This window comes from Canis aureus, unplaced genomic scaffold (genome assembly GCF_053574225.1).
Source record: "Canis aureus isolate CA01 unplaced genomic scaffold, VMU_Caureus_v.1.0 ptg000140l_RagTag, whole genome shotgun sequence".
Classification (NCBI taxonomy): domain Eukaryota; kingdom Metazoa; phylum Chordata; class Mammalia; order Carnivora; family Canidae; genus Canis; species Canis aureus.
In genome coordinates, this window is record NW_027554446.1 from 106,489 (window position 1) to 177,957 (window position 71,469).

The 71,469-nt window shown below is 51.3% G+C and overlaps 2 long non-coding RNA genes across 6 annotated transcripts; both read left to right on the forward strand.

Moving 5' to 3' along the window:
* The first annotated feature begins 4,662 nt into the window (after positions 1-4,662).
* LOC144309661 (uncharacterized) lies at positions 4,663-13,298 on the forward strand. Of its 2 annotated transcripts, none has more exons than XR_013375596.1 (3): positions 4,663-5,837; positions 8,648-9,285; positions 10,560-13,298. It is a non-coding gene; the product is annotated as an uncharacterized LOC144309661 (long non-coding RNA). The 2 variants fall into 2 exon arrangements; XR_013375597.1 differs by having other exon boundaries at positions 4,675-5,837; positions 8,860-9,285; positions 10,560-13,297.
* Positions 13,299-25,965: 12,667 nt separating this feature from the next.
* Positions 25,966-32,788, forward strand: LOC144309659 (uncharacterized). 4 transcript variants are annotated; one of them, XR_013375593.1, is made up of 5 exons: positions 25,966-26,694; positions 26,927-27,725; positions 29,190-29,385; positions 29,993-31,923; positions 32,040-32,788. It is a non-coding gene; the product is annotated as an uncharacterized LOC144309659 (long non-coding RNA). The 4 variants fall into 4 exon arrangements; XR_013375592.1 differs by having other exon boundaries at positions 25,973-27,725; XR_013375594.1 differs by having other exon boundaries at positions 25,973-27,210.
* The last annotated feature ends 38,681 nt before the right edge of the window (positions 32,789-71,469 follow it).

Here is a 71,469-nt window from a genome sequence, read left to right on the forward strand (position 1 = left end):
GATCAAGCCACATGTCGGGCTCCTGCTTGCTCTCTCACTCTCTCTCAAGTAAGTAAATAAAATCTTTGGGGGAAAAAAAGGGTTTACGGGCTTTGAACCATCCTTCCCTATGAAGACCTCTATGACGTGGGAGGAGGGTAGGAATATTCTTCCCATGTGACCAAGGAGAAAACTAGGGAGTACAATGAAGAGCCTCTCTAGAGTCTTAAAATGAATTAACAGAAGAACTGGGCCTGGCTTTTGGCTTGTTCACTTTCTTTCTTTTGTATTTTCAATTCCCTTAAAATAGTGCTTTAGTCTCTCTCTAAAAAAAAAAAAATCTATCTATATCTATATATGGATATATATCTTAAACATCACATTAAAAGTCTCCAGACAATATTTATTTAGGGGACAATGACCCCACATGCCACCAGCCTTGCCAATAGCCTACACCTAAGACACATCATTGTTTGTGCTTTGAAGCCCACGAAAACAATCCTAGTCATATTTCTATAAATCTAGGAAAGGTGGCTTGCCAAAAGAAGAGAAGTATTAGACCATACCTCAAAGCATTCTGTGCAACAAACGTGGGAAATGAGGAGTTTGAGGGGTTGTTTCCCCCCAAAGAGCTCAGCTTCACCCATACATGCTTCTGCTTCTCCATCTGAAACACAGAAGCCACACCTGGAAGCCCCCCAACAAGGTAACAGGCGTGTAGTCAAGAATGCAGTAGGTGCTCCAGACATGTGAGAATAAGAAGACTGGGTCTGTGATGTCCTTGCATTAAAAACTAGGTTCTAAATATGGTCTGTCGCGGGCAGCCTGGGTGGCTCAGCAGTTTAGCGCCGCCTTTGGCCCAGGATGTGATCCTGGAGACCCGGGGTCGAGTCCCAGGTCGGGCTCCCTGCATGGAGCCTGCTTCTCCCTCTGCCTGTGTCTCTGCCTCTCTCTCCTCTCTGTGTTTCTCATGAATAAATAAATAAATCTTAAATAAATAAATACATAAATGTCCATAAGGGAACATTATTCAGCCCTGAAAAGGAAGGGAATTCTAACACATGCTGCAATGTGGGTAAACCCTGAGGACGTTACGCTCGGGGAAATAAGTTAGTCACAAAAGGGCAAATATTGTCTGATTCCATTTAAATGAGGCACTTAGAATAGTCAAATCATAGAGAAAACACAGTGGAATGGTGGTTGACGGGGCACTGGGAATGGAGAGCTACTCTTTAACAGGGACAGAGTTTCAGTTTTGCAAGATGGTAAAAGTTTTGTGGGGGGATGGTGGTGATGTTTGCACAACAACGTGAATGTCCTTAATGACACCAAATGGTACACATAAAAAGGGTTAAAATGGTTCATTTTATATTAAGTATGTTACCACAACTCTAGGTAAATAAATAGTGAAAGAAAGAATCCTCTAAGCTCAAAGAGAAAGCTACATTTTTCAACCACCTTATTCCCGATAGGGCAAGAAGCAGGAAAGTCCTTCAAAAGACGCCAATTCCAAGTCTTGGTGCTTATACCCCCCGCGTCTCTAACATCACAAACACGAGACAAGGAGATAACACGCGGGGCACTAACCCCCTCCCGGCATCCTGACACTTCTCTCATTTCGTCAACCGATCACCTGCAGCTCACCAGAAAGCAGGCTGCAGAGCTGGACACAAACGGACCCATGAAGCTCAACAGCGATGGTGGCACATGAATGGTCCCAAGTCCAACTACCTGCCGCTCTTTAAAGGAGCCAGAGGAAAATCAATTAAAAACCAAGAAAGGAGAACAAAACAAGCGAGGACAAGCGACAGAGGTCAGGTAAAGCACTCCGGTGTCCAGGAGGAAGGCTTCCAGCCTGAGAGACGTGGCAACCAGAGTGGAATGAGCTGGAATGGGGCTTCCTCTTGTCCCACAGGGTGGGCAGGAGTTCTCCACAGAGGACTACAGATCGTCGGCCCCCATGGTCTGCCAAGTGGATCCAAGCAAAAGAAAAATGTGTTTAACCAGAGATACAGGATCGGAAGGGCGGCCGGCTCTTAAAACCTGGGCCATGAACGCACGCAAGGGTTGGTTTTGCCCTTAAAGGAAATAAAATTTATGGTTTGTCAGATAAGTAGAAAGGAAAACCATCCGGATAGAAACCCAGCCAGATAAAAGTCTACACACGAGCAAAACAGTTTTCTTAAAACAGTGTCTAAATATCTCAGCCAAAGAAAGGTCCTGGGATCCACCAAGATTCATGCGACCTCAAAATGTAGCTCCATTTTAATTTCCTTTTAGACACATCTCCACAAGAAGCCAATGCTTCTCTCTTTGTTGGCCGGGCTCATCTGCTGACCATCTAGCTGTGAGCGTGAGAGCCTTCCTTTCCACAACAGAACACTACAATTAACCACGAAATGTTTATCTGTGGGAAGTGGGGAGGGATTGGCAAGACAGCACCTTCCAGATTGCTGGAAATAGTCTGTATCTTGATTTGGATGGTCGTTACGCGGAGGCATGCGTATGTAAAAACTCATTAAGCTCTACATTTCATATTTGTTTTTTTTATATGCGGTATTCTTTAATAAAAGGTCTACGCACAGAGATTTTTTATTTCTTTTTTTTTTCCACACACACAGATTTTTTTTTTAAGCCCCACAGGTTTATTTCACGCCCAACGAGAGCCAAGCCGTTTGTTAGAAAAGGTTCCAATCAACAGTTAATGCATTCTCCCAAGCTCCTACCTCCCCTCCCCTGAGCCCCACACTCCTGTTATCCAAGCTGGCTCTACCAACAGGTCACCTGGACGAAGGAAAGTTAATCGAGACCGTAGTCAAGCAGCTTATTTCCTGTTTGGATGGGTTTTGCAAGGCAGTAGATGGAAGCACATGACAAAAGGAACTAGAGATTCTCACCAAACTCTCCCCTAATTCGTGCTGAAATCTGTCACTCAAGAACTGTAACAAAGGTGGTTCTCTTCTTGCGTCATAGGAGGACGTGGCATACACATTCTCTTCCCAACATGGCAACCTTTCAGGTAGCAAAATCCATACGTATTGTCTCATTTAGATGATTCACTCATTCAACACATAAGATATATCAGATGACCGCGATATGACAACTCTTTCTTTCGCAGTATGATTTATCACACACCCCCCCCCTGAGCTGGCCACCCTCCTCCTAATACACTCCAATTTATAGGACCCCGAAATAACCAACTACCCTTAGAGCTCTGTGTGGCCCAGAATTGTTTGACTACACTTTTCATTATCTGGACACTGTTGACTCTCTTGATGCTTGATAAAAATATCAGCTTGATATATTAATCATATGACTGACTTCCAAAGAATCACTCCTTCTCCCTTATACAATTGTGTAGGACCTAACATTGCAGAGTTGCGTCTTTGTTGGTTTCAGCCCATGGTTTCTACCCTTTGTGGGCCATTTTTGAACCCAAACTCTGGTGTGACAGCTGTACTCTTAGCCTGGGGCCATCTTTGTCTATGAAAGCTCCAGCCTTACCACCCCCCCCCCCCAAAAAAGGAAAGCTCCAGCCTTCACCCAAGCAACACGCCAGCAGCTACTGCAGATGCCCACATGGTGGAAAACTAGTTCACCCATCTGCACAACTGGGGATGCAAATGCACCTGAGGCTTCTTACCATCCAGAAGCACACCAAAAAGAACCATCGTATTTCCTGAAATCAGGACACTTGGCTGCCTGCCGCATTTCTCAGCCCCGTACAACCGTCGGAAGTGTGAGCAAGGTTCCAGACTCCCTTTCTCCACCTCCATCACCACCACTCATCCCCCCGCCACACAACCAGGAAACTGTTGTCTTGGTCTCATGTACGTTCCTCTTCTGTGTGCCCGGTGGTCTTGCTAACGTTCTTTCCGGGAAATGGAATGCTTTCATTTTATGTAGTGACCATCCTGGTGTGGGTCACGCTCAGCGCTTGGCTCAGTACAAGCACGTGTCTGATTCAGACCCAGAGTCCGGCTCCAGGGCTGGGGTTCAGAGTTGGCTCCATAAGCATCTCCGCAGAAAGGGATGGGCCCTGGGAAGATGGGGAGCCCGATGCGGGACTCGATCCCAGGACCCCAGGACCACGACTTGAGTCAAAGGAAGCCAGAAGGCTGGCTCTGGGGTGTAGACACAGAGGTCTTCCTGAGACGGATCCATCTCATGCCCAGCTCCCTCTGTGATCACCTTTCATCTTGCCTGAACTCACAGGCCCCCCTCTCACGCCCGGCACTCCACCAACTACCTTTGCCCACTTTCCCGATGTCATCTTGCTTCTAAGTAGCCCTTGCAGTCCATCTACCTAACCTGGGAGGTGTCCCCCACTCCTTGTCCCCCTCAACTCCATACCCACCTATAGAACACACCTGCACCCACAGAAAGGAAACACAGTACTGCGCTGCCCAGGGGTCCTGGATCTGAGATCCTGCAGAGCTCGCCTCACCTTTCCCTCCGCGGTCTCAACTCCCAGGCCGCTCCCTCACAAACCCAATAGCTTCCATTTATTTGATGTGTCTTCAGCTCAGAGCCACTGATCTGGAGCCTCTTCCCCCTCCCACCCCACCCCTGCCTCCCCACCCCCACCCCACAGCCCTCCCGCCCCAGCAAAGTGTCACGCACTCTCTTTGCCTGGCATTCTCCCAGACAGCTAGGGAAGCAGCGTCCCTCTTGGGTTCACCCCATCTCTGGTGTAACAACTCTCTTAGAGGTCGTGCGCGGCCTGGATCTCTCTGGCAGGGCCCATCTCCCTCCTGTCACCCCCCACGTGTTGTCCCTGCCCCTGTGGCTCACCTGTGTCATCCTCCCTTCTTGGAAGCCCGACCTGGTGCACACCAGCCACCCATCAGCTGGTGCTCCTGTCTGCTCTCACCTCCCGCATGCCATCCTCAGCTCGTCACCCACCGCACCTCCTGGTAACCGTGGCCATCATCCCCCTAACAGCACCCCACCCAGCACCCCTGTCCCGAGTGCTTCGTGATCATTACCCCATTAATCCTCATAAGTGTGTGTGCTAACTATAATCTGCCCATTGTACAAGTGAAGAGACAGAGACAGAGAAGCTAAATACCTTGCCTAAAGGTGCACAGCTAATGTCTAGATTGTACACTTGGAGAGAGTGTTTCGACTTCTCTGACTTACGTAATATTTCATTCATTCAATGGGCATTGACGTTTCTGAAGGAAGGGAAAGGACTCCAGATGCATGCAGGCTCTGCACTGTGCCACCCCGGACTATTATCCCGGCCTTGCTTCCATCTGGGGGATGCTGCTTCCACGTGGTGGCCCTCCTGGAGGGCCTGTCTCTGCTTGTAAACTGGGGACAATCTGACCTACCTCCCAGGGTCCTCTGGGTGCTCAGTGAGATAACGCTTCTGAGCCCAGGGCTCAGTACACCACAGGTGCTCAAACAATGCTCACTCTAATTACTACAGCTGCTCACAAAGGCCAGTCCCCAGCGCAGCCCCTCCAACAGCGCAGCCCCTCCAACCCTTCTGGTGGCCTCAGAAACCTACAGGTGGGGCAGTCCAGTTGGCTGAGTGGTTTAGCACCACCTTCGGCCCAGAGTCTGATCCTGAAGACCCGGGATTGAGTCCCACGTCGGGTTCCCTGCGTGGAGCCTGCTTCTCCCTCTGCCTGTGTCTCTGCCTCTCTCTCTCTCTCTCTCTCTCTCTCTCTCTCACACACACACACGAATGAATAAAAAAAAAAAAAAGAAAGAAAGAAACCTACAGGTGTCATCCCTAGGAAGATGCATGGCAGAACGACCAGTCTGTGTTTGAGGCTCATACCCTGTTACCTTGGAGCATCAAAGGAGGAGTCATCCTTCAAGTCCATACAAGGAAAAGACACCCACAGGTAAACAGAGGCCCTGGGACCCCCCGCACCCTCTGCCAGCCCCTTCCCAGAGCTGCTGTTCCCCCCAGGCTTGGTCTCCTAAGGGGATTTGCGAGCCTCATTTACTGCATAAAATAGAAAGAGTAGCCCTCACGTTTTAGTCAAAGGCATTCATTTGGCTTTTATTTATAGTCTCGCACATGTTTGCACACAGATATGCCAGCCAGGAAGCATGGGCTCAGGTGTACACACACACACACCAGGAGCAGCAAGATTCGTGTGTAGATAGGCACCGTTAAAGATAAGTCCATTCATGGTTTCTGCAAAACAAGAAGCTATCAACCCGCGCACTTTCCATTCTAGAAACAACCTTAAAATAAATACCGAGTCAACTTCATCAACTCTCAGAGCCACCCACGGTAGTGGATGTGCACACACTCCAGCGTGCTTCCTCCTTTGCTCTTTTTTATTATTAAGATTTTATTTATTTATTCATGAGAGACACAGAGAGAGAGAGAGGCAGAGACTCGGGCAGAGGGAGACGCAGGCTCCCTGCGAGGATCCCGACGCGGGACTTGATCCCGGGACTCCGGGATCACACCCTGGGCCAAAGGCAGATGCTCAACCGCTGAGCCACCCAGGCATCTTTCGCTTTGCTCTTACTTAACCTGATAATTTGGAAAATGGAAGGACAGTGAAGAGAGTAACAGGTGGCCTCTGAAACATGCCCGAAGCTGCCCGACCCTGGCAGGACGAACCTCCCGCCCCTCGTCTCTTGTCCCTCTGCTATTTGGGAAATGCTGGGTCTGCACGGCCCACCGAGGGACCCAGTGAGACTCGGTGTTTACATCATCTCACAGGGGGGCTGGGGGACAGAAAATATTCCCTAATATTTTTTTTCTGCTGTGGACCAAGAGGCAGCAGAAGAGATACACCAAGCGGAGGGAGGACGCACATGAGGTTATTCTTTGTACTGGAAAACACGACTCCCCCATTGGCCCAAATCCTGATGCTTCAAAGTAATTCTCTGTCAATGCATTTGTTTCTTTCTTTCATTTTGATTATCTTGCAGGAGGTGGACTCCCTGGCCATCCTGTTCCTTGCATTTCCATCTCGCTCCTTTCAAGAGAAAAGGGAGGTCCTCTCCCTTCCACCCACGCAGGCACTTTATGAACAAACAGACAGACAGACAGACAAAGTCTCTTTGCTGGAGCTAATCTGGAGCCCCAAGATGTTAAGAACGAAGCCCGAAACAATGTTGCCGGTTGCGGCCCATAAGTCACCCAAACGGTGGGAAGATTTTTGTTGAGTGGCAGGAGTCAGCTGAAAGAAAAGGAGAATGTTCTCTGGCTACGAGGGTCCCTGCCTTTTAATTAATTAATTTAATAGAGAGGGGAGGTCAGGAAGGAAGCGCCCTTTGCAACTTCTCAGGCGGGGCTGGGGTTTGGGACAAGAGGGCACTGGAAACACACAATGGGTATACTGTGAAATGTGACATTTCACGGGGGAATAGGTTGCAGAATTCCCAGGAATTCTGAGAATCAATAAAGGTGACTTCCAAGAAATAGCCAAGGCTGCAAAGAAACAGCCAAGGCTGCAAAGAAATGCCCGGGCCAAGTCGCTAGACATCCTGAGACGATCCCTGCCTGTCCGTGTCTAAAAATCTCCCAGGAGGCTTTCGATGTTAAAATTTGAAAATCAAAAAAAAAAAAAATTGAAAATCATTTAAAGGAAGAGATGGTCTTCTGTACCTTGGCTGTGTGTCTCAATTTCAAGCTCCCGTCGGATCCACCCACTCTGGCCTGTCCCTCGACCTCAGCACCCCCCAGATAAAGCCCCCCCCCACCGCCCTCCCAACCCTGAGATACGTAGGAACGCTTTCTGAGAGGTTATTAGCCTAACTCAGTGTGCGTGAGAGCACAGAAGGCGTGAGAAGCAATTTAAAAACACATTTCTTTCTTGCGTCCAAGCCCGCCGGTCATCCGTAATAATGCCACGTCTCCAAAACTCGGATCCCAGCCACACTTTATCACCATCGCTCTCGAAAGGGGACCTGTCACATCCGTCCAAAACAACACACTCCGTGAACATGTTCAAAATACATCCGAAGTGTCACGAAAACAGTACTGATGTCAGGTTCTCCTTTGACAACGGTCATCATAACATTTCTCGTGTTATCACAAAAAAGTACGTTAGGGGTCCAAAACGAAGGAAGAAAAACTCTGACGGGATGGCTCAGTGGCTGAGCGTCTGCCTTTGGCTCAGGTCATGATCCCAGGGTCCTGGGATCGAGTCCCGCGTTGGGTTCCCTTCGAGGAGCCTGCTTCTCCCTCTGCCTATGTCTCTGCCTCTCTCTGTGTGCCTCTCATGAATAAATAAATTAAAAATCTTCAAAAAAAAAAAAAAAACCTCAGACAAGTGGTGAAGAGGGAAGGGATGATGTTATTTTAATAGCAGAAAGATGGTAAAAGCAGACCTTTCTTTAGAGCATTACTTCCTAGGACTGTGCTCTGCACTTTACCTGCACTATTGCGTGTTCTCGTCCCCAAAGCTGAAGCTCGGGCGTTCCTATTATTCCACTCACTATCCCTTAACCTCTCTTCTAAGCCCCGGGGCCTCTGCACACGCTGTTCCCTCTGCCTGGAATGCCCTTCCCCTACTCAGTTCCTCCATCCAACACTCGTGGAACACTCTCGTCCTTTAGAGCCCATTGAACGAAACTCCCTGGCCGCGTCTTCCCGCTGACCGCGTCCCACATGGCCGGGCGGACCCCCAGGAGCCCCACACTTCCCTCCCCAGCCACTGACCACACACCACTTTCTGGCCCACAGGTCTGCCTACCGACTATCTGAGCCCTGCCCTGGAGGGCACGTATCTGCATGCATCTTTGTAGCCCGGGCACACAGCACCTGCCAGGCCGATAGTGCAGGCCCAACAAATATTTGTTGAATAAATTAACAAATGAATAAATTCCTCTCGTGGAGATCTGCGGATAAGAGGTTTTCTTTCTCAAACACAAAACAGGTATCCAAACTCATTCCAGGTGCGGATGTTTACAAGTGTCAGACCTGCACCCCCGCCCCGGGGCAGTCTGCGGGGTGGTGCTGGGCCACGAGTTGCTCAAGCAGAGGCTCCGCTGACAAGCTAGCTCGCCCCGCAAACAACTGCTCTGCCTTCCACTCGCGCTTACTTGCAGTCTGCAGAAGGTGACCTCTACTACGTGAAGGCTGAAGGAGCTCGGGGAGAGGCAGGCCGGGGTGCAGGCCCACGTGTATTCACCCGAGGCTTGAGTCCGAAGCCCAAGCAAGGTCATCTTGGCTTCTCCGTCCCTCGCTCCGAGGAGAAGAGAGGCTCCACAAGCAGGAGAACCCCGGGCAGGTGAAGTCAGCCCCCGGGACCCGAGGCAGCAGGCGGGAAGGAAGGCAGCGAACTCTTCCTGTTTGCGACATCCAGGGATGAATGGACTCAGGTATGTGCACATGGCTGTCACCACGAGGCAGGTCAGTGGGTTGTGTCTTAGACACCTTCCGGCTTGCAGATCCCATGGGGAAGCAGAAACCCCAGAGGGGTCTGACCACAGCACGTAGCTGTCCGGCTGGTTTCTGAACAACTGCCAGACAGCAAAGATCAGATCTCAGAAGACAACCACATGCTCCTCTGTCATCATTGCCCAGAGGGCTAGCTGACACTTCCCCCTTCCTCAGCATCCCCGGGGAGCAGGGCAGTGGGCTGCGGTGTCAGTCCCACGGGGCATTTCTAGCTGCAGCAGGCTCTCAAGGGGGTCAAGTTGAGCATATGAGCCCTTCCGGTGGGGGGGGGGGGCAGACCCCTGGCTCTGGCCCCCAGTGTCACCTGGCGCTGAGCAGGAAGGGCACTTTCTCTCTGGAGAGGCAGACAGATAGATGAGAATCAGGTTCTCAGTTCTGCCCGAAACAAGCTGTGTGACCTCAGGCCAGTTGCTTAACTTCTCTGAATATGCTTCTGCATTCCCACCATGTCAATGATACCTAGCCATCCGCCCGGAATTGTGAAAGGTCTCAGGAGAACCCATGCAAAACACCATCTGGGCACAGCACACGGGCAATAAACACAAGCTATTGCTTATGGGATTTACATGAGTGTTTGACTCTAAGCCCCAGGAGGGCAGCCTCTCACTGTTTCTATGAAGTACCGTTCTGGGCATCACACGCAGCATTACTGGAATACCCTGCATCACTGACACACACCTGCTGATGTGTGTGTCAGGGGTGCCCAGGGGTCTCCGGGAAAGGCCCGCGAGAGGCTCCTGCTGACACAACAGCAGCCTCAGCCTCACCACCCAAGAGCGATAGGAAATGCCAACATCCCCCCAGGACCACTTCCCTCATGCCTCCCCAAATTAGCACCGGTGGGGGGGTCATTTTTAGAGCTAAAAGAAAGGCCAGGAACTCCAACCTGGCGGTAAGTCCTCAGGCCAGCCACCAGCATCGTAAGGATGAAAGAGGTGATGGTCCCCACTGAGCAGAGTCACCTGTGGGAACATCAGGGGAATGTGGGGACCCCCTCCAACCCCGACGTGGGTTTTCAGGGTGGGACCTGGGGGTATGCAAGGGGCCATCTCCATCTGCCACCTGTGGCTCTCACAGGCTGTGGCCGCCTCCCATCTCAACTGGAGATGAATTGTGTTAACAACCCGTGTGGGTGTGTGTGTGCACACGTGCGTGTGCCCTAAAACTGAGCTCTCTCCCACGCTTTGTCACACAGGATGGAGAGACCCCTCAGACAGCAAGTCCTAGGGAGAAAAGCACAGTCCGGTGGCCAGCTCTAGAAAGGAAACAGCTCTCTCACCGGGTCTATCAGAAAGTCCCTCCCCAAAGACACCTGGCCCAGCAGAAAGTAAATAACGTCACCCTGGCCGAGTCGGGTCCCCACGTTTGCCATGTGCCTGCCTTCTCTCTTGCCTTCCAGCGGGCAGCAGCCCTTCATCGCCACCGTCATCCTTGCCACGGCTGGGCCTGAAGGCACGCATGCTCCCTCCACCAGAGACACTGCTTCAAGTGATACCCACTGGCACTCAGGTGTCACCGCAGGCACTGCCCTGGGGGGCCAGCCCCTGAGAGTCAAATGAAAGGACCTTTTCTTCTTTGAAGGGTCTGAAGGGTCGATGTTTCTGGACTTACTGGATAAGAAAACCACAGCAGCAAGGACGCAAGAGGCACGTAGGCAGGGGAGCCCCAGAAGGCACCCCAGGCCTTTCATCCTGCCCTGGAAGGCTTGCTCTGCCGCCCTGCTTCTCCCCACCTGCCCCCTGCGCTCCCCCACCCCACCCCTGCCTGCCTTCTGGAGTGATGCTCCGTCTCCCAGCATCGCCCCTACCTGATGCCTTGGGTCACACCATCTGGCTCCGGTGCTCTTTCCACCTGCAGGGCTGAGGATTCCCCACCTACTCAAGTGCATGTTCACACACACACACACACACACACACACGCATCCTCAAAGGTTTGCTCTTCCTTAGTGGAAACGAGATACGGCGGAGACGTTTTTCATGTCTTATGACCACAAACGTGCATATCCACTACCGAATACGCTGCTCCTTTCTTTATTCAAAGCTCCAGGGTGGTTTCTTGTGGAGTTTCAGAAACAGGAAGTGGATCCCATGACTTCTGGAGGAAGAAACCCGCAAAGCTCCAAACCCGAGGTCCTTGGCAAGGGGTGGGATGAGCCGCCATCTGACTGGCTGCCTGCCACGCCGGAGCACACGGGGAAGGGGCATTAGAGGAGAGTGGTGTTGGGGAGGCGGCAGGAGGGGGGGCACAGCCACCAGGCAAAAGGTGTCAGGGTCGAGCTCGGAGGCTCCAGGGCCTGGCATCTGGGGGACTGTGGGCACAGCGACAATGGCCTGTCTGGGTGTCAGGTCCCCACCACAGGGACCATGATAACATGTACGTTGTTGGGGTCTTGTGAGGATTAACATAGCATGTGGCTCATGGGAGGCATCTGGTAACTACCAGCTTTTTTTTTTTTTTTTTTTTAACTACCAGCTTTTAAGAAGGGATTCTCCAGGGGCGCCCAGGTGGCTCAGTGGTTGAGCGTCTGCCTTCAGCTCAGGATATGATCCCAGGGTCCTGGGATCGAGTCCTGCATCGGGCTCCCTGCATGGAGCCTGCATCTCCCTCTGCCTGTGTCTCTGCCTCTCTCTCTGGGTCTCTCATGCATAAATAAATAAAATCTTTGAAAAAAAAAAAAGAAAGCGCTCTCCATTACTTCAGCTGTCCTCACATCAAACCTATGGATTGGTCGATGTTTCTGGACTTTCTAGATAAGAAAACCAAAGCCAAGAGGGTTGTGGGATTTCTCCCTGCCCCCGGAACACAAAGCTAGAGATGGGCCAAGCTGGGGTGTGAGTTCTGGTCAGTGTGGCTACGGGATGCTGTGCCCCCACCACCCCCATCACCCTGTCCTGCTCCAGGGCCACTGCAGGCACAGAGGACCTCAGTGTCATCCGGGCTATCACAGCTCTGATGACCACAGTGCTCTGTTTCCTCTATCCCTGTCCCCTGCGGTTTCTTCCCTGCGTCCTGAGAAACCACAGGACCCATCGTGCCTCCAGGGGCAGCCAGGCAGGGTGGCATAGAGGAGTAGGAGCAGGGGGAAAACAAAAAGAAAGAAAGAAAAAGAAAAGAGAGAGAGAGAAGACAAAATGAAATTTCACTTCTCCTGGAGCTAAGTGCCCCGCTGCCCTCAAAGCAGGGAACCAAGGGGTGCCAGCTCCAGCCTTTTCCTGCCCCTGCGCTTTGCTGCTGCTCTAGGTGGGGCACACAGGCCGGTCAGCTCGGGCAGCCTTGCTGCTGCCCCCGCCTGGGAGAGGAAGCCCGACCTGGGACAAGCAGCCCGACACCCCCTGCGACACACACACACACACACACACACACACACGCACGCATGCATGCACAGGCACGCACACATGGGCCTCCTGCCTCTGCCCAGGATCTTCCAAAGGGACAAGGGCCTGAATCGGTGACCCCTGAGCCCCGCCCCTCGGTCCCCAGACCCGGGCAGCCTGGAGAAGCTGTGGCTACACACCAGACCCCGGAGGTTCTGCGAGGCAAGCTCAAAGCCCGGAGGCCTGGTCACCCCGCTCCGGGGGCTCTAAGAGCTGCTGAGTTAAGTGGGGGCAGCTCGCTTTGCAAGTCGAAACGGGGCAAGTCGGGCCTTCACCACGTGCCACATCTCCCCAGCTCTGCCCCCCGGAAGCCACACTTCCATCACCCTCTTCCAACCGTCTGAATCACGGCTTCAGGGAGATCTTCTCGCACAGACACCTAGCTGAGAGCCGTCTGCACAGAAAAGCTTCAAAAGTCGACCTGCTTGAGTTCAGCTTTCAAAAAAAGCCAGCTTGCCAAGGGGGGAAATAAAAAAAAATAATTAAAAAAAATTTAAAAATGTACTTGATGTATTACATTAAAAAGCAGACAACCAAACCCGGGAATCAATGGATCCAGTTTGGGGGATTAGGGAAGGCAGATCCGTGCGATTGACAATATAGCTGAGAATAAGATACTGAAATAGAAGTCCGTTCGGGGTGAAAAATCATGAAAGCTTTCTATTTCTTCCTCCGTGTTTTTCACGATTTTATAAAAGCGCCACTGCAGCATGTTTGGAGTCAGATAAAAAGTCCTCTTTTAAAAAGCTTCCTTTCTTCTTAATTTTTTCGCTTTGCATTCCACGCTAGACAGCTCGCTTGAACTTTATATTCAAACACCTTTCTCTCCCAAGCACCAGCCCTAAGAAGGACTTTTTTTTTTTTTTTCTCCTTCCTTGGAGCAAAATCAGAGCCACAGAAAAGCTTGAAAGGAGGAAATAGGCCAGCCCGGCCATTTCTTCCTTCCATTCCTCCACCCCAAATCAGAGCAGAGATTAAATGAAATTATAGTTCTTGAGCAGGCCCCGGGGCTTGGGGCAAGGGACCCGGTGAAGAGCTATTAGTGAGACCGCAGAAACGTGGTGCAAGGAGGCAGGTAAACAAAACAAGAAAAAAAAGAAACATGGTTTAAGGAGAATAAAAAGTCCGGGGTGAGCTGGGTCGTCTCTGCCAGGCCGGGGCCTGGGCCAGGGCACCGAGGCCGGGGCTTCTTGCCTCGCGGGGTGGGAGCGGGTGGTGCTGGGCCAGGCCCGGGTCCACGCCAGGAGCCCGCAGAGCCACCGGCCCCGCCGCCCGCCGCCCGGTGGAGCCACAGCTCCATCAAGCGGCCTCCCGGGGAATGGCCACACGGGGGCCCGGAAAGAGGTCCCCGACGGGCCCTGGGGGAGGGTCTGGAGCGCGGTGGCCTGGGCCTGCCAAGCTGTCACTCCAGGCCCCGCAGGCAGGAGCCCGCAGACGGACACCAGCTGTCGGGGTGCGCTCCACACCCGGGGCCGGCCAGGAACCGGCTGCCCTGAGGATGCTCGGGGGCTGCGTCTGCAATCGCAGACCTACCCTCTCCTCCAGAAACTGGCTCCAAGTGACAAAGGATTGTTTCCCCCAGAGCGGCGGGGCCAGAGGAAAGGGGGAGATCTGATGGGCAGCAGGGCTGCCGGTCACACCCCTGGGGGTGGCGCAGAGGCACACAACCGCAGTGAGGAGGGACGTGGCCTCGGGCCTGTGCGACGGGCCACTTGGTACATGTGATCCCAGAAGTGGGCTTGGGTGGTCGCCCACCACCCTGCAAGGGCCACATGTCTCCTGCGAAACAGTGTGTGCCTCCCAGGACAGGATCTGACGCTCCCAAACAAATCATGGGGGAACACAAGAGGCCCTCCATCCACGGACCACAGCAGGACCCCAACACAGGAAAATTACAAATCCTGAGAACACCAACCAGGGAAACACATTTTTTTTTTTAAAAAAAAGATTGATTGATTGATTGATGAGAGAGAGAGAGAGAGAGAAAGAGGCAGAGACACAGGCGGAGGGAGAAGTAAGCTGTATGCTGGGAGCCCGACTCAGGACTCGATCCCGGGACTCCAGGATCACACCCTGGGCCAAAGGCAGTCGCTAAACCGCTGAGCCACCCAGGGATCCCCCAGGAAATACATTTTAACAAGAATATTCTATAACAGGAAATCAGAGCAAAGGCACGGAGTGTTTGCTATGTGCGAATGATGGCGCTAATTCCGTTATACACATTATCTTATTAAACCTTGCAAACCGCCCGAGGGGATGAGCACGTTCGTGATTTTTGTTTTACAGAAAAGGAAGCACGCAGAGGTTCAATGACTTGCCCAAGGTCTGCGGCGGGTGAGTGGCAAAGCCTCGCTCGCCTGGATCTCAGAGGCCAGAGCCCCCCACTCCCTTGCTTATTGCCTCCTGAACCCCCTCTTTCCACCCAGCCCCCGTCTCCCAGGGGTGGATTCAGGTTTTGTGGGACCTGAAGCTTGTACCGTGTTCTGGAGGGCGGGGCAGTGCCTTTAAGAGAAATAATGAGGTTTAAAATACACATGAGACGAGAGACACATAGTTCGGTGCAGGGCGTAGAGGGCCCAAGCAGGTGAGGGGCTGCTGCTTCACCACCTCCAGGGTAGGTCCCCCTCTGCTCCCCCCACCTCCCCTGCAACTCTGCATCCCCGCCTCCCAGCCACTGCTCTGGCTTCTGCGATCCACCGCCACGCCCCACCTGTCCCTCAAAGCGCTTTGACTCGAGGTGGCCAATGACACCCCAACTGCCAAGTCGAGGAGTGCTCTGCCGCCCCTCCCCCTGGAAGAACTGTACCCCTGGCCTTTCCCCTCCTACACACCCCCTTCTCCTCCAGCATCCTGGACACTACATTCTGGTTTCCCTCTCAACGTCGCCCACTGTTTCTCTACGTTCCTCCCTGGTGGAGCTCCTGTCACCTGCTCCTTCCACACCAGGTGAGCCTGACAGAGGAAAGAGCACAAGCTCTGAGAGAGCCAGACCCAGGAGGCTTTGACCCCCTCGTCCCCACGTAGGAGCTGTGTGGCCATCAGCAAGTCGGTCACCCTCTCTGAGCCCATTTTCTGCTCTGTATAATTGGGATGAAATGCCGTAAGTTATTTAAAAGATCAGATGACATCATATATGCAGAGTGCTTAGTAGGATGGCCGGGCTCCATGGTCACTGAGAGCCAGTGTCACCCCGAGGGCCAGTCCCTCTCTCTGTCCAAGGAGCTAGATGACCAGTTCCAGGGCCTGCAGAGTCGCCTCATCCATGATCCCCCTGAGGACCTCGTCTTGCTGGGAGTGCTCGCGCCACCGCCCTCAAGCCTGTGGCCTCCTCCTACAGATTTTTGAATGGCACAGGTGTCACTGCGTGGAGACAAGAAGTCTAGGCTCCATCCTGGACCCACCTTCCACTGCACCCACAATGTCCCTGGCATTCATCAACCGTCCGAAGATGTCCCCCATCAGCCGCGCCCTCCTCTCTGGTGGGTGCCCAGGTCCTCCTGGTCTTGCCCAGACCTCTGCACAGCCTCCTACGTGATCCGCATTCCCACGGCCCCCGCTCTGCACCGCCCCCAACCCACCTGCCTCCCCAGGAGGGCGAGCTTCCTCAAACACATTTCAGATCATGCTGTTTCTCTACTTGAGTGAGATGCACTGTCTTCCCTCCTCCACCAGGGTAAGGGCCAACCCAGCCACAAAGCCCAGGATTATCGGACTCCTGTCGTCCCTGTGCCTGCCTCATTGCCCCCCAAGGTCCCCTGCACGGCGACGATTCCCTCAGACATCCCAAACTGTCTGCATTTCCCAAACATGGCACCATGTGCCTCTCCGCTCTGTGCCTGTGCACACTCGATTCCACCGCCTGGAAGGCTCACCCCTTTTCTCTGCCAACTACCGTCGGAGCCCGGTGCAAATGTCACTGCCTCCTGGAAGCCCTCCAGGATGCCTCCTCAAAAAACTAGACCAACTCCCTCTGTATCCTGCGCATGCCCCAATCACAGCACTATTCGAAACCTACAACATTAGTATTTATTTCCTGCTTCCCGGGCTACACGGTGAGCTTTCTGAGAGCAGTGAGATCTTGAAAGGCAAGAGAATGCAGTGGTCAGAAGGGTGAGTTCTGGAACCAGACACCCTGGGGACAAATTACAGCACCTCTCAGTGCCTCTGCTCTGTCATCTGTATCATGGGATAAGGGTGGGTCCCCCTCAGAGTAGGGGTGGGGGATAAACTGGCGTAGGAAGACCTCACATAGGCCAGCAGTGAACAGGAACAGCAGACCATGAGCCCCACACGTCATTTAAAATGTTCTAGCAGCCACTTTAAAGGGCTCAAAAGAGGGACGGCCTGGGTGGCTCAGTCAGTTGAGTGTCTGCCTTTGGCTCAGGTCATGACCATGTCCTGGGATGGACCTGGTGTAGGGCTCCCTGCTCGGCGGGGAGCCTGCTTCTCCATCTCTCTCTGCTCCTTTCCCCCCAATTCGTGCTCGCTCACTCTCTCTCGCCCACTCCCTCTCTCTCAAATAAATAAATAAAGCCTCAAAATAAAAAAGAAAAAGCTCAAAAGCAGCAGCCAAGGTTAATTTTAATAATGTTCATTTAACCCAGATATAATGGTATCTCACATCTTATCACCTCAATATGAAATCTATTTTAAAAAATATTCATGGGCTACGATGCTCTTTTTTTCATGTGACTCTGAAATCCAGCGTGCATTTTTGCACTGAGACCACCTCTCGATTTGCATGTGCAGCTCCTGCCTGCTGCCCTGGGCTGCGTGCTCCGGGTGGCTACCCTGGGAAAGGATGCTGGTAGCCTGTGCCTGGTCTCCCCCAGACTGCACACACACCCGTTTCCCTTGGCTGGTTTTGCTTTTTCTCCTTTCACTGAAATCATGCGTAGCTGTGAGTGCAGCTCTATGGTGAGTCCTGCGAGTTCCAGTGAACCACTGGGAAGGGGGTGAGGGGTGCCCGGGTGGCTCAGTCGGTTAAGCGGCTGCCTGCAGCTCAGGGCATGATCCCAGGGTCCTGGAATCGAGCCCTGCATTGGGCTTCCTGCTCAGTGGGGAGCCTGCTTCTCCCTCTCCCTCAACTCATGTTCCTGCTTGCTCTGTCTCTGTCTCTCAAATAAAATCTTAAAAAAAAAAAGAAGGAAGGAAGGAAGGAAGAAGGAAGGAAGGAAGGAAGGAAGGAAGGAAGGAAGGAAGGAAGGAAGGAAAAGAAAGAAAGAAAGAAAGAAAGAAAGAAAGAAAGAAAGAAAGAAAGACAGACAAGGGAAAGGGAAGGGAAAGGGAAAGGGAAAGGGAGAGGGAGAGGGAGAGGGAGAGGGAGAGGGAGAGGGAGAGGGAGAGGGAGAGGGAGAGGGAGAGGGAAGGGAAGGGAAGGGAGAAGGGAAGGGAGAAGGGAAGGGAAGGGGGAAAGGAAGGGAAGGGGGAAGGGAAGAGGGAAGGGAAGGGAGAAGAGAAGGGAAGGGAGAAGGGAAGGGAGAAGGGAAGGGGAAGGGAAGGGAGAAAGGAAGGGAAGGGAAGGGAGAAGGGAAGGGAGAAGGGAAGGGGAAGGGAAGGGGGAAGGGAAGGGGGAAGGGAAGGGAAGGGGGAAGGGAAGGGGGAAGGGAAGGGGAAACCAGAGGTGGTCTAGGGGTCCTGGACTCAGCTCCCCTGCCAATGTCCGGGTACCATGTTCACCAGGCAACCATCCAACCCCCAGTGCAGCGTCCCAGGGACCCTGACTTTGGGGGAGAATCTGTACAAGGGAGTCTCCCCCTTTTAAGTGAATAGGCAAGAATCCTTCTCTCTTCCTTGGTCACTGCAGATTTAGATAGTTTTCCTTGCGTGTCCAGAGTCCAAGCAGCCTACAAGTGTGTGCAACGTGAAACACAGAGCATAATTCAACGGTCGTGGCAAAGTCACTTGCAACACTCACTCACTCAGTACCTCCTAAACGCCAAGCACACGAGTCCCTTCCTTCATCAAAAAACAGACAACTGGCTGATACGGTGTTCAGCTCTTAAAATTGCCTTATCTTCTACGATGTAGTAATAGAGTTGCTGCGTCATAGGGACCTTCCACGAGTTCCTCCGCGAGGACCAACCCTAAGGCCATGTGTACCTTCTCTGGGTATTCTCGAATTTGACAGTTCTAGACTTTCAGGGCCGGGGCCACCTCAAAGGCTAGCATGCACTTACGGGGCTGCATTCTGACGCTGGTACACACACTTCTGGCTCTCAGGGCCATCTCTGTCATTTAAAAAAATTATTTTAAAAAAACATTTTAATTGTATCTTATCACTGTGTTGGTTACATAAAGGTAATCCAGGTTGGCTGCATTACTACATATAATGTGCTATATTCACTTTTCCTCTGATTTTGAAAGAAACTGAAATATTTTTGTGGCCCTTGTAAAGTATCATGAGCCCTGAGCACCAGGCCTCCTGCACCTACGGGATGCACTGGCCTGCCCAGGTAAGGCCCTTCCCGGGTGGGGGACCCTCAGGTTGTCATCTGTGAGTCAGGTTTTTACAGATGGAAAAATGTACGTATTTCAACCTGCGTCCTCTTGCTTTCCCACCACACGGGAAGCCACAATCCTACCGACGTCCTGTGAGTCATACAGGAGCCCCGTGAGGCCACGACCCAGTCCTTCATGCCAATACACTCAGGTGAGGCAGCGGGGGGTCACATCCCCCCATCCCTGAAGCCTGCAGGTGGACTCCTCACATTTGGGTTTTTCACGAGGATGGCATTTCCGTGCCGGTCTGCAAAACCAGTCGGTCCCTCCTGCCTCTGTGCGCTCCCCAGGGCTGATGCAGAGCGGAACCGCAACGCACACCATCGGGTGCAATAATCCAATTAAATATCTGCCTCCCCCACCAGCACGAGCTGAGCATGAGACACGATTTCACTTTTATTCATCTCTGCTTCCCAAGGCCCAGCCCACCATTCAGGAAGGAAATGAAATATTTACTACGTATTGATTATAAATGCTCTCTAATTACCTTTCTATGTGAAGATGTGATAAGTGAACAGAAAAGTTTTTAGCATTACGGTGCCATCAACCAAAATGCCTATCATTTCTCTCCAAGACACACACGGCAGTCTATTTTACACCCGAGGTCTCTCAGTACATCCTGTCCAAAATACGTTTATTACGTGGCAAACGCTAATTACTCTTATTTTAAAGCATGCAAAAGGAGAGCATTTACTGTCTACTAGCTGTGCGGGATTCCGTGAACGCAGGTGCCAAGAACGCAGCCCCGAGGCTGTGGCTTCCATGGTGCTGCTCCTTCTCTCACGCTCTCTCCTGCTCCCTTAGCCAGCTGCCACAGTGTGACCAGACCTATTCAGAGGCCCGTGTGACAAGGACCCAGGGCCCTCCCTCTAACAGCTCATAACGAACCAAATCTGGCCAACAACCTTCGAGTGAGCTGGGGAGTAGATCCCGCCCCACTTGAGCCTTCGGATGGCTGCAGCCCCGGTCACTACCCTGACTGCAACCTCCGGAGTCACCCTGGGTCAGAGGACACAGCTGCACCACACCCAGATTCCTGCCCCATAGACACCTGAGAGGACACATGTTGTTTCGAGCTGCAAAGTCTGGGGTGACTTGTTACTCAGCCGTGAGGTTACGAATATAAGTAAGTACTGTGAACAGTGCCTGGCACATATGAGCCACTTGGATATTTGCTGAGTGAGTAAAGAGAAAGAAAATTAGATGCGAAGGTGATGACTTATGACCTCGACTCTCTTTTAGAGGAAGGTGGTTAACAATTGTAGAAATACGGAACTCTGCACCAGATCTGGACAACCCCCAACATGACGGCCAGCCTGCCCGGTTGCTACTGTCCTGGTTACGGTTTCACACTGCTGCGTGGCGACAGCAGCATCTGCCCAATTCCCTCACCTCTCCTCATCCCCAACCCACCCTCACAGACCGGGTGCTGGTTTATCTTCCCCAAAACCCCTTGTCCAAAGCCTTCCCGGTGCCTCCCAATACCAGCATCATCAAGGCAAAACTGTCACTCAGCAAGGAAGCCCCTCCCAATGCTGCCCTCACCGCCCTCCTCCCCGCACTGCCCAGCAGTGTCTAAAGCGTAAAATTCTACATTGTGCACCAATTCTTCTGCCACAACCTACTGTATACAATTGAATAAGTTATAAGTCTACTATATACTCACGGAGCCCACTTAACCATGGAAATCTGACTCTTTTCCTTGGGCTGGCAAGCTCACTCCCACTCCCACTCCCACACTGACCCTCACCCTTCGGTCCATAAAGTTAAGCAGGGCAGCTGCGCCTGACACTCCTCCCAGCTAGTGATCGTCCCTCTGCTCTTTGCAATCTGGCTCCCTTGCTCAGAATGGCCTAAATGAACATATTTTTATGGGCCCCTAGCCCAGGACACCCTCTAAACTGCTCTCCACCTCCTCATTTAAGTCTTTCCTGCTGGAAGAACAAATTCCTTGGTGAGGCCTGAGAGGCGACACCACATCACCTTGGTCAGTACTGGCCCTTCCACTGTTAGCCAAACCCTAGCAGGACCTTCCCTTACACTGCTTGCCCTAAACACCTTCCCGATCACCTCAACCCTAGGCCTCCAGTGTCGCCCCTAGATAAGTAGTCTTGGGGGATGCCTAGAGGACCATCCCTAACATCCATGTCCCTAACCCCACTGCACACGCAAAGGTCCCCGTTGAAATACACCAGCAGGCTGTGACTTGATTTCCCCTCCCATCAACCCCATAGAAGCTCCATACCTATTGGCTCCTCCTTCATCTCCCCACTGAGAGAGGTCAGCCCCTTCTCTCCAGCAAATTCCTAGTGCGTTTTACATGACATGTCTGTGACTATGTCGGCTTTAGACCAACCATCCCATAAGCTCCTGGGGAGCTTGGAATCCCTTTCCAACTCCTAAAGCCCCTGCCTCATCCAGTTCTTCCCTCACCCCCTCAGATCCACCTAACAGCATTTCCTCCTTTCACACTCACCTGCACGTGTGGGGGTGCACACGCACACACATGCACACCTATGCACACAGGCCCCACGCTGTCTCTTTCCCACAACTTATGAGCCAATCAAGAAGGACATTAGCATATGCCCATGTGTGTTTAGTAGAAGGGAGATTTTAGCTACAGGAAAATAACAGGGCTCGGGGTGGGGGGAAACACCTCTGTGTAAGTGACCCAAGAGATGGTCACAGGAGGTACCTCCCAAGAACCTTGAAAACAATCAAGAAGAAATGTTTCTGGTGAAGTCAAACTCATTAAATCAGCAGATGAAGAGAAAAGACAGTCCTCTCGATGAGTGGGATTACGACACCTGGGGGGTCACACGGATGCATCTAAAGAAGGCACCACGTGGAAGCGGTGGCCTTCAGACCACAAATCAGACACACGCAATCACACATATATGCACACAGCCCACACATGCACACGTCTACACAGCCGCAAGTATGCACACACATATACCTGCACCCATACAAACTCACACATGCATGCACCCGTCCCCATACTTGTGAACACGCCCCACATGCATGCAGGCTGGCGCACGTGTGCACACCTGCATGCTCAAGCACTCATACTCAAAGCACATGCCTACACATTCGCACATGTGCACGCACACACTCATATACCTGCACTCATGCACATATACTCATGCCACATATACAGGGACACACCCATGTACACACTTCAATGCGTATGCCTGTACATCCCCTGCACACATGCAATCACAAAAACACACCTGTGCACACGTGTACTCGTGCTCTACATACACACACACACACACACACACACAGCTGCTCTCTGCACACATCCCCACCCTTACACACACTCACCCCTGGTTCAAAGAGTTGACTGAGGCAGTGCCTGGCCAGCTCCACCCAATAACAATGAGGCGGACTCCTGGACAGAGGGTCAGGGAGAAGGACAAGGGGAAGGGGGAGAGGTGGCCCACACTTATCCGAGGTCAGCAGCCCCCGCAAGTTGCCACTGTGGGTACCATGGAAACTGTTCAGGCTGAAATGTGATAAATGAGTGACGGTCCAGATCCAGTCCTACCGCGGTTCGACTGTGACGGTGCAGGGGCCCCCGAGCAGTCTGACCTATTGGCCCTCTGCCTTTGCGGGTGACAGAGCTGCAGCAGGGCGGTCACCCACCTAGAGGTACACTCGGTCGGAGCAGCACCAGGATTTCTGTGCAGGAGCAGGGCCCATGCCCTGCAGCCTCCCCCAAATGACATGGCCAAAGCCCTCAACCACTGCAGGGGCCCCGCGTCGCCTGCCACCAACAGACCCCCATACAAAACCTATTTCTCATTTTACCAAACAACCCCACAAGTCCAAATCCAGGTGGTAATTATCCATATACATTATCGTGAGTTTTTTAAAAATACGGCACTAAAAGAAATGCTAAAGCGTATTCACCCAAAATCCTAAAACCAGAGCTGGGGTTACTCTCTAAGCTTGGAAAGAGTTAATCCATGATCAAGACAAGGAAAAATGCGTTTCAAGAGGCATTCATGAGCCCATACTGGTCTAAAAATAAACAACCCAACAGATATAATAATGGGAGGGGGAGGACAAAATTCTCTTAGAGAAGATTTCCAAACAATATATGCAGGTACTTCCCCCTCCAGGAAACGAGCTGGCTTCCCCTCCTGCGGAGCGTGGGCTGAACGTGGGGACTCTCCTCTCATGGACAGAGTGTGGGAGGGAAAAAGAGCAAAAGTGCAGTGGAGGCACCTGGCCGAGCCGCCTTATCGAGTGATGAACGTCAGTGTCTCCAGGGAGAAATCACACTGATATCACGTACCCCTGATGGGAGGCAAGGAGAACACTGCACCTCTGTGCTACTCTGCCCCAGACCAGTCTATTGTTAAAAAAAAAAAAAAAAAAAGAAAAGAAAAAAAAAACGGTTGAGCCAAAATTGAAGGACATTCTTCAAAACGCATGACCGGCACTGTCCAGAATCGTCAAGGTCATTCGAAACTGCCCAGACCGGAGAAGGCTAAATGCAGTGTGGGATTCCAGACTGGATCCTCCCCCAGAAAAGGGTTATTGGGGCAGCCTGGGTGGCTCAGCGGTTTGGTGTTGCCTGTAGCCCAGGGCCTGATCCTGGAGACCCGGGATCGAGTCCCACGTCGGGCTCCCTGCATGGAGCCTGCTTCTCCCTCTGTCTGTGTCTCTCATGAATAAATAAATAAAATCTTTAAAAAAAAAAAAAGAAAGAAAGAAAAGAAAAGGATTATCGGTGAAGAAACGAAGGAAATGCAGATCAAGTCTGTAGTTCAGGTGCTGGCACTGCACGGATGTTAGTCTCTTAGTTTGAGGACTACCCCAGGGTTACGGAAGATGTTACGAGAACTCTCTGTACTAACTTTTCAAATTCCCCGGGAAACCCAGAATCATTACAGGACGATTAAAAAGTTTATTTTAAACACTCTACTTGATCCGACAGGTGGATAACTGGCCCAAACCATTATCCACCCTACTCCCCACCCCAGGAATGATACAGTAGGATGGGGTCAGCAAGCTGTATACGCACAGCTTCACTGGCCCCAGGTCCACGGGCCATCACGAAAGGCAGTTGAACAGCTACTGTGTGCCAGGCAGTTTATTTCCTCTAATTCCCAAACCACGTCGAGCACCAGTTTGCCTATAAATGGGAACCGGGCGGTGGGGGAAAGTTAAGGAACCTGACCTCCAGGTCACAGGGCGCTCAGGGGTGCCTCGGATCCAGGGCTGGCCCTGAAGCACCGGCTGTCTTCCGTGAGCCTCCTGGCCCCTTTCAAGACCGGAACCATAGAAGACCGCCCCCTCGCCCTATCAGAGCCCTTGGGGTCCTCTTGTAAGAGATGAGCCCCCCCCTGGAAGGGGTCCCAGTCAGACAAGTTCCTCCCTGTCCCAAACATCCCGGTTATTTCAAGAGCCGATACAGCACAGGACCACTAGGTGGCGACAGACCCCACCCATGTCAAGGAGAGGTGCACAGGTGAGGACAGAGGCCACCCCTAGCTCGGACTCTCTTCTTTGCCTGAGACTTCCCAAGAGCCAAGCTTCTTATAGGCCACTCAGTGCACCCCCCTCACCCCTGAGATGACCTGTAGGCTCACCCTTCAGAGCCAGGGCTAGCAGAGCTCATCTCGACAAGCGTGCTAACCATCCCCACTGTGGGGAGCAGAGCTCCTGGCCCCCATCTTTTAAACCTCAGAGCTCCAAAAGCAAACAAACAAACAAACAAAAAACAAAAAACAACCAAACAAAAAAACCTCAGAGCTCCAGACAGACAACCCGACAGCCTGGGCTTGAACCTCAGCTCGGCCACTCCCTATATGCATGACCCCGGGGTCCCTGGCTTAGCAGAGGGCCTGGCCTTCCTCATCCAGCTCCTGGATCTAGTGATGCACAGCAACTATTAAGTAAGTTAACAGGTGTGGGGAGCCTGGGTGGTGCAGTCGGGGAAGCATCTGACTCTTGGCTTCGGCTCAGGTCATGACCTCAGGGTCGTGAGATCGAGCCCCATGTTGGGTTCTGTGCTCAGTGGAGAGTCTGTTTGGAATTTCTCTCCCTCTCACTCTGCCCCTCCTGCTTGTGTGCTGTCTCTCTCTCCCAGATAAATAAATCTTTAAAAAAAAATAAGTTAACAGGTGAAAGTCATTTAAACCAGTGCTTCAGAAATGGTCTGCCAATTTTTGGTGGTGGTTTCTCCCTCTCGACGGGGTATGCCTACCCACCCCCCTGAACCCCCAACCCCTATTCCGTTATATGGAGAGGATATGATCTTACTGTGGTAACCATGGAAGGAGCCCTAATGGACACCTGCCCTGGTGTGTATCCAGTTCCAAGAACTGAGGACTCTGTTTGTGGGAGATTATCTTGACCTCTAACCAGTTTCAAAGAACCCACATGGCGGACCATCCCCTTATGCAGGGAGGTCATTGGGCAGCCTGCATCGTGAGGAAGACACCAGGAGTCTGCATGGCAAACTTGCTTTACTGAGATGTGGGGTTTCATTTCCGTTTCTGAAAAGGTCAAGGTGAATGTTTAGGAACAACAGCTTTAAAGCTTTTTCTAGGCTCTGGGGGCACTGGGGTGGCTCAGTAGGTTGGGCATCCGCCTTCAGCTCGGGTCACGATCCCAGGGCCTGGGATCGAGCCCTGCATCGGGCTCCCTGCTCAGTGGGGAGTCTGCTTCTCCCTCTCCCTCTCCCCCTCCCCTTGCTCTTTCTCAAATAAATAAGGCTTTTTAAAAAATAAATTAATTAAATGAAATAAAATTTTTTTTTCTAGGCTAAAATACGACAGCCTGTAGCCAAACCTTGGCCCTCGAGCTTGTAACTCCTGTTACTCGCGTGTGCAACAGCTTTCTGGTGACCGTCAAGCTGCAGCACAGCAGAGACAAGGCCTCCCATTCTCGTGAGTCCCTCCATCTTCACATGAAGGTGGCAGCCCCATCTCAGCAGGGCCCTCCGCTTTAACACCCGCATGGAAGAGCCACCCTCCTGGGCCTGACAGCGCAGAGCTTTAAAAGCTTGTGCCAGCGAGTAGTCACCAAAAAGCTCTGCTGCCTGCAAGCATTCATGGAAAGATGTGGATTGACCTGTTCCCAGTGGGATCCCTAGACGGGCAGCATGAGCATCGCAGGAGCTTATTAGAAATGCAGATCCCCGGGCCCCACCCAAGAACTACCGCATCAGAAACTCTGGGGGCATAAAAAAAAAAAAAAAAAAAAAGGAAACTCTGGGGGCAGAAGAGGGATCTGTGTTCTAACAGCGCTCACATGGCCCAGATGCACTTAGGCTGGAGAACCACCACTCTGGATATTCAAGAGCATCCTTGGTTACACCGGGTTGGCCCTGCACCGTCCCGCCTTCCTCCGAGTCACAGACCTGCTCTCTGATGCTTACACCTCCGTGGAGAGATGTGACAGGAGATGAACCCAGACGTACCTTGAAGTTCCAAAGTCTCTGTAAGAATATGGTGTTTTGGGGGGTGGGGGGAGCCCAGAGGGCTGGGGCATCTCTACCAAAGCACGTAGACAATGTCATCTACCGAGAATTGACTGATCTAGAAAGCTCTAGACCACCCTAGACCATATCCATGCCACATTTAAGGATTATAGCAGACCGTTTTATCCTAGCTTTGTTCGTGGTTTCATCTTATTTTTTTCTACCTTTATTTGCCTTACTTATAAAAATAAGGTTGCAAGCAAACTGCCTTACGTTCATTTGGCGACAAGGCCAAGCGTACTAAGCCTGTTGAACATTCTGCAAAGACCCACAACGTCTTTAAAGCACCGTCCAAGCCGGGGGAGAAAACGCAGTTTGGATTTTCAGGTCTTCAGCCCCAGCCTCCAGTTGGTACAATGTGGAGAAGCGCCTGCGATACTCTCGATACCCTCGTCTACGCACTAGAGGGCACCCTTGCCCTAGAGTCGGGCTGGCCGTCACCAGGCCCTGGGCAGGCTCCAGGGGCCGAAAAAGCGGTAAGAAAAAGACCCACTCCAGACCCCAGAACCATCTGAGCTGCAAGATGCTGCGAGATGCAGGCCCCTCTCAGCCTGGCTCAGTAAGCAGGGACCTGGGGACACCAGGAGCTGCAAACCCGGGCCACTCGCTCTGCATTTGTAGAGATGCCCACGCTTGCCGAGTGCTATGAGGATAAAAAAAGACGGTACCGCTGAACATCTGAGATCACATCACTTTACAGAACATTCTCCCCCCACACGCAGACATGCACAGGTGCTCACCACCTCGTGACAGCAGCCCCAGCCCCCTGGATGGCTAGTTCCATCACCCCACTTGCAGATGAGGAGTGTAAATCCCCAAAGTGCAAAGTGACTTGCACGACCTGATGTCTGGGCCCATTGCTGGCAGAGCCTGGGGAGGTGTCACCCGGCCAGGGTGGTTTTCATGTTAGCACAGCACCTCCCCAAAGGCAAACATGAGCCTGTTCTCAGGAGCGCCGGCCTCAGTGACCCGGAGCTGGGATAAACCTGGGGTGAGTGTGGCTGACGGAGCCCAGGGCGCGTCCCCAGGAGCCCTGGCCCATTGCACACAGCGGTGGGGGGAGTCACGGCTGGGAGGTCTGCAGCCCCTTTCTCTGCCTTGAGACTTCCCTCCGCTGTTAAGAACCTCATCAGGTTATGCTCCACATTATGTTACAACTGCTGCTGTATCTCACCCTATTACCAAGTGAGGTAGGAATGGGTGTGGGCCTCAGAGCATGTTGCCGGTGGGCCCCGAGGGACCTGCCTGCACCCCCCTCCCATCCCGGCATCACCCAGCAGGGTCCTGCCCCGGAGGAGTTTGGAAAATACAAGAAAGAGACAAGGCACCTGCCCCAAATCCCCAGAGGCCTCCCCGCCCAGAGGACAAGCGACCCCTCCGGGTGGTGTTCCTGCCCCAAGGCCGACGGTAGAGCGTGGCCTCCCTGCCACCCAGCCCGACACCCCCGGCACCCCTGACAGCGGTCCCTCCAGGCCAGAACTGCCCTCACACAAATGGCCCAACAAGGAACAGCCGCCAACTTGCACAGCCACTTCGCATCAGGATCAAAAACATGGGCTAAATACACCAGCCCCAATTTTTCTCTGTACTTACCCCCTTTCTGTCCTGTCCTAATAAATATTTTATGTCAAAAGCAATCCCCAACAGGGTTTCTGGGCAGACAATGACAATGTGAGCCTTTCCTACATCCACAAGAAGGGGGAGTCTGTTGAAACCTATGTACGACCCCAAGGATACGTCCCCCCTTCATCACGAAAGCTGCCTCCGTTCCAGCCCCGGGTGTCTGTGAATTCCTGCCTGGTCCACACGGGCGGCCCGCAGCGCACGCTGCCTTCAGATTCCAGCTCCGTCGGCGAGGACACACCATCGTCCCTGCAAGGCGGCAGCCCTGCCTCTCCCTGTGTCCCCCGTGGTGTGTGAATCCAAATGCTGGGAGAAAGGGATCTGGAAATAAGCTTTGCTTTGCGTACATAACTATATTCTCTGCCCCAGGAGAACATCCACCCAGTGAGTGAGCCATGGCTCAGCAGGGCTCGTGCGTGGAGCCGTATGAGCATCCCTTCCCAGCCACCACCCTCGGTTTTCCCCCCTCGGTTGTCCCTCCCCGAGGACGAGAACTGGAGGGGGGGCAGGCTCCGTGGCTGAGCCCCCGGGGGGAGCTGTAACCACTCCTTGGGGGACCTTCATCTCGGGGCAAGAGGCCTGGTCATGGTAACTGAGGCCGGGGGCACAGAAGGCAGGCCCCATGGTATTTTTAAGGGCCATGAAAATGTTTTAATTTATTTTAAAATCAGAAGAGATAAAAAAGAACACGAATTTCTAGGCTGAAGGAAATGTCTTACTATATAATGTCAATGTGGTTGTATGGAAACCAACACAGCTTTTGGTTCTGTTATACAGTTTTTTGTTTGTTTGTTTGTTTGCTTGCTTGCTTGCTTTGTTTTGTTTTTTTTAGGAAGGAAGAGGCCCATGAAGGCCAAAGCACCTCGGACAGTCTGCATGAGGCCGGGAGCAGCCCCGGAGGAAGGGACCTGTGTCCCCAAGCAGGATCCCTTAGGCACCCCTGCAAGTGGGCCCCAGGAAGCCCCCCTCTCCGTGGGAGCCCCTTCTCCGCCCTGAGGGTCGAGCTTCTGCACCCACCACCCCAGGACGTGGGTTCTACATAGCTCACGTAGTTTCCCTTTGCCAAGAGACTCTTGAAAAATTGGGGGAACTTTGCAAAGGGCCTCCTCCTCCAATTCTGGGTCCCAAACGCTTTCCTATGAGGCACAGAGGGCACAGAGGGCCGGCCAGGTGCAGAAAGCCGGGTAGATGAAACTCTGAGCCTTTCCCTGAAACAAATCCTATGGCCAAGCCCCAGGCGTACCCTCCTTTCCGTCTTTCTTATGATAATATTCACCTAACAAAACTCTCTAGGATTCAGCGGCACCGAGCCTGGCCACACTGTGGTGCTGCCCTCCCCACTCTCTGTTCTAGAACATTCTCACCCCACTGAAAGGAAACCCCGCCCCCATGAAGCAGTGGCGCCCTCACCCCCACCCTATTCCAGGCCCTGGCGATCCTTACCCCGTTTCCTGTCCCCTTCATAGCCGCAGAATCATACAATACGTGATCCTTTTGTTTCCAGCTCCTTTCACGGGCATAATGTTTTCAAGACTCAACTACCCTGTAGCATGTCAGGACTTCACTCTTTGTAGGGCTGAGGAACATTCTACTGTTCCCTTCCTTTTATTTTATTTTTTTCCCTCCCCTTTGTAGGCAGGAGAGCACTCAGATGGGAAAGCGAAACCCTCCGTGACGGACACCGTCCAAGCCCACTGGCAAGCCCTCAGCTTGGGACATAGGGACAGGGACACAGGTCCTGTCAGCCCCAGGACGGCGGCATGCACAAAATCAGACGCACGTACATGCACCGCAGGATCCTCCCCTCTGCTCCATTCTCCGGGGCCCAGGAGTCCAGGGCTGATTCAGCACTGACATCAGAGGATTCTAGAAGCAGCATGGCAAGCAGGGTCTCCAGGGTCTTGGCCATCAACCCATCTTACTGACCCTCTGGCAAACGCTGGGGCCTGGGCTTCCTGTTCCCCCTCCTCCATGAGGCCAGGGAGGACCAGCCTTGGGTCCTGGGAGAGGCAGACTCAGGAAGGGGGAGGCAGGAGGGAGCCGAAGGAAGGGGACGGCCTCCCCAGGAGCTGAGGGAGACCAGGGGATGGGCAAGCGGAGGACCCGGCCCTCCTGGGGCTCAGTGTGCAGTGCTGGGGGAGCAAGGGCAGCAACGAGGCTCCACGCTTTGAACACTGCGAGAGCTTTCCCCGCAAGTGAAGGAGGGTGAAGAGAGGGAGAGGGCACGGCCCCGCGACGGACAGCCCCCCAGGCCTCTCCGGCCACCGCGAAGGCCGCTTCCCGTTGACCAGGTCCCACCGCCGCCCCACCTCCCAACGGCGAGGGAGCAGGGGCCACAGCTCTGCTCCTCTTCCCAAACTCACCACAGTTTCAAAGCAACGGGGACAAGGGATCTCGAATTGTCAAGTCAGGAGACTCAAGTCACTGCAGATGCTCGTTATTTAAAAAAAAAAAAATGCACAAAAGTACAAAGATGTTCATGACAGCCTTGGGGTGAGAAATGGAAACCCAAAGACCCAGCACTGGGGACATGCTGAGGCAACAATGGTCCACTGAGTCAGTGGTCCTCGTGCCACGAAGGATCGTGAACAAGGTACACTGTGACGTGGGTACGTCTCCTGTCGTGTAAAAGTGACGGAAGAATGGAAGGGACCCGCTACTGTGGCTCTGTCACATTGCTGTGATACGGATATCCGGTCGAGCGCGGCAAGGGGACCTCAGACATATTTCATCCCCAGGCCACTGCCAAGGGCTCGAATTTTCTGACACCGTTTCAACGTGTCCCTTGCGTGAAAATGAACAGTAACAGCCTCCGTGCTCCTCGCTGTCACGTTTACCTCCGTGACGTTTCCCATCACCTCCCCTCCTTTCGGGACAGGATTTGGAAGAGCTTTCCTGGAAGAGAAGCTCGGCCACCCCTACCACAAACGTGTTCGTGTGTATCCACGTGCACATACACACACACACGCACATGCACACACGTGCGCACACGCACTTGCATCCTGCAGGGCCACTTAGCAACTCTCAAGTCAGGGCAGTTGGTGGCACTTGGGGCCAGGCCATCAGTGCTGGGAGCACACAGCAGCTCTCCCCTTTCAAGGGCTGTTTGCTCAAGGCTCAGAGCTGCAGGGCAGGGCAGGGCTACAAACAGAGGAAGACTCTTCGATGCCCAGAAGGAATCCCTGTTTTCCATCCCCTCCCACACGTGCCCAGTGGTCCTTGGAGGATGGGAAGGCAGGAGGAGAGGGGGAGAGAGGGGTGCAGCCAACATGGGAACATGGACAGAGGGATCCCCCCGGCGACGCGGAGCAAGGCTGAGACTCCAGTTTCTCCTCCAACTGTGAAGATTTCCACACCCCACCTTGAACCTGGAAATCCACTTATGGGGACCAACGGTCCTTCGGTGGCAGCTGGGTGCCAGGCAGGCCCAAGAACATAACTGAAGAGTCTCCAGGTATCTCCAGGATGTGCAGCTCGAGAGGAGAAAAAAAAAAAGTGGAAAGCGGAGGCCAGGAATGCACCTGCACTTTGCATCTTACGACTGAAATGCCCAGTCTGACCGAAAGGTAAAATGGAGAAAAGGCGGTTTACAGGCCTCGTCTATATGAGACGAAGCCAAAGCCGGTGGTCGTCTGCTGGGTACTGCCATTCAGCAAACCGTGATCCTGGGGTTTTTTTGCAGGTATTATTCGGGCGAGGAAACAGAACAAGACGAGAGATGTCGGAACAGGAGAGAGAAAAGGAACACGAGAGGCTACGCTGGAAGGAGGATCAAACCACCTGCTGTGAGATCAGGACTCTCCAGGATGTAACGTGGGCCTGGAACAGGGGCCGGAAAGTACAAGCTGATGGCAAGGAGGCAGGATGCTGCAGAGAGGGCTGCCAAGTGCCAGGGGGTTCGGAGCAGCGAGTGCTTGGAACGGTGCTGGAGAACAGAAGGAAACCCACCGGAGCACCCCCGAGGGATGGCAGCTGGGAAAAGCATGGACTGTGTGGCCAGGGGTGCTTGAGGTGGGGGTGGGGGGCTTCCCCAACAGCCCACACCCACCTCGAGGTTGCCACCAGGCATCTACCCCCCTGCCTTCTCCCCCCGATGGCAGCAGCCACAGCCCTGCGGCCTCCCTGTGGCACATCTGTGGGCCACCGGCCTCGGAGCAAGGGCTTGGTCACCTGCTCTGGCCACACTGTGGCTTTGCCCCCTCTCCCCCTCCGGCCAGCCCGCACCCCCATGCCCTGGCTTCTGCATCCACTTCCTCCTGGCCGTTCCGAGCAGCAGCACCCCGGTTGCTCCCCTATCTGGAGCGGGTGCTACCGTCCACCCAGCCTCAAGCTGTCCACCTTGTATATTCCCTTCCCTGCCCCTTGGGGAGCCTCCGAGAACCAGACACCCCAGAATGTGCTGGCTGAATGAATAAATGGCTCCTCTCTGTCTCCCTGCCTCCTTGGATTGGGGCTGGGGAGGGAGGAAGGGAGGGAAAACCCTGAAAATACATCTAAATGGGAAATTTAGAAAATACATCTAAAATAAAAAAAATTTATTTTATTATTTTATTTTATTTATTTTATTTTATTATTTTATTTTATTATTTTATTATTTTATTTTATTTTATTATTATTTCTTTATTTTATTTTATTTTTATTTTTTATTTTTTATTTTTTATTTTTTTACCTTTGCATAGAACAGCCCTGAGAATCAGCCAGGGAAGAGAAAAATCAGCTGCAGCCATGGGGAGCGTCGGAGAGAGGAGGGAATTTGCCAACATCCTCCCAGATGCTCTCTGGGGAGCAGGAGCGAGGCCATGGGAGGGTCAAGTCCTTCCTGGCTGGGAGGAGGGTTGGCACAAGTTCCAATCTTCCACTTGCTTTAATTGCCAGGAAACAGAGCTTCTCCGTCTGTCATTATGACTTAATTAAGCCGAAACCGCCCGGAAGGAGGAAGCCAGGTCCATTAAAGCTGGCTGGCAAGGTGGGGTGTACAGCTTGGGAGCCCCCGGCGGGAGGCACAGAAGACAGGGCTCAGACCCCCAGGTGGGGCCCCCGTCCCTCCCAGCACACCCCCCAACCAGGTGCATGCTTCTGATCAACCCGTATTGGGGCCCGCAGTTAAGTCTGGGGACACACACACACACACACACACACACACACACGACTCAACGAAAAGTCAGTGGTGGCCCCTTGGCCACTTCTCAGAACCCCCGAGTGAAGGAAGCCAGATGTCCTATGACTGCGTGGACACAAGATGCCCCCATAGGGCAAATTTGCAGAGCAGATGACCCAGGGCTGGCCAGGCAGCAGGAAATCTGGGCCCGTGTGAGGAGGGAGACAGAAATGTCTCGAAACTGCACTGTGGTGATGGTCACACGACTCTACCTATCGACTGAAGTTCACGGAGTCAGACCTTTACAGAGGATGAATTTTGCTGGATTTAAGTTATTTCTCAATAAAGCTGTTCTTTTGTTTAAAGGTTGGTGTCCACGTAGGCGGCTCATAGGAAAGAATGAAGCTTCATGTTCGGAGCCACCACCTGCCCCCCAGGTGCCCAAGTCCCCCGCTGACGGTCGTGGGCTGCACAGACCGCAGGCTCCCAGGTCAGCTGTCTGACCTTGGGTGCGCTTCTGGGTTTTCTCAGCTGTAAAGTGAGGCTAATAATAGTCACCTGCAGGTGTAATGTCACCAGAAGGTGGCATGTCATACACACGCAAGTGCCACTTCAGTGCTTTTCCTTCCAAGTTAGCAGGTACTTAAAGAGATCTCTGCGGTGTGCCTGGCCCTGTGTCTGATGCTCCGGGCGACAGTCCTGTTAGAGAACGTGCTCTGGATTTTCAAGTTTGCCGCCTTGTAGATGCACTCAAAAGGCAACTCAAGGTAGCTGAGAATAAAACCTCGTAACCAAGGTCTAAGGAGTCAGGGCTGAAAAATCCAAAGGTCGAGCCACGGCCTGGAGGAGACGGGTCCCCAGGAGAGGCTCTCAGGGGAGCTGGGGGCCGAGCCGGCTCTGAACAGAGGCCGGAGCCTCAGGGAAGCACACGGCCTTCCAGTCGTGGTTTAAAATCCCCGCTCTGCCCCTCACCAGCCGTGACGGTGGGCAGGACAACACTGAACATCTCAAGCCACATCAGTAAAACCAGCTGCAGAGTGGAATCCCTCCCAACGTTGATGTCAGGAGCAGTGACGCTGCACGGGCAGAGCCCGACACGCAGTAGGTGCGCAGTTACCATCTGGCATCTGTGCCTTTAAGGAGAGGCAGCATGCGAGGGTCAAGGAGGCAGGGGGGAGGAGGAGGAAGGAGGGAGAGGGAGGACAAGAAAGGGGAGGGAGAAGAAGGAGGGAGGATGAGGGGGAGGAGGGAGGGAGGAGGAGGGAGGGAGGAGAAGGGAAGGGGAGGAGGGAAGGGGAGGAGGGAGAGGGAGGAGTTGGAGGGAGAGGAGGGAGAGGAAGAGGAGGGAGGATAAGGGGGGAGGGAGGAAGAGGGAGGAGGAAGAAGGAGGACCCCTTAAAACAGTGAAGGAGGCCCCCCCTAAGTGGGGCAGACTCCAAAAGATAGGGAAGACAAGACAATTTCCTTCAAGGCACAACGGGTCCCCCTCGGCACCATCTCAGCCGCTTCATGAGGCGAATGCGTCGTCAGCAATGATGAAAACTGAGGGCGGCCCCCCAGGGTGGGGGCAGCGTGCCAGGCCCAGGGCTTGGGGCCTGCGGGGCCCGTGGGGGCTGGGCCGGGAGAAGAGCAGGGGAGAGCCCCCCCGAGCGAACCCCGTCCTCCTCGCACCACGCCGGCCTCTCGGTGACACGGGCAGGGACACGCTGGCTTCTCCAGGCCCTCTGTCAAACACAAAACATACTGATTTACTGATGCAAACTCTCCCGCAAGGTGATCTGCTGACAGGTGGCGGGAACCACACCGAGTGTCTGCGAGGGAGCACCCGCCTGTAGGGTCAACGGGGCCCCACGGGCCACCGGGTGACCCTGAGCAAGTCACTAGACCTTGCTGAGCCTTGGGCTCTGCTGCTGCAAACTGAGGACAAACAAAGCCCTTGCAAGGCTACGCAGCCTGGTGCTTGGAGCACGACGGCTGAGCCCAAGAGCTCGTCTGGGGCCCCTCTCTGCGTCTGACCTTGCTCCTTGGTAAAACCCAGATGATGGCTATGCCTTCCCAAGGGCCACCGTGAGGACCGTGAGCGTGCATGTCTGTGCAGCCACGTGTCTGAGCAAGCTTCCACGGGGGCCGATCTGGGCATGGGTGCCCGCGCACCTCACCGCGAGAGGCGCCTGAACACGGAACGAGCTAGTGTGTTAGCAAGTGCCCCGACCACCCAAGAGTGTCAGCACAGAGAACCGACGGCGCAGAAACTCCTCTCTCAGAACGGGGTGAACGGGCCCTGGTGCGATGCTGACCCCCTGCCTGCCCCCCGACGTGCCCCCTGCGAGGAGTGGCTCAGAGCCGAGTGTCCACACCTGCCACCAGGATTCTCCATCACGGCTCCCGCGGGCAGGTGGCTGGCAGTCCAGGTGACCCAGCTCCGGGCTCCTGGGGGGCCGTGAGGGCTGCCGTCCTGGGAACAAGACCCCTCAGCAGAGAAGGGGCTGTGCCACTCTCCCTCTCCCCGGGACTGCTGCACCTGTGGGCCCCACGAGCTGAGGTCTACAACCAGTTGGGGGTCTACAAGCCCCTGTGGCTAAAAACCAAAAGGTCGGGGTGCCTGGGTGGCTCAGTGCTTGAGCATCTGCCTTTGGCTCAGGGCGTGATCCTGGGGTCTAGGGATCGAGTCCCACATCAGGCTCCCTGCATGGAGCCTGCTTCTCCCTCTGCCCATGTCTCTGCCTCTCTCTGTGTGTCTCTGTGTCTCTCATGAATAAATAAATCAAAAAGAAAAAAAAACAACCCCCAAAAGCAAGAAGGCATTAGTTAGAAACCAAAGTGAGTCACTGGGTTTGGGAAGACCCGTCCACAGAGGACAGCAGGGCGTCTGCAGAAAAGACGCAGCTGGGCAAGTGCACAGGGCTGGCCGTGGAGGGTCCGAGGCAGAAAGCACTGGAGCAGGAAGGTCTCTGCACGGCCCCCTGCCGCCCCCAGACACCCGAGGTCTCCGGCACTATAGTGAGGACAGGTGAAGGGCGCCCCACCCCTTGTCCCCACGTCCCCCAGGGCCTGCCTCCACTGGGAGGGCTTCTCTGCTCGGTCAGACCCCCCCCCATTAGGCTCAGTGAAGGAAGCAGAACCGCAGCCCACCAGGAGCCCCCAAAGGAAGACAGAGCCCTCTCTCCATCCTCCCTCCCAAACCCCAGGGAGACTCTCATGCGGGATCTTCTCTCGGGCCACCCTCACGGAGCAGAGCAGATGAGGGATCGATTCCCCCAAATCTGGCCCAGAATGCAAACCATCAGGCCAGCCACCCCGCCAACTCCCACGCAGCTGGCCGTCCTCGCAGGGGCCCAGGACCCCGACACAGAGGCTGCAATCCGTCCGGCGCGGGAGTCCTCCTCGCACGCCCTCTCCCTGCCTCCCCGTCCCTCGCTCGCCCTGACCTTCCTAAACAAAGGTGCTTTTTTCCCCTGCTCCTCGGGGTCACCACATTTTCGTCAGACCTGTGCTTGTTTTCTTTCTGCTTGGGCCCATCTTGGCTTGCCTCCCCAGGCACCACCGTCCCCTGGAGACAAACCCCGTATTGTTTTCAGGGACCTAATAAATGACAACACTCTCCCACCCCCTGCCACTTACCCCACCAGCCCGCCCAGCTCCCCCTTTGCCCGGTGAAGCCTGCCTTGTACTACGTGTGGCCCTCCCCGCCGCCCCCCCTCCCACCCCGATGCAAGAACAGGAGGCTTATGTCCAGGGGAGAGCGAAACCTGCCCGGACTAAGGGCACCTCCCCAGCCGCGTGTCGTGCCGTGAAAGGTGCAGTCCAGGGAGAGGCCACGGGGGCGGGCAGCTCCAAAACTCAGCCCCCCGTCCTCCGGTTCAGGCCGAGAACCAACGGGAACACACAGACATGGCCCTTAACGGTGCGGATGATAAAACAGGAGGATGCGCGGTCCATTTTCCAAAATGCACCTCTCGTCACCCAGAAGGCTCCCTCGCCCGCTGAAAAAGTCAATGCCAGGAGGGATTAAACCGAGCACAGGCCGACTTTTTTCCTGGTCAAATTGTTGAGGTCGACCAGGCATGCTCTGGGAGGGTATGTGGGCGCCCAAGGAAGGTTGATCACCGGTTAAAAAAAAAAAAAAAAAAAGGCTTCTGAGCTGCTTGAGTGTGGGCTGCGTCAAGTGTGCAAGAGCAATGAGCCAGTGACAGACACACATCATCCTGCTTGAACATAGACCCGCACGTGCGTTGTTCCAAGCCTCCAAAACAATCCCCAGAGCCTCCAGCCTTCCTTGGGTGTGAAAGAAGCCGGAAGGGGACAGCAGCCCCACCACCCTATGCCCTCAACCACGTGCTCTGAGCCCGGACCTCATGCTCGGTGCTGCCTCGTTGACCAAGCACCCAGCAGGGCCGACACAAGAGCTCAGCCACCCAGGAGACCGGCATCTTGACTTCTGACTCCCTACCCTTCCCTGCCGTTGGCCTGGCTGCCTGGGGCCAATGGGTTCTCGCATTTCCACTGGTGGCAAAGGTCCCACCCTCCTCTGGGCAGGGGTCGAGAGGTGGGATGACATCCTACCAGGGCAAGGGTGACCTGGGTCATGGGGAAATGTGCACGAAGAACCAAGAGACAGGAGAGTCCGTGTGCACACCCAGGCACACAGGGCCGCGGGTATGCCCATCGTAAAACACGTGGTTGCATTATTTCTAGAGCAGGATGGACTCTGGGACACGTCCTGGTTCTCTGCCTACAACACAAGCCAAGGCTTAGAGAGGCACGGCAAGCTCTCCAAGATCTCCCTCCTGGGAGGCGGCAAGCTGATACAGAGACCCTGGACCCAAGACAACGTGCGCCCTCCTTTAGATGGCCCATCCGTAGACGGTGGCACCGAAACCTCTGTGCTCTACGTCCTGCAGTAAGTAGTTCCAAAACACTCACCTGTAGGAGATGAGGGCTCGCGTTGAGGCAAAGGTAAAGAAATAACCAGGGCACACCCACCAGCGCCGCTGCCCTGCCCGGAGTGACCCCGATCCCCCAGCCCCATCGGTGCTAGTTGTCACTGTGGTGTGAATGTTCCCTGGAGATTATTCTGGATCCCATGGCTGGTGGCGACTTCAGGCCGGTGATGCTCATTTTCTCCATCCAGTCCTGGGAGCCTGGTCCAGGAACACACCAGGGATGCAGAGGCCCACCCTCCGACTGTCCAAGATGGGGCTGTTGCTTCCCCTTCTTCCCCACCCCACCCGCGCCTGCTTCTGAGACCCACCCAGCCTCCTCTTGCAGGAAGTCCACCTGCAGAGCCCGGAGCTCCTGCTGTCTGTCCGCAGAAGGTCAGGTTCTCACCAAGGTGGCCCCTCCATCACTTTAGTCCCAGCGATCCGGGGCAACTGTTGCCCTCCTGGTTCACACTGTAGGCAGCCTCAGCGGGGAACCAATGGCCCATGGGCAAGGCAGGCTCTGCCACGAGGGGAAGGCCCAGGAGCCTCCGGCCCTGGGATGCGGGTCCCCTGATTGCCCTGGCAGCCGTGATTTGTGAACAGGGACCTCACCTGGGCCACGAAGCCCTGTTGGAAAGGCCTCTCCGGCTGCCGCTGCACCCCCACCCGGCCTCCCGCAGGCACCCACTCCTGGGGCGGGCAGACATGAGACACAGGCCACCTGGGAATTTCAGGAGCCGACCCTCCTGCCCTCCCCTCCTCTCACCCCGCCAACCCCCACCACCAGGGTCCACCACCCCGAGGAAAGAAAATGGGGAGACAGTCACAGATTTAGGGTTCAGGGGGGCGCTGGGAACGGGGTCAGGGATCCTCTCTCTCAAGACATTCGTGGGGAAGGTTCCTTCTCGACCACAGCTCCCTCCAGCAAGGGCCCTTAACTCAGCTTGTTTGCTGCAGCAGCCAGGTGGGCAGCAGAGGCTCCAGCCTCTCTGCTGTCTCCCCGCTAGGAGGGGGCACCCGTGCGAGACAAGCACTCCGAGGGCACGGGGTACAAGGGGTGCGAGAGGCTCTAACGCACAGCTTCGCTTTGCAGCGCTTCAGGAGCAGCTTTCCAGCCGGAGCCACGTAAAGGGAGCGAGGAACAGCAAAACCCAAACCAAAGCCAGGCCAGGAGGCGAGGGCCCGGCGGCACCAGCACCCTCATGCTGCTGTGACCCCGGCGCCCTCAGCTCCTCCCCTGCACCCCCTTGAGCTGTGCGGGGGGGGGGGGGGGGGGTCCTCCTGCTGGGCAGCGGGCAGAGGCTCGAGGCACAGACACTCCCTTGGTGATGGGAGGCCCGGCGCTGTCCTCTCGGCCTACGTCCCAGGTCTGCAGAGCACTCAGTAGCTGTTCAACTAACAAGACTCCAATTCCAACAACCAATCACGGAAACGTCTGGCTTACATGACTGAGTGAAAACATCTCGCCACGCACAACAAAGGCTACGCCCGAGTTATGGCAACGGCCACACGTGAGGGGCCGGGGGTGCCCGCAGACCCCCAGATGGGGTGCATGCACGCAACCTCGCCCAGATGTGCAGGCGCATGCACACAGCTGGGGCCTGGCCCACCAAGTGCACAAGCGTTGCCCTATCCAAATAGGCTGAAGAAAGAAACCAGGGATTCCTCTTGGCACAACCAAGGCGAATCCGCCCAAGGGTTTCTCGGGGCGCTGCAGGGGACAGCCAAGGTGGTTCCAGCAGAGTCACAGCCCACTGTCCCCTGCTGAGAGTCCCCCTAAAGATAAGCTGATAAGATAATGGCCCTGGAGGCTCTCCACTCCCCCCAGCCCAGCCCCACCACAGACCCCTCCTCTGTTTGCTCAGACCCCTGCTCTCAGCACAAAGTCCTTATTGGTCTCCCCGCAGGGGTGAAAATAAAGGGGGTTTTGTCCTTCTCCCCGCGGGTCTGAGTGAGTTTATCTGACGCTGCAGCGGGCTTTGTAAGCTGAGTGTCCCAGGATAAACGCTCCCTTAAGAGTTGCTTGGCTTGGGACAGAGGGACCCTCTCCAGAGGAGAATGGGGAGCTTGTTCCGATGGTCTTTTAATATGGGGGGCGGGGTGTCACGGAGGACAGGCCTCCAGCAGACTCTCACAGAAGGGTCTCTGTCCCGGGGCTACAATGCAGGGAATTCTTAAAGACACAGATGCAGAAAGGAAGAATGATTTTTTTTATTTTTTTTTCCTCCCCTCCTAGGAGGAGGGGAGGGTGAGGAGGGCGGGAAGGAAGAGGGGGTGTGGCGAGGACTTCTCCCTCCCAGAGCAATTCAGGTTATTACCAGGCAGCTCTGCCTCCAGGACAACAGAAATGCAAGCAGGGGGAGCAACCGCTGCAGAGCAGGATTCTGGTGGCGGGGGGGCTGTGAGCCCTGCAGCGGGGTCGGCCTCCCAAAGCCAGGTCGGGAACCCCCAGCAAACAGGAATCTCATGTTTTTTTTTAAGATTATATTTACTCATGAGAGACACAGAGAGAGAGGCAGAGACACAGGCAGAGGGAGAAGCAGGCTCCATGCAGGGAGCCCAATGCAGGACTCGATCTCAGGACCCCAGGATCACACCCGGAGCTGCAAGCAGATGCTCAACCACTAGGCCACCCCAGCGTCCCAGAAATCTTATTTTTACCGAAACGAAGGGCCTCCATTCCGTCGTCATACTAAGAGGATCAATCCCTCGAAGGCAGTTTGAGTCCAAATGTTGGCTGTGGAAAGCGGGGAGGCAGGACACCCCCAGGCCCTTCAATAAATAAAATTCTCTCCGGCCCCAGGGCGAGGGGGGTAATTTACTCCCCCCGTTGTTGTTGGTTTTTTTTTTAATAATAAATTTATTTTTTATTGGTATTCAATTTGCCAACATACAGAATAACACCCAGTGCTCATCCCTCGTTGTTTATTATGGCCCAAGGTCACCCTAGCTTACGTCTGAAGACATCCCAAACTATCATCACAAGTGATGTTTTATAAAGAAGGGCCCACGAGACGGCTGCGTGTTATTTCGCTTATAGTTTCACGGAGCCCTTGTCCAGGAAGCTGTGCGGTCCGTACGGCAGAAAGAGCTGGAGCGACGCGTCCGCCAAGAACAATCGGGCGTTTCTTCTTGCCCACCTTGCTCCCGCGCATCTGCCGAAGGCAGCAGGGGAGACAAGGAGACGCCTTCTATGCCGGGATTAATCAAGGAACCGAGTGTACACTCGAAGGTACACAGGCAGGAGGCTGAGGCCCCAAGATGTGGTAAAACCCGTCCAAAGCCACAAGGCAAATTAGTAAAACCAGCCCCCTTGCCGAAGCCACCAATTCTAGGCACAAGGGACGGAAGCGTGCAACGGCCAGGGCCACTTGGAGCAGAGACCTGTAACCCCTCCCCAAACCAAGATGCGTACCCATCTTCCCAACGCAACGTGTCTGGGGGGCCTTGCCAGTCCATGGGTGCAGCACCCAGGGCCACACACAAAGGGCAGAGTGGCGTGGGCCTCTGACCTGTCACCTCCCCAAGATATAAACTGCTTATACCAGAGTCGGCCTCAGGCCAGGTGCCGTGAATGGACGCTTCTGACTGTGCCGAAGGAGAAAAATCCACGTATGTGAACCAATCACCGGTACATGTTACATTGTCAGTCATGCAGACATGAGGGGAAGGGAAAGATTGGGTAAAAGCAAAATCAGAGAGTGAGTTTAACCCGAGGAATGACTGGACAGCAATATTGGATTCTAGGGTTCTTGCCCCCCCTCCCCGTGAGTGTCACTAAGTACAGGGAGAGGGACACAGCCCCTCAGGAAGGTAGTGACTAGCAGGTTGCAGGGAAGAGTGAGGGCTGAGTGAGACGAGCCCACTGCAGACCCCAGGAAGGAGGACCATCGGGGGCACCTCACTGCACCCCAGTGCTGTCTGTCCACTCAGGCCAACAGAGCTCGGGGGGCTGGTTACACTTGCCTGCACGTCCGAGGACACAGGCCACCTTCACATAGTCACCGCACTTAAGCCAATGGAAGCCCAATCTTGCGCTTCCCAAATCCTACCCTCTGCAGCCCAAGCTCTGGGCTTCCGAGAAGAAAACCCAAAGTGGACTGGAGCTCTGGACTAGAAAGTGGAATTTTTTTTCTCCCAAGTTATATCCAGCGACATTGGAGCAGAGAGACAATGGCAGCCGAAGCACATAGAGCCATGAACATGCTCTCCGTTTCTGTAATGCTTGCACAGTTTTATTTTTTTTTAAGAATTTATTTATTTATTCATGAGAGACAGAGAGAGAGAGAGAGAGAGGCAGAGACACAGGCAGAGGGAGGAGCAGGCTCCATGCAGGGAGCCCGACATGGGACTCGATTCAGGGTCTCCAGGATCAGGCCCCGGGCCGAAGGCAGTGCTAAACCGCTGAGCCACCCTGGCTGCCCCTGTTTACACAGGTTTTGTTTTGTTTTTTGTTTTTTTTTTCACACAGGTTTTAAGCCAAGAAGAGGCAAGCAAAGAAGTGGGAGGAAGAATCCAAGATTCAGTCCACGCGATCCGCAAACTAGACACACCTCGACTGCCACCCCTCCCCAACCCCAAGGCCACACAGGCTCCATTCTCCACTTTCCCAATGACATCCTGTGAGCAAAGGACAGAGCACGTGGTGGCTAACGGGAGCGCGGCCCAGATGGCCAAGGGTCTCTCACCTGCCCTTAAACCCGGGCGGAGGTGACGTTGGCCCAGCCCTGGACGACTCTGTCCAGTTTCCAAGCACAACATCAGAAGGGCAGGCCGAGCCGCAGGTGTGGTGTGAAAGCTCAGCTCAGCTTTGAGCTCAAGGAGTAAAGCGCACAGAACACCATCCGGGGGATGAAGGGTCACAACCCTTCAACACAGCATTTCCATCGGAGGCCTCCATCGTGGGCCAGTCTGCCTCCCTGTCCCGCTCACACGTGTGCACCCAACCTCATAAGGTTCCTCTAGCGAGGATGCTAGACCACCCCTGAATCACCGCTCTAAATGCCAACGATCGCAGGAGATGGAAAATGCGACAGGACTCCACCTGGGCGGGCCGAGGCCTGAGCATCCCTCCCGGGATTTCAACAACACGGGGACTGATGACGTCGACGCACGCCCGGGACACGGGCATCTCCTAAGTGCACAGACTCAGGACAATACTGGAGGGAAATGCAGGGGTTTAAAAACGAAATAGACCTGCGTCCGGATCCCGACTCCACCCTTGCCAGTCGGGAGCTGGTGCGCAATGACTTGTAGCTCTTCCAGCGGGATTTTACACCTGCAGGGAGCAACGGGAGGATGGCAAGACAGGAGGGGGAAGGCGAGGAAAGGCCTGGAACCCGGGGAGCAGTTAGTGATCGTGTTTTCCTCGGGGTAACTCTAGATGAACCTTTCCATTAATTTGGTGTAAATTTGTTTTAACTCTTGACTTCACTGAGAAGGGAGAAGGAAACGCTGTTTTAAACTTGTCCGTGGTAAGGAGGAAGAGGGGAAGGATGAATCATCGCTATCGAGATGTTATCAAGTCCATGTGTGACTTTTGGCATTTTCCAAAAGAAGCTGGGACGCAAGCTGGCAGCCAGAAGCCAGGTGGATGCCGTCATGTGCCAACCTGGAAGCAGATCAAGGTTGGGCTCCAGGAGGGCAGGGTGACTTCGGACAAGTGACTTAACTCTTGGGAGTCTCAGCTTGCCCATCGATTAAATGGGGGCAATACTGAACGAAGCAGCTAGCACACGTCCTAGGACATGCATCACTTGAAGACACGACAATCACCCCTCTCCTCCACTGCACCACCCTTCCTAAAGAGGCTATTCACATTGCAGCTTCAGAGCAGAAATAATTTATCGCCATGATAATGAACCTTTTTCCTCGCAATAACAAATGAGGCCAGCTGGGAGCACCTGCCAGGACAGCATGGCTGCCTTTAAGAGCTCACACGACCCATGAGCATGAGTCACTGCTCCCCAGACAAAGCCTACCTGTGTAATGTGCGGACAAAGCAAGCAAGGAGGGCCCCCACCTGGAGCTCAACAGCCTGGAGAGCAAAGCCATCCCTCTAACACGGAGCCCCCAGAAGCTGGGCCACAAGCTGGCACCTGTACCTGTGAACACATTGGAGCCATCTACATCAGTCTACGTGTGTGGCTGCTCCAGGTCGAGCCCTCTGTCTGGTCTGACTGGGTGCTCAGTCTCCTCCCCAGGAGCTCAGCGAGAAGCCTGTACAAACCCACTAGCCCCTGTTCCCATCACTGGGCTTTTCACACCAGGAATAGGACAGGATTTGCCTCTGCCAGGTAGGCCAGGAGCAACATCCCTAGTCTGGAGGTGCTCAGAATGGGGGAAGGTGTTTTCCTTCATTTTAAAGGAATCTCAGGCAAGAGCTGCCATTCCAAGCATCAACTGGCTATGCAGGTAACAGCCCTTTCATGCAGGTAAATGAAAACCCAGCCGTGAGTGATCCCCTGCAAGGCTGGTCTTGGAGATCCCAGAGCCAAAGCCCTAGCTCCCTGATGGAGCAAGATGATGTCCCCTGAAAAAAAACAGACTCTCGGGTTCAGAGACTCAGAGGAGGGAAGAACTGGTAAGGTTCATCCATTTGCCACCTGTCACTGAGCATTACCATACCTTTCCACCCTCCTAGGTCCCTAGCTAGACAGTGGGAAACACAATCAATTCCCTGCCCACCATTCATTCTGGTGGATTATCCACTGATCCAATTCATTCGTAGCAAATCTGATATTTCTCTGTATCCCGCCCTGCTCCTAAGGCCCTAATTTCCGTCTGCACATCCCAGTGGCTCTGGGGAGGGAAGCTGCCTCGACCCACAGATCAGCTGTGAGGCATGTGACCAAGGACAGCTAATCAGGGCATCCCACCTCTTGGCACACGGATGGATCACCTCCCAGGGGTGAGCTCCCACAGGGTCAGCCCTCTGGAAAGCTGCGATCAAGGCATTCTCTTACTCTGGGTCTGTGGAGGCAGGGGTCTGCAAATACTCCTGCCGTTCTGCTTCTACTGGGAAAGTAAAACACAAGAATGAAACGAATTGGAGAAGAGCACCTAGGTGGCCCAGTGGCTGAGCGTCTGCCTTTGGCTCAGGTCGTGATCCCAGGGTCCTGGGATCGAGTCCTGCATCAGGCTCCTTGCAGGGATCCTGCTTCTCCCTCTGCCTGTGTCTCTGCCTCTCTCTGTGTGTCTCTCATAAATAAATACATAAAATCTTGAAAACAGATAAAAAAGGAAAAAAAAAGAATTGGAAAAAAAAAAAAACCAGAGAGCCCAATCACCCCCCAAATCACCCAAAAGCATAATGCATAGACTCTCCAGTCAAATTAACAACCCAAAACTTGATTATTTAAGCCCATTAGAATTGGTTTCTCTGCAATTTGCAACCAAAATCACTCAACCTAAAAATAGATTCGTTTTTTAATGAATGAGGAATAGAGCCCAGAGGGGCCCGGTGACTCATACAATGTCACAAAGATGTTGGTGACCGGGCCAGGATGGGACCCCAGGGTTGGGCACGTGTTAAGACCCGAGTCTGAACCACGGCTCCATCCTGCAAAGCTCTGGCGTCTTAAGGACATTGCTTAAAGTCTCTAAACCTTTTAAACCTCTGATGTCAGAGATGATGATGCCCACCCACAAGCAGGCCTATGAGGATGAAGAAAGAGACGCTGGAGCCATCTGCTCCCAGCCTGCAGAAGGCGGGCTTCTCTCTCCTTCCCGACGTAACACTGCTGCTCTGGCAGCCGGCACGGGTTGGCGGCTGTATTTGTTGAACCCTCATCCAGGGAGGCAGAAGGAACAGGGCAAAGGCCTGCTTTAGGGCACAGGTGATATCAAATGGCCATTCTGACCACCACCCATGAAGGCAGCCACACAGGCATCTTCCCCAAGTCATCTTCCCCTACAGACAGATGCCAGGATGACCAGGACAGAGAGAAAGAATCTGGAAACGAGGAAAGGCTTTAATTCAAGTACAACATGAGGCGGGTGGAGGAGGAGGACAGGATACAAACAGGTCAGTGGAAAGTGACCAGAAAACAATTCCGGGAAAGGCGGAAAAGCCCAGTGGCCAGGGTGGAATTAGAAACTGGGACCATCTCAGCTCTTTGGTTAACCACATTCCTGGTTTCTACTTAAGAAATTTAATTAAAAACCCAAACATCTAAATTTCCCAGCTGGCTTGCCAGGGGCCACGGATGCCCTCAGATTCAGAGAAGCCTCCGCCAGGGTGACCCTGGGGCCACTAGACGTGTCCTGTGTGAAGTCAGAGGAGGAAGGGGTCACAGGCCGGGGCCGGGGTGGGGCGATGCCATAGGCAGGCACCTCCTCCCTTCCCCTCCGAGAGAGAAGAAAGCCTCCTCCTCGAGCTTGGGAGCACCCTGTTCTTTCACCCCATCCACAGGAGTAAGAACTTTGGTTCTTGTTGCTTCGTTTTAAAAAATAAAAAGAAACATCAGAATGGAAAAAAAAAAAAATTGAAATGAACTAGAACCACATTCATGATGCTTCCAGGGACACGAGGTCGCTTTCTATCTGCAGACACAATCGGTCCCCAGGCCACTAAGACCACTTCCTGCAAACACCTAACCCCCGCTGAGGCTGGATGCACGCTGGGGATGTCCAATAACCAGCCGGAAAAGAGTGAGCTTTGGGGGATCACACACAGTTTCAGGAAAAAAAAACCCGAAGAGGGAGCTGGGCAGCTGGGCATTCTGACCCAGCCTCGAACCAGGGCTCTCCACGGGAGCCGAGACGGAGATCTATCACGGCACCACGGTGCTCCAAAAGATGTTTCTTAACCCATGTGGCTGTGCAGAAGAGTTTCATAGAAAAGTTAATTTTTTTTTCCCAAAAACAAAACAAAACAAAAAACCACGGCCAGCAAACTTCATATATGAAATCTGGCCACCTAAAGAAGGCTCCCCCTGGAGTTCCCTCCAATGGAGACACCAATCTCCATCTTCCCAGCACCCACCCCCACCCCCATTGTACCAACACTTCCAAAATCCTCCCTGTGCACGGTGTGTGCCAGGTGAGGAGTCAGGAGCTGGCTCCTCTGGGTCAGTGTCCACCTCCGGCACATCCTTCCCTCACCTGTGCCTTGATAACCTCTTCCGTAAAATGGGGAGGACACCTGGCTGTTTCGCCGGGTTGGGGGTGGTACCAGACGCGACAGGGACACAAAACCACTTGTAAAAACTCCCATGGCAAATAATCAGGATGGAAAGAACTCACTAGATCATCAATCCTTTTAATGCACAAAGCCGACTTGGGCCGAGCGCTGCCCACGTAAACCCCACTGCTCCTCATTTCCCCGGGGTGCTTAGCTCCCAGGGAAGATTCTCCCTGGGAGAGAAAAGGAGATCCACAGGCATCCCCGAGTGTAAAACCAGGGTGGGAAACATTCTCACCGTGGGGGTCGACCTGCCTTTATAATTAAAGTGCCACTTCACACTCGGTGGGATGGCTGTGATCAAAAACAAAAGCCAGGGAGTGAGTGGGGAAATCCAAACTTTTCTGCCTCACTGCTGGTGGAATGTGAAATTCTGCAGCTGCTTTGGAAAACAATCCGATGGTTTCTCAAAAAAAAAAAAAAAAGAAAAAAAAAAGTAAAAGAAAAAAATCACACATGAGATGACCCTAGAGTCCAGCAACCCCACTTCTGGGCATAGGCACAGAAGACCTGAAAGCGGGGACACCAACAGGTTATTTGCACACCCATGGTCAGGGCGGCAGTGGTCACAGTGGCCACGAGGCGGAAGCAAATCCAAGTGCCCATCGATGGACGGGTGGATAAACAAAATGCGGTCTCCGCACGGTGGGAAGGTTTTAAGCTTTAAAATGGGAAAGAATTGGGACACCTGTTACAACATGGGCCAACCTGGGGGACGTGATGCTCAGTGACGTAAGGCAGACACGGGAAGGACAAATGCTCGGTCCCCGCACTTCCGCAAGGTCCCTATCGATGGAGACACCAGAATGGTGGCCGCTGGGGTGTGAGACAGGGGGACAGGGAGTTGGTGTTGGGAGGGCAGAGAGTCTCGGTCGGGGTCGGGGCTGCTCACCAAGCTCTGGAGACAGATGGATGGTGGCAGGACGGAGAGGCAGCGTGAGCGCCGTTAATCGCACCCATAAGAAATGGTTACCCTGGTAAAATCTGCCACCATAACAAACAAAAGGTGAAAAATGTTTAAATTAGCTAAGGGAGGGGGACGCCTGGGTGGCTCAGTGGTTGAGTGTCTGCCTTCGGCCCAGGGCGTGATCCCGGGGTCCCGGGATCGAGTCCTGCATCGGGCTCCTTGCAGGGATCCTGCTTCTCCCTCTGCCTCTGTCTCTGCCTCTCTCATGAATAAATACATAAAATCTTTAAAAAAAAAATGAGCTAAGACAGGAAGGTAGGACAGCCGAAACAGTCATGGTCCCGGGAGCTCCTGAGGCCTTCACCCACACGCTGAAGGTTGGGCCCCCGAAGGCCAGGCTCTCGGAGACCCTCCCTTCCACACCCAAGAAGCGCCGCAGAACCTTCCTCCGCAAAGTCAGCGAAATCAAGCGCTTCCCGCCAACCCGAAGGCCACGGGAGAAGGCGGCAAGGGGCTGCGGCAGTGTCCAAGGAGGCGTCCAGCAGGCACTCAGCACCTGCAGAAGTTGGGAGGGAGGCAGGGCGTGTGCTGGCGAATGACGGGCCACGCGCCGACGGTGAGGGTAACGGGACAGGACGGTCCCTCGGTGGCTCCAGCTGGGCGCGGGCTGACACGGGGGATCTCGGGCCGGCGGAGACGCTCCGTCCTGCCCCGTCCCTCTCAGGCTTCCCGGCCAGCCCAAGGAAAGCACAGACCACTCTAAAGTGGGACAAGGTCACCCTGCAGGACATGCAAGGGGGTGGAGACCACACCACCAGCTCCCGTAAGGGCCATTTCCCAAACGACGGTGGGGCCTGGCGAGGCGGTGGGCCAGGAGGGTTGGGGGGGGGGGAAGCTCACAGACCCCAGGGGGAGACTGAAGGTCTGACTCATCTCTACGGACCCAGAACGTTATCATCCGTCCCAACGCAGCCACTTCTGTCTCAACCAACTGCAAAAAAAACACCTGGTTTCGAGATTTCTATGTGAAAACCTGTACCAACAAACCAAATGCGGGAGGAGGCGATGATTCACATCACAAACAGAATGCTTAGACAGAAACCAGCCTTTTCAGCATTCCTGCGCTTGGATGCTTCCTCCAGGCCTTTCGCATGTCACGTGACCGACCACGACTGGTTCCGTACAGACCTTTCTCCAGGTGCAAACCTAGTCCGCAAAGCACGTGATTCTGAACAGGGCGTCTCTAGCCAACGACACGGATCAAAGTGAGCACATTCGTCCAGGACCTTTGTCTTGCTCGTGGAAAGTGAGCTGGGAGCATGTGCCACATGAAGAACGGGGGCTACCTGGCCGCGGAGGACCCCGACCAGCTCCGTGGGGACGGTGGACATTGCCTAAGACGACAACGTCCAGAAACAGGAGGAGCAGTGGTCTGCGTGGGCCCGACTAACAGAAGCAGCGGGAAGCTGCCTATCGCGGGGCCTCTTCTTCCAAGCTCCCCGGGAACTCGCAAACCCAGGGGTAGAGCCTGCAGATCTAAGTCGTCCCCAAAACCCACAACTGCCCAACCTTTATCATCCAAACACAGCCATTCCTGTCCTAACCAAGCACAAAGGATACCTGATTGCCAAGACTCAGATTTCAAAAGATGTACCTACAAACCAAATAAGTGCACGTGAGGGCCCCAGCCCGGTGGAGGTAGGCCTGGAAGGCTTCCTGGAAGAGAGAAAAGATGGTTTTATGGCTGGGTAAGCTTCAGCGGGGAGGAAAGTCTCAATGCAGGGTTTTGCTGGCCAAGAAATCAGTCAACACCCTGATCCTTAAAGTGTCCATCTGTACTGGAATGGCCTGGGGAGCCTGTCAAAAATGCAGACCCCCAGCCCCCACACATACCCAAACAGAGCCTCTAAGGCAGGGGAGGGCAGGATGGCTGCTGAGTGCTCATGAAGAGTACTCCTTCTTCTCAAGTTCCCCAGGCAATCCGTTCTCGTGCAAACCACAACTTGGGGAGACTGGGGGAGCGGCCCAGCGAACAGTCTGGACCGGGCCCACGTCCAGCTAGGGGACAGCAGAGGCTCCTGAGAAGGGAGGGCCCACAAGGAGTCACTGAGGAGAGGGACAAGGCAGGTGTAGACAGAAGAAGCTGTTCCAGAAGTAGAGGCAACATCCCCAGCCCGTCTCCCACCAAGACTTCCTGTTATGCTCCTCGCCGAGCTGCCGGGTTACGGAAACCGTCTGGGCCCGTGTGTGCGCACCGGGGATGGTGGGGGGGGGGGGGACGGGGAAGGAGAGGATGAGTATCCTCCAGAGCTCAGGAGGTCTAATAGGAAGGCGGGAAGGGCTTCAAAGAGGAGGAGAAACATCCACGCTAGGCGACCAGACCCCCAACAACACCCCCAAAACTCTCTCTGGACAACTGAAGTCTGTTGTGTGGAGACTCAAGTAACTCAAAACTTCCTGATCCCGAACAAACATCACCTCCACTCGCTCTGGGCAGCCGCCCCCAGCAGGAGGGGACGGCCCTAACTCGAGCATACGTAGGCTGTTGACGACACTGTGGCTAACGTGGTCTCTGCTGGAGGCGCAGAAGGGCCTCTGCCGTGGGCTTCCTCACTGAACGCAGGTCTTCCTTCTCTCATGCAAGGACACTCGGGCCTCCATCCACATCAGCCACTTCCAAAACCCCTTCGGGCTGGCTCTCCGCAGCCCTCTTGGGTGAAAGAAGCCCCCTAAAGAAAAGGGGGATCACTCCCTGGCCCTTGGGGCTGGGCAATCCCCAAAATCCAGTCCGAGGTAAGAGTAGAACCCATTGTTCCTTCAAACCTGCCAAGATAACCAGGAAACACGGCCTCTGCTGGGTCTGCACACTTAGCAGCCCGGCACACCTGCTACTCGGGCCGGCGTGAGTCACCCACACAGGCATTGCACGCCGGACTTGTCAGCAGCGGATTCGGTGCTTGGCGGCTCGCTCTCACGCACACCGGATGTCATCCATCCACCTACCCCTTGGAAGACGTGTCCGGACAGATCAGGCTATAACCCAATTTTTACTCAACGACTCACTCCCAGTGGAGGTGTCGGGGGAAGGAAGGAGGGGTACACAGAGAAGTTTCCTGCCATTCCCGGCGGGGGCTCCCCTTTCCTCTGGGCCCCGTCGGGTCTCAGCGGCTCCGCTGGCCATAAATAGGGAGGGACGAGGGGCAAGTCAACCTGGGCAAGAAAGTGGAAGAAGTCTCGACTCAAAAACCTTCTCCGGAATAAAGACGCTCTGCTGAGCTGAATAAGGCCTAGTGTTCTCCTGTACAGCGCAGCGTCCACAGTTAACAATACTGCATTGTACACTTAAACATTTGCTAAGAGGGAAGATCTTCTGGTAAGTGCTCTTATCAACAAAATAATAATGATAATAAAGAGGGTGGGAGGGAACTTTTGGAGGCCACGCAGGTTTATGGCCTAGGCTGTGGTCAGGGTCTCACGGTGTACACTCATTACCGAGCTCATCAAGTTGTATACGTTAAATTCGCACAGCTTTGTGTATGTCAATCACACCTCAATAAAATGGTTTAGGAAAAAAAAACAAAGAGGAAGAAGAGCATCTCCTGAATCCCTCTCAACTCCCGCTTTTTTTTGTTACGTCAGAATTTTCTGCAATGCAAGATTCTGAATCGGCTCCTGAGCCCGGTAAAGGACATCAGCGGGACCTTAGGAGAAATCGGAATAAGGCCCAAAGAGGAGTTCAAAGTAGTCTGTGAATGTTAATCCCCTGGCTCTGACCACCTCGCTGTGGGTATGAAAAATGTTAACATTCAGGGAAGCTGGGTAAAGAGTATAGGGGAACTCCGTGTACTATTTTTGTGACTTTCCTGTAAATCTAGATCTCTATCAAAATCAAAAGTGAATTCTTTAAAAAAAAAAAAAAAAAAGGACAGCAGTTTTAATCCAGCCGCCTACTAAATCTTCACCTGTGGCCTTGCTAAAATAATTTACAAGGTAGTCGTGGACGCAAAGCATAAGTTACTCTCATGCCAATGCTGGCCTCAGGAAAACCGAAATGAACGAAACACTGCATTTACTCAGCAAGTGTCTTCCCAGCGCCCACTGTCTTCTGGCTCCCAGGTGCCAGAAGGTGTGTCACGGATTAAGTGGGGATCTCTTCCTCCAAGCCCAGCTCCGAAATGTCCACCCAGAGGGGCATTTCTCCAGCTTCAGACATGACTCTGACTTAAAGCAAAGACAGTGATTTCTGGTAATTTTCCAAAGGAAATAATCCAAAGGGTGGACAAAGCTTTGTGTAGAAAAGATGCTCACCGAGGCTCTACTTCTAAGGGTAAACATCTAGAAATACCTTCGTGTCCAACAAGAGGGGAATTGTCAGATTAGGATTTGATGCCGGCAGAGGAATACAGCCATTACCTGGGGAACTGTTCAAGCAAAATCGAGAGGAAAAAAGCAGTAAACAAAGTGTATACATTGCAGGGCTTCAGCAATGAGGAAATGCATCAAACTGCCAGCACTACTGGAACTGAGTATTTTTTTCCTGCTTTTTACACTTTTTTTGTGGTTTTCTTTTACATTTTAAAGACTTTTTTTAATTTATTCACTTGAGAGAGAGAGAGAGAGAAAGGCAGACAGAGCCCCAGCAGGGGGAGAGGCAGAGGAATAGGGAGAAGCAGACCCCACACTGAGCAGGGAGCCCGATGTGGGGCTCGATCCCAGGACCCCGAGATCATGACCTGAGCTGAAGGCAGACCCTTCAGCGACGGAGCCACCCAAGCCCTCCAAAGAAGAGAGAGAACACGGAATACTTTTAAAATCGAGTGAGGTGCAGAGGTGGAGCTGTGCGTGAATGGTGGGACAGTTTAATATTTCCTCTCTGGGGGCGGCAGGAGGCTGCCAGGGGGAGAGGGTGGGTATAAAGGCCACAGGAAAAGGTGCTGCGTCAACCTGAGCATTTCCAGGGACCTGGGTGCAGCCAGAGGCACAGGCTCCAGGGGGGAGGGGACAGTACTAACACAGACCACCTCTTCTCCTCCTGCGGTGCCTGGCCCTCCCTCCTTCCCCCCACCCCCAGCAGGTGCTCACTGGAGGCACAGCACCTGAGAACACCCCCAGGGAGGCCCCCTTGACAGCTTCCAGAAGTTGTCTTTGCAGGAGGGACTTCTGGGCTGGAAATGGATCATCAGGGACAGGCTGCCAAGGTTGGGGGGGGGGGGAGTGAATCCCACATCTGGGAAAGCATCACCAGGAAGCCCATCTTCCGGGTTGGGGGGGGGGGTGTCCTGGAGTTGAGCCCTAGTGGCAAGGAGGGAGAAGGTAAAGGAGACCCCCGCTTCTCTGCACATCAAGACGGACTAGCTCAGTCATTCATTCAACAAACATCTATTGGGTCGCCCACTCAGTGACAGGCACGGGAGCTGCCCCAAACCGTGGCCTGGGCGGCCGACACAAAAGGACAAGGAGAGGATGCGGCTATAGATTAAAACTGGTTTGCTTTTAGCTCAGGGTTCAAGACTAAGCCCCCTCCCCACGCTGACCTGGAACCCGGTGCATGCACGGCGGACGGTGGACGCGGTGCCCCGGGATCCTGCCGTCTCCCATCCTTCGGGAAGCCTTGCCCACAGCACCCTGGGTGGGTGGCCCTGCAGTTAAGCCGCTCACCCAAGGCCCGGCCACAGGGACCTGGGGAGACGCCGCAGCCCCCACGCAGCCCGCCGCAGTCTGGGTCGGCGAGGCGGCAGCGCTCCCTCCCGGGGTAACGGGCCCCGGGGCGGCCACGAGGGCGGAGGTTAGGGCGACGGGCCCCCCACCCCCACCCCCACCCCCATCCCGGCGGAGGGTCTGTCCCGCGGGGGGCCGCCCGGAGGGGGGCCGAGGGGATGTCTCTGCGGAGATGTCAGTGCGAGAGCAGAAATTTCCGTGCAAACCCCAAGAGCTCCAGAAAGCGGCGCGGGGGGGGGGGGGGGGGGAGGCGGGGAGAGAGGAGCGCACCAAACCCCCTCCCTCGAAACGCAGGGAACACTTACCTGCCAGGTATGCGCCCCGACTGCCAGGTGGAAGGAAGCAAGCCCAGGACGCAGACGAGGTCGCGGGGGTGGGGGTCGTCTGAGCCCGGCTGATGCACACCAAGTAATCCACGGTGGGGGGTCCGGAGCCCCTCGCCCCATTCCCCGCACTTTCCACCCGAGGCCAGCCCCGGGCTGCGCGCTCCGGCCGCGCGGAGATGGCGGGAGCTCGCCGCGGGGGTTCCCAAGTGCCGCGTCCCAGAGCTCCAGGGCGCGCAGCCCCGACGCCGCGCCTCGCCTTTCTTTGCTGCGCAACGCCGGCGCGAGCCCGAGGTCCCCGCCGGCATCCCCTCTGCAGGCCCGGACAGCGCCCGGGGCAGCTCGGCCCGCGGCCCGGAGCTCGTAGGTGCGCGGGGCCGGGGAGGCGGAGGGAGAAGCGCGGAGCGGCGGGCGGGCGAGCGGGCGAGCGGGCGAGCGGGCGAGCAGCAGCCTCCTCCGGCCCCGGCAGCCCCGCGCGCGCCCGCGCCGCCTCCGCGCTCTGCCCGCCGCCGGGCCATTCGGCCCTTATATACCAGCCGGCCCGGGGCGTGGCCGGGGCGTGGCCGAGGCGGGTGGGGGCGTGGTCTGGGCGTGGCCTGAGCGGGGCAGCCAGGGAGCCGCACTGCTTCCTGGGAACTGTAGTTCCCTCCACCCCATCCCAGCTAGTGCACAACAGCTGTCGGCATGGTTGCCGCTCGCCCTCAACAGCGGTGCCCCCTTGCGCCCTCCCTTCGCAGGGAAGGCTGGGATTCCCGCCTCGCTGTCAACTCCGTTAGATCTAGGCTGGTCCTTGATGCACAAGGTGGGGGACCTCAAGCCCCCTAAACGCCTCCCGCGATGACAAGCCTGGAGTCAGACAAACCGAGCTAGGTTGCAGTCCCAGCCTGCCATGAGCCGCCCGTGTGACCTTCAAGGAAGCGTGACCTGCGAGGCTGCAGAAACTGAAGTCTGATCAAGAGCATGGCAGCTCCTCAGATTCTTCATCGGAAGCAAAGGATATTAGAGTTTGCTTCCACCGGGTTGTAGAGGGAGGTGACCCCTGCACAACGCGGCCTGATCTCTCCGCCTCTAACACGAACTGTAATTCTCTAACGCTTGTTAAGTGCTGGGCAATTTTGGTTTCGGGGTTCCGCTCCTGCAAACCAAATGCCACCTTGGGACCCTCCTAGAATAAAATTCTGGAGCTGCCATGGCCTTCATCAGGCTTCAGTTTCTGCAGCCTTCTCCTGGTGTATGGGACACCTGAGCAGCTGCATACCCTGGGAGCCAAAGGCGGAGTCTTCCCTCAAGGAGCGCACAGTCAAGTGAGAGGCGACAGCGACATCGCAGTAACTATGTGGACACGCAAGGGGCTGTATGGACCAGGGCACCTAACTGTGCATGGTGGGGGGGCATGCCAAGGCAGCCAGAGGGCTGGTGTCTGAGTGGAATCTGGAAGGAATGGGTAGGAAGTAGCCAAAGAGACACGAAACAACAAAGGCAGGCAGACAGCTGGCTGTGCGGAGAAACTGTGAGGGTATAAAAGAAGGAAACGGGGAGGGAGACTCACTGCAGAGGAGGGGAAGGGTCTTGTATTAATTTCCTAGGGCTGCTGTACAAACTGGGTGGCTTAGAGTGACAGATGTTTATCATCTCAGAGTCCTGGAGGATTGTTACAGTTTTGCATACGTGGGTTCCTATCCACACACATTCCTCCAGACAATGACCCCCCAGCAGTAATGAGCATTAGATCTGTGGTTTGTTTCTCATACCGCTGTCCAATAAGAGGAACCAGGGCTCCTCAGAGAAATGGCTGGTTTTAGGATTGGGGTAGGAAATATACAAGATGAGCCTGGAGCATCTGGAGTGCCAGAAAGTAAGAAAGTGTGAACACACACACACACGTGCACATGTATACACACACACCCTCACATACAAGGATAAGGGTGCATCAAAGGCATACAGAATCCCTATGAATTCGGCCTGAGATTTAAAGAGAGACCAGCTGGAACGCTACAGTGAGAAGAGTTCGTGCAACTATCAAGGTAGGAAGACGGGGGAAAAAGAAATAAAGAAACAAAGGCCTCCAAGGGGGAGGGGCCCCGCGAGGAGCCGGGCTGAGGCCGGGGCGAGTGTCCCCAGGACAGGAGAGCCCCGTCCCGGAGGAGCAGGAGCTGCACCGACCTTCCCGGGCGGAAAGGGGCTCGCAGGGAGTTGGAGCAGGACCCAGGAGGGCGAGGATGCCCTCGGGCTCCCCGGGACAGTAACAGCAACTGCGCGCCCAGGAGAGTGCGCCGAGCTCCCTAAGGGCTGCAGCGCGCACGGCGGGACCCGGCGGGACCGGCGGGACCCGGAGCAGCTCGGGGGGCTCGGGCGGCGGCTCCGCGGAGGGGGCTGCGCGGCCCCAGGAGCAGCTCGGAGGGGCTCGGGCAGAGGAAGAGGCTCCGTGCAGAGGGGCCTGCGCGGTTCCAGGAGCAGCTCGGAGGGGCTTGGGCGGCAGCTCCGCGGAAGGGGCTGCGCGGCCCGGGAGCGCGAATCCACCAGCGCAGGCTCCGGAGCACAGGGCGCCGGGACACAGCCCAGGATCCGGCCTCCCCCGGGACAGGCAGAGGCCGGGAGGGCCCAGGACAGCAAGGACGCTCCTGCCCCAGCTGAGCAGATCAGCGGCCCCGCCCCGGAGCCTCCAGGCCCTGCAGACGGAGTTCCTGCCGGAGCTGAATCCAGGTTTCCAGAGCTGCCTCGCCACTGGGGCTGTTCCTCCTGCGGCCTCAGGGGGTAAACAACCCCCACTGAGCCCTGCACCAGGCAGGGGCACAGCAGCTCCCCCAACTGCTAACACCTGAGAATCAGCACAACAGGCCCCTCCCCCAGAACACCAGCTGACTGACAACTTCCAGGAGAAGCCAAGGGACTTAAAGAACACAGAATCAGAAGATACTCCCCGGTGGTTCTTTTTTTGTTTGTTTGTTTTTGTTTTTGTTTTGTTTTGCTTTTTGATTTGTTTCCTTCCCCCACCACCTTTTTTTCTCCTTTCTTTTTCTTTCTCTTTTTCTTCTTTTCTTTTTTTTTTCGTTTTTTTTTTCTTTTTCTTCCCTTTTTTTTTCTCTTTCTCTTTTCTTTCCTTCTTTCTCTCCTCTCTTTTTCTCTTTTTCCCAATACAACTTACTTTTGGCCACTCTGCACTGAGCAAAATGACTAGAAGGAAAACCTCACCTCAAAAGAAAGAATCAGAAACAGTCCTCTCTCCCACAGAGTTACAAAATCTGGATTACAATTCAATGTCAGAAAGCCAATTCAGAAGCACTATTATACAGCTACTGGTGGCTCTAGAAAAAAGTATAAAGGACTCAAGAGACTTCATGACTGCAGAATTTAGAGCTAATCAGGCAGAAATTAAAAATCAATTGAATGAGATGCAATCCAAACTAGAAGTCCTAACGACGAGGGTTAACGAGGTGGAAGAACGAGTGAGTGACCTAGAAGACAAGTTGATAGCAAAGAGGGAAACTGAGGAAAAAAGAGACAAACAATTAAAAGACCATGAAGATAGATTAAGGGAAATAAACGACAGCCTGAGGAAGAAAAACCTACGTTTAATTGGGGTTCCCGAGGGCGCCGAAAGGGACAGAGGGCCAGAATATGTATTTGAACAAATTCTAGCTGAAAACTTTCCTAATCTGGGAAGGGAAACAGGCATTCAGATCCAGGAAATAGAGAGATCCCCCCCTAAAATCAATAAAAACCGTTCAACACCTCGACATTTAATTGTGAAGCTTGCAAATTCCAAAGATAAGGAGAAGATCCTTAAAGCAGCAAGAGACAAGAAATCCCTGACTTTTATGGGGAGGAGTATTAGGGTAACAGCAGACCTCTCCACAGAGACCTGGCAGGCCAGAAAGGGCTGGCAGGATATATTCAGGGTCCTAAATGAGAAGAACATGCAACCAAGAATACTTTATCCACCAAGGCTCTCATTCAAAATGGAAGGAGAGATAAAGAGCTTCCAAGACAGGCAGCAACTAAAAGAATATGTGACCTCCAAACCAGCTCTGCAAGAAATTTTAAGGGGGCCTCTTAAAATTCCCCTTTAAGAAGAAGTTCAGTGGAACAGTCCACAAAAACAAAGACTGAATAGATATCATGATGACACTAAACTCATATCTCTCAATAGTAACTCTGAATGTGAACGGGCTTAATGACCCCATCAAAAGGCGCAGGGTTTCAGACTGGATAAAAAAACAGGACCCATCTATTTGCTGTCTACAAGAGACTCATTTTAGACAGAAGGACACCTACAGCCTGAAAATAAAAGGTTGGAGAACCATTTACCATTCGAATGGTCCTCAAAAGAAAGCAGGGGTAGCCATCCTTATATCAGATAAACTAAAATTTACCCCAAAGACTGTAGTGAGAGATGAAGAGGGACACTATATCATACTTAAAGGATCTATTCAACAAGAGGACTTAACAATCCTCAATATATATGCTCCGAATGTGGGAGCTGCCAAATATATAAATCAATTATTAACCAAAGTGAAGAAATACTTAGATAATAATACACTTATACTTGGTGACTTCAATCTAGCTCTTTCTATACTCGATAGGTCTTCTAAGCAAAACATCTCCAAAGAAACGAGAGCTTTAAATGATACACTGGACCAGATGGATTTCACAGATATCTACAGAACTTTACATCCAAACTCAACTGAATACACATTCTTCTCAAGCGCACATGGAACTTTCTCCAGAATAGACCACATATTGGGTCACAAATCGGGTCTGAACCGATACCAAAAGATTGGGATTGTCCCCTGCATATTCTCGGACCATAATGCCTTGAAATTAGAACTAAATCACAACAAGAAGTTTGGAAGGACCTCAAACACATGGAGGTTAAGGACCATCCTGCTAAAAGATAAAAGGGTCAACCAGGAAATTAAGGAAGAATTAAAAAGATTCATGGAAACTAATGAGAATGAAGATACAACCGTTCAAAATCTTTGGGATGCAGCAAAAGCAGTCCTAAGGGGGAAATACATCGCAATACAAGCATCCATTCAAAAACTGGAAAGAACTCAAATACAAAAGCTAACCTTACACATAAAGGAGCTAGAGAAAAAACAGCAAATAGATCCTACACCCAAGAGAAGAAGGGAGTTAATAAAGATTCGAGCAGAACTCAACGAAATCGAGACCAGAAGAACTGTGGAACAGATCAACAGAACCAGGAGTTGGTTCTTTGAAAGAATTAATAAGATAGATAAACCATTAGCCAGCCTTAGTAAAAAGAAGAGAGAGAAGACTCAAATTAATAAAATCATGAATGAGAAAGGAGAGATCACTACCAACACCAAGGAAATACAAACGATTTTAAAAACATATTATGAACAGCTATACGCCAATAAATTAGGCAATCTAGAAGAAATGGATGCATTCCTGGAAAGCCACAAACTACCAAAACTGGAACAGGAAGAAATAGAAAACCTGAACAGGCCAATAACCAGGGAGGAAATTGAAGCAGTCATCAAAAACCTCCCAAGACACAAGAGTCCAGGGCCAGATGGCTTCCCAGGAGAATTTTATCAAACGTTTAAAGAAGAAATCATACCTATTCTCCTAAAGCTGTTTGGAAAGATAGAAAGAGATGGAGTACTTCCAAATTCGTTCTATGAAGCCAGCATCACCTTAATTCCAAAGCCAGACAAAGACCCCGCCAAAAAGGAGAATTACAGACCAATATCCCTGATGAACATGGATGCAAAAATTCTCAACAAGATACTGGCCAATAGGATCCAACAATACATTAAGAAAATTATTCACCATGACCAAGTAGGATTTATCCCTGGGACACAAGGCTGGTTCAACACCCGTAAAACAATCAATGTGATTCATCATATCAGCAAGAGAAAAACCAAGAACCATATGATCCTCTCATTGGATGCAGAGAAAGCATTTGACAAAATACAGCATCCATTCCTGATCAAAACTCTTCAGAGTGTAGGGATAGAGGGAACATTCCTCGACATCTTAAAAGCCATCTATGAAAAGCCCACAGCAAATATCATTCTCAATGGGGAAGCACTGGGAGCCTTTCCCCTAAGATCAGGAACAAGACAGGGATGTCCACTCTCACCACTGCTATTCAACATAGTACTGGAAGTCCTAGCCTCAGCAATCAGACAACAAAAAGACATTAAAGGCATTCAAATTGGCAAAGAAGAAGTCAAACTCTCCCTCTTCGCCGATGACATGATACTCTACATAGAAAACCCAAAAGTCTCCACCCCAAGATTGCTAGAACTCATACAGCAATTCGGTAGCGTGGCAGGATACAAAATCAATGCCCAGAAGTCAGTGGCATTTCTATACACTAACAATGAGACTGAAGAAAGAGAAATTAAGGAGTCAATCCCATTTACAATTGCACCCAAAAGCATAAGATACCTAGGAATAAACCTCACCAAAGATGTAAAGGATCTATACCCTCAAAACTATAGAACACTTCTGAAAGAAATTGAGGAAGACACAAAGAGATGGAAAAATATTCCATGCTCATGGATTGGCAGAATTAATATTGTGAAAATGTCAATGTTACCCAGGGCAATATACACGTTTAATGCAATCCCTATCAAAATACCATGGACTTTCTTCAGAGAGTTAGAACAAATTATTTTAAGATTTGTGTGGAATCAGAAAAGACCCCGAATAGCCCGGGGAATTTTAAAAAAGAAAACCATATCTGGGGGCATCACAATGCCAGATTTCAGGTTGTACTACAAAGCTGTGGTCATCAAGACAGTGTGGTACTGGCACAAAAACAGACACATAGATCAGTGGAACAGAATAGAGAATCCAGAAGTGGACCCTGAACTTTATGGGAAACTAATATTCGATAAAGGAGGAAAGACTATCCATTGGAAGAAAGACAGTCTCTTCAATAAATGGTGCTGGGAAAATTGGACATCCACATGCAGAAGAATGAAACTAGACCACTCTCTTTCACCATACACAAAGATAAACTCAAAATGGATGAAAGATCTAAATGTGAGACAAGATTCCATCAAAATCCTAGAGAAGAACACAGGCAACACCCTTTTTGAACTCGGCCATAGTAACTTCTTGCAAGATACATCCACGAAGGCAAAAGAAACAAAAGCAAAAATGAACTATTGGGACTTCATCAAGATAAGAAGCTTTTGCACAGCAAAGGATACAGTCAACAAAACTCAAAGACAACCTACAGAATGGGAGAAGATATTTGCAAATGACATATCAGATAAAGGGCTAGTTTCCAAGATCTATAAAGAACTTATTAAACTCAACACCAAAGAAACAAACAATCCAATCATGAAATGGGCAAAAGACATGAAGAGAAATCTCACAGAGGAAGACATAGACATGGCCAACACGCATATGAGAAAATGCTCTGCATCACTTGCCATCAGGGAAATACAAATCAAAACCACAATGAGATACCACCTCACACCAGTGAGAATGGGGAAAATTAACAAGGCAGGAAACAACAAATGTTGGAGAGGATGCGGAGAAAAGGGAACCCTCTTACACTGTTGGTGGGAATGTGAACTGGTGCAGCCACTCTGGAAAACTGTGTGGAGGTTCCTCAAACAGTTAAAAATATACCTGCCCTACGACCCAGCAATTGCACTGTTGGGGATTTACCCCAAAGATACAAATGCAATGAAACGCCGGGACACCTGCACCCCGATGTTTCTAGCAGCAATGGCCACGATAGCCAAACTGTGGAAGGAGCCTCGGTGTCCAACGAAAGATGAATGGATAAAGAAGATGTCGTTTATGTATACAATGGAATATTACTCAGCTATTAGAAATGACAAATACCCACCATTTGCTTCAACGTGGATGGAACTGGGGGGTATTATGCTGAGTGAAGTAAGTCAGTCGGAGAAGGACAAACATTATATGTTCTCATTCATTTGGGGAATATAAATAATAGTGAAAGGGAAAATAAGGGAAGGTAGAAGAAATGTGTGGGAAATATCAGAAAGGGAGACAGAACGTAAAGACTGCTAACTCTGGGAAACGAACTAGGGGTGGTAGAAGGGGAGGAGGGCGGGGGGTGGGAGTGAATGGGTGACGGGCACTGGGTGTTATTCTGTATGTTAGTAAATTGAACACCAATAAAAAAAAATAAAAAATAAAAAATAAAAATAAAAAAATAAAAAAATAAAAATAAATAAATAAATAAATAAATAAATAAATAAATAAAAAATAAAGTCTTTTAACTCTAAAAAAAAAAAAAAAAAGGCATACAGAATCCAACTGAAGTTATTCCTATAATATCCAAAGTCGGGAAACAATCTGAGTATAGTTGCAGTGGATTTTAACCCAAAGTAAAAAAATAAATGTTCATGAATCTATCTTGATATAGATAATTGAATAACTAAATATAAGAGGGGAAAATAAACAAATCTGTGCTGAAGAATTCCAAAAATTTATGCAGGTATTTTTGCCCTCAAGGAAGTAGAGCATAACTTTCCACAGTAGTGTAGGCTGCCCATAGTGACTGACTTTCTTTCTTTCTTTCTTTCTTTCTTTCTTTCTTTCTTTCTTTGTCACCCCCACCCTTTCAAGAGTAAAGTATGGATGGGGGGAGTGGTTGTCAACTCCTCATCATCTAATCAAGAGTAGTATTCTAGCGGAGGGACAATCTACAAAATACCTGATCGGGATGCCTCAAAAATGTCAAGGCCATCAAAAAAATGTTAAGATCATCAAAAACAGGGAAAGTCTGAGGAAGTGTCACAGCTCAGAGGAGCCCAAGGGGACATCCTGGCCCAGAAAAAAGGATATTAGATCAAAACTAAGAAAATCTGAATAAAGTGTAGAGTTCATTCAATACTGTATCAATATTGAGTCACTAATCGTTACAAGTACACCACATTAATTAAAGATGTTAATATGGGGACTGGATGTGAGGTATATGGAACTCCTGGTATTATTTTTGTTCTGGAAGTCTATTCTAAAACTGAGACATGGGGATCCGTGGGTAACTCAGTGGTTTGGCGCCTGCCTTTGGCCCAGGGTGCGATCCTGGAGTCCCGGGATCAAGTCCCACATCGGGCTCCCGGCATGGAGTCTGCTTCTCCCTCCTCCTGTGTCTCTGCCAATCTCTCTCCCTCTCTCTCTCTCTCTCTCTCTCTCTCATAAATAAATAATAAAATAAATCTTAAAACAGACATTATTCAAAAAGTTAAAAAAATTTTATTTTTGTAATAGATTTTATTTATTTGACAGAGAGAGCACAAGCAGTATTAACCTCACGTTAGAGACAAAAGCAAAGCTGGGAACAGTTAGACAACTTGCTTAATGTCACAGAGCAAACAACGGAGTCTGGACTCGAACCGAGAGTTCTCTCAGAGACATCTCCACTTTCTCCACAGTTCCAGATGGTCTGTCTATAAATCCCCCTGCAGCAGGACTGAATCCTCTCACTCTTGTGCTAGCTGCACTAGGGTTCATTTCAGGAAGAGCGGGTGCTCTGCACAAGCTGGTATAAGAATGTGGCTGAGGGATGCCTGGGTGGCTCAGGGGTTGAGCATCTGCCTTGGGCTCAGGTTGTGATCCCCGAGTCCCAGGAATGTTGCATTTAAGATGCTACAGAAATGCTTAGGAGGGGCAGTCCAGTGGGCAGCAGTTAGAGATATGGCCCTGGGACATTAGAGGAAAGTGAAGGCTACGGGTAATCGACAGTATTTCAAGCTATGGGGCTGGATGTCAACTCTAACAAGATAAAGATGCCTAAATATAGGTGAGGTTAATGTCAAGGAAAGGTTTCCTGGGGATATGATTTTTAAGTATCAGTTTAAAGACAGATTTTCTAAGATGATGTAAAGCTGTATCATCTTTGCAAGCATTCGATCTAACACTGCAGCCACACATTCACTGAAGGACAAATATAACAGAATACAGTGTAATGAAATACACTGAGCTGAAAGACTGATTTTACCTTATGGAGGTCAGGAGTCATGCTGTCCTCAACATGGTTAACAGCCCAGCAAAGGTGATGGGGACAGGATGAGTTCGGGTGTTCCTGGGTCCAGATCTTAACACTGTTACTAAATAATTATTACCTTAGTTAAGTACCTTAAGCTAAGTTTCAGCATATTCTTTGATAAGTAAGCATACCATGGTTATGGGACAAGAAATAACGTATGGGCTATATGTCTAGCACATCTTATGCATTCATTAAAGGAGAGTTGCCATTATTTATTTTCATTGTTATTTTTGTGACTGTCAGTATTAACCAGGTTAAAGCTACATTTCTAAGGATAGAACAATACTGATTTCTATCATCAAAGTGACATATGTCAGAGAGAGAAACATTTCTGATCTGAGACACTGAAAGATCATCCCATGGCTTTTCTAGGTGATATGGGCTAACTCCATCTGTTTGATGTAATTCCAACCAAAAAAGGGAGCCTAACATTAATTATTCACTTAAAATACTTGACTATTCGTGGACAATGTTACAGGTCAGTAGAGCTTCATGTACACAAACTGTACATAAATATGGCCTGAAACTAAAAGGAATGTATAGTTCTAAGTTTAAGTCTAAAGGAGAAGCGATGAAGAAAACGAGTAGTAGAAGTAAATTGAGGACTCTTCTAAAACCTTTATTTACCTAGCGAGAATAATTCATTTCAGTAAAACATAAGGAGTTAAAGATTGGTAGGCTTTTTTTTTTTTTTTAAGATTTTATTTATTCATAGAGACAGAGACACAGGCAGAGGAAGAAGCAGACTCCATACAGGAAGCCTGACATGGGACTCAATCCTGGATCTCCAAGATCACACCCCGGGCTTCATTAAACCTCTATGCCACCAGGGCTGCCCAAGATTGGTAGGCTTGATGCTTAAATGCATGCAGAATATTTTTTAAAAATACGATTTTTTTAATAACCACAGAGCCACATAAGTGGAGTTGTACATGATTTCTAGAAATGAAAGAAATAAGAAACTTGTAGTAGGTAGAAACTAATAATGCCACTTTTAAAGAGGTACAAGTAAAATAATGATCATGTACGTACATGTTGCTGAGAAATGTATTTATGCTTCTATTGGTGCTATTACACTCAGATAGCATAGCAGCTAAGAACATGCTTCTGGATCGATATTTCCTATAAATAAATCCCAGTTTCTGGGCAAATTACTTAACAGTAGTGTGCCTCAGTGTCCTATTCTATGAAATAGTACCTAACCCGTAAAATCTGTTAGGAGAAATAACTGAACTAGTACACATAATGAAGTTAAAGAGTTTCTAGAACATGGTTAGCATCCACAAGAGGTTAATTTTTACATTATTTATTATCGGTATTATCAGCATTTTTATGTAATGGAATAAAAGTACCTCAGTAAGCTTTTCTCACTTTCTAAATGCACCTCATCGATTGTACTATTTATGCTCTGAATTGACATCTGATGTTAATTAGTATTATAGGCTCTTAGTTGATACAGGGCGGTAACTAAAATTTAAGCAAGAATTTTCTCAATATTGTTTAAAGTGTCTTACATCTGGTAAACATGTATGGGAAGAAAAAAGGCAGGATAAAGACCCTATGCTAGAAAAAAACGTGACAAAGTTCAAAAGATGAAGATCTGAGTGAATATGTATGGGAAGGAGGCAATGTGAACCCTAAAGTTTCTATTGGATATTCTAATAAAGGATGAAGGACCAATTTCTGGTTTGGGGCTGTTTTCTCCATCTTTGAACACTGGGCAAAGAGCCGCCTAATTTACATATGTCTCATCTCCCATAAGGGACAGAGAAGTCCAGCCAGGCTTACAGAGCCACTGCAAGCATCTGTTGGCATTTGTGGCATCTATTGACTATCCAGACATCCCAGAGTTGGCCTGGGTAGTTGTTCTCTACCGTCCTCAGGCTGAGAGGTCCAGGGACAGACATACTGTTAGGGCTGCTTAAGAAGAGTGCAAACCAATCCATGTACCTTGGGACCCCTCCTGCCTAGCCCAAACTCACAAACAAACCAAACCCAATTCCTTATGTCTAATATATGAATTGAAAGGAATGGTGCTTTCTACATTTACTATGACGCCCAATTAAATAAATTTCTAATTTACAAATAAATGTATGTCAAGAATACTTCATTTGATTTGCCTTATACAGAGTAGAAATGCAATAGAAACCAACGATTCAGGCCCAACCAAGGGCAAATATTTTATGTTTTTAGCTGTAAGGTATTAATCAGTAACAAACTCTGTAACTGCTTTTTGATCTCCAACTTTGTTTTTTTGTGATTACTGCTTCCACTTGGCTGAATCATTTTGCTTCTCATATCAAAGATAGCTAAGAAAACTATGTACTACCAACTTAATTCAAAATCCATTACATAATGAAAAATAAATATTTTGACAAAGATATTTCAGAATCAGAACAGAAAAGGTATCTAATTGCTTGAAAATTACCTATAGACCTATAAATTGCTTTCCTCTCATATACATTTACTTAGTTCTTCACCTTCTGAACCGCATCACATTTTTTTCCGGCACAGGGTCTTTAGTAAGCAAGTTACATTATGTACAATAGTGATCTTTAGCATTTATATACAGAAATTGGTGATTGGTAGGAACAGAGCATAAGTTTTTCACCATTGCATTTATGGAGGAGGCTGTCCTCCTCTGAGAAATCAAGATGAAATCACTTTTTAAGGTTTTACACACTGATTGGAATAGATTAGATTTTGGTCTCCCTATGTTTGAGGAAAAACATTTTTGTAATTAATAATAATATATTAAATAATAATAGTATATTTCCTACAACTATTTTGATGTCTCTATTTTTAATTATCATTGTACAGTTTCTATAGTGACGTAGTATTTTAATTTTCATGCTCTATTATTTTTATCAACATTTCATAAGCTTATTTCTTAACCTTCCTTATTCATAATTATGAATTATGTGGGGCAGCCCCCGTGGTGCAGCAGTTTAGCTCCACCTGCAGCCTGGGGTGTGATCCTGGAGACCCAGGGTCGAGTCCCACATCGGGCTCCCTGAATGGGGCCTGCTTCTCCGCCTCTCTCTCTCTCTCTCTCTCTGTCTCTACGAATAAATAAATAAAATCTTAAAAAAATAATATGTATGCGAAGTTCATGTGTTAACATTTTTTTCAAGAGCTTTTCAGTTCTTAGATTTTCAATGCCTACTAGTATGCTGTTATTAAAAAATAAATAACTAATAAAACTTTGGAAATTTACTCCAAGCTTAGAGGCTATAAGAATGCCATAGTTAGGGCAGCCTGGGTGGCTCAGCAGTTTAGCGCTGCCTTCAGCCCGGGGCGTGATCCTGGAGACCCGGGATCAAGTCCCACGTCGGGCTCCTTGCATGGAGCCTGTTTCTATCTCTGCCTCTCTCTCTCTCTCTCTCTCTCTTTCTGTGTGTCTCATGAATAAATAAATAAAATCTTTTAAAAAAGTATATAAAAAAAGAATGCCATAGTTTTGCTTTAACATTTAATCATAAGTAATGTAAGGAAAAAAAACTAATTTTATAATTATAATAAAATTTGGCACTCAGTTAGTAATAAGCACAAGAAAATAGCAAAGCCATACCCTTGTGCAAACACACTTTATATCTGCCTGCTCTTCTTTATATATGTGATATGATAGATCATAAATAAAAAAGATAACAAGCCTTTTCCTTGTTCAAGGGTAGGTGCCTTTACGAAGTCAATGTCTAAAGATGCTTTCTCCACATTGCCAGATTAGATAGTAAGGGTGGAGAGAAAAATATACAGACATGGTGTAGCTCTAGTCATTTTGAGTACAGTGTTCATTGAAGTTGTTAACTAAATCACATGAAACAACCTCTTTTTCCAGAACAGTGAGTATAGTAAGATTTCTAAGGATAGATTTTACCTAATTTTAATTAGCAAAGATCCCAGAACTTTATACAATCATATTCATGACTTGTAATATTTTCTAAAATGTAGAAATAGTTCATTAGATTTCTATTAATACTGTGTATATGAAACAAAAAACCGAGGAACATAAACTAATTGGTTTATATGTCGAAATTAAAACTAATAAAAGGGATACAAGAATTATGTCCTTTCCATTTGATATTAGAATCCTCTCTCTCTGAGGTTAACTATAATCAATCATACATATAAATATGTACATATGTTAAATGACTAACCTGGTGTTACTACTACTCCATTTCCATTGACCACAGGCCTCTCTTCCTCTTCTTCCTCGGGAGGCTCTATACTGGCTTTCTCCATGTTGCTCACTGATTTATTCCTCTTCCGTTTTCCTTCAGCACTTGGAGTGGCTCCCGGAAGTATCTGGTCTGTTACATTTAATAATAATGGTGCTGGTTCTGCTGGAGGCTTTGGCGTGCCATAGTAATTGTCTGCAAATGATACCAAAACTTCAGGGAGTTAGAGATTTCTCTTACTGTGTGTACAGTCTGTAAAAAATAGAAATTATATTGATAAATGTATATCCTGTTTCTTGCACATATGTGTATTTTACATGCATACAGATATATGACTTTGTCTCCTTTCACATTTTTATATGCATCTTTATTTGTTGCTTTTACTATATTGGGCTTTAATGCTTAAATAAAGATACAGATTTATCTTCATTTTCACCTTTTGCCAAACCAAAATATAGTCTTATGTATTAGTCTCATATTGTTCAAAGCTATTTCAAAAATATTTTTAAAATTTGATATGCCTGATTATAACCTTTTTAAAAATAATTATGTCTGATTGAGGGTGCAGATAACTTTTTTTTTTAAAGATTTATTTATTATTTGAAAAAGAGAGAGAGAGAGTATGGGCAGGGGGAAGGGCAGAGGGAGAGGCAGAGAAACAGAGGCTGTACTGATCATGGAGCCAGATGGGCAAGTCTTGATCTCAGGAACTGAAGATCGTGACCTGAGCTGAAACCAAGAGTCAGATGCTTAACTGACTGAGCCTCCCAGAGGCAATTCGTAGTTTTTTTTTTTTTAAGCATATCTCACAACAGTCTGGAAAGGCAAAGTATATTGTGCTTTTTCTGTAGCTTTCAAAAGGCTTTGACTGTTTTCCTTGATGTCCACAGTGACCTGCCCAGAGGGGTATCACCAGGCCAGTTCAGTGGTTCTCATGGCTGCTGACTGTGGGCCTACTGCCCTAATCATAGCTCTCATGATCTGAGCTATGGAATATCTGTTCCTCCCATCAGTCTGTGAGACCTCTTAACAGGGGAGATGAATTCTTATTTCTCTCTGTAATAACAGCCTGACACATAGTAGCCACGGAATCAATGCTTACCAAGTGAGCATCTTTATATATTTAAGGAAATTATTTATAGTTTAAGATTTTGATTGGTAAAGAACATCGTGGTGTTTTGTAAATATATTTAATATGCTACTGGTGGAAGGAAAACTTATGCAAACAAAATAAAAACTGCCTTTAAAGTTGTGCCCTCAATTCTAACAAGTCAGACTATTCAATCCAAAGATAAAATAGATAATTATCTCATTATAGCTATTGAATATGAAGATCCTACCATGCTCTAGACAGTTGTGTCCACAGAGCTGCAATGAGAAATGTGATAATATTATTATGAAATTAAAATGGCCAAAGACAATTTTTAGAAAGCTATCGCAATGTCAATTAAATAATTTCTGAAGGCTTATTGTTTACATTTGGAAAGTGAGTTTATATTACCTAGTTATGTTGCTACCTACTGATAAAAGCACAGCACATTATTATTTATAGGATGTTAAAGAAAAAAAAGCTTACTGTTACCACATTTGAGAAAGTCAATAAACATTTTTCACAGATGGATTTTAAGTCAATGACTGCTCTTAGATCTAGCATTTTACAGTACTCAGTTCCAAATACGTTTATCTAAACACTCATCTCTACCTGCATATTTCTATTGCATCATCACACATTTTTACAACCTCTACCTCCATTCACATCGCTAACCACTGGTGGGTGGGGAGAAGCCTCAATGTAATAAGAGCGTATAATAATTGGAAATGTTTTGGGAAGAGTACTGCAATAAAACTAGTAAAGTTATTACTGTTTTAAAGAGAAAATCTAGCAACTACCATAAAGCATAAATTCAATATATGTGAGCATATCTGGAAAACTCCTTACCTGGCTTAGCACTTTATGTTTTCCAAAAAAGTTTCCATGTATATTGAATAGTTTATATTATGCCTCAAAAAAAAAAAAAACATCTGAAAGAGTCAAAGACAATATTGTCCTATGGAACGTGGGAAAACTGAATCTCAGTGAGACCAACCAACATACCTGAGGGCAGAGCTGGATAAGACATAAATACAGGTCATCTGATTCTTTGCCTAGCGCCATGTACACTTCGTTCACAAGCCTGACCCTCAATTCACCGAAGACCTACTAGGTGAATCTAGGTTGGAACATGTGTGATGTTTCTTGTTGGCACCAACATGGGCTGTTTTCATGGGCTTCAGCTCTGGATTCCTTCATTTACTTTGGGGCTATGCTTATCCTATCCTGAAGTTGTGATAACAACCCTAGAAATGCTTGGATTTGAGGCTTGTAATTGTCCCAAGATGCAGACTGAAATAGGAACATGTGTGGGAGGGAGGAGAGTAAGAAGAGGCAATGCCCTGGATTTGTAATTGGGAAGCTATTTGGAGACCGGCTCTGCAGGGTGCGGGGATGTCTACAGCCAAGGCTAAGGACAGACTGCTTTGCACCCTAGGCTCCAAATAACTTTACACATTCCTATGTCCATGCATTTCTTAAGCCTTTCCCCCTACAGATACACACTCCCTTCTCCTTTTCTCTTGAAATGCCATCCTTCCTCTGCTGGGAGCTCTTCACTTCAGCAAATGCAGGCCTGGAAGACTCTAGTCCAAGCCTCTTATTTTACAGCTGAGGAAATGGCATCTAGAGGATTTTTACTTGCCTAAGTACATACAAAATCAGAGTCTGGTCTCT